Source organism: Ursus arctos, unplaced genomic scaffold, assembly GCF_023065955.2.
Source record: "Ursus arctos isolate Adak ecotype North America unplaced genomic scaffold, UrsArc2.0 scaffold_3, whole genome shotgun sequence".
NCBI classification, from domain to species: domain Eukaryota; kingdom Metazoa; phylum Chordata; class Mammalia; order Carnivora; family Ursidae; genus Ursus; species Ursus arctos.
The window spans coordinates 38,027,553-38,099,641 of NW_026622985.1; the positions used below are offsets into that span (position 1 = coordinate 38,027,553).

At 40.3% G+C, this 72,089-nt stretch overlaps 1 protein-coding gene and 1 long non-coding RNA gene across 4 annotated transcripts; both read right to left on the minus strand.

Annotated features, from left to right (window-relative positions):
• Positions 1-15,132: 15,132 nt before the first annotated feature.
• On the minus strand, positions 15,133-26,415 carry LOC113260447 (uncharacterized). Of its 2 annotated transcripts, XR_008956301.1 has the most exons (4): positions 26,180-26,415; positions 19,442-19,867; positions 17,073-17,246; positions 15,133-16,725 (listed from the first exon to the last, which is right to left on the minus strand). It is a non-coding gene; the product is annotated as an uncharacterized LOC113260447 (long non-coding RNA). The 2 variants fall into 2 exon arrangements; XR_007188136.2 differs by lacking the exon at positions 26,180-26,415 and having other exon boundaries at positions 19,442-20,159.
• Positions 26,416-42,763: 16,348 nt separating this feature from the next.
• On the minus strand, positions 42,764-58,616 carry ASNS (asparagine synthetase (glutamine-hydrolyzing)). Of its 2 annotated transcripts, none has more exons than XM_057304175.1 (13): positions 58,550-58,616; positions 56,192-56,227; positions 55,309-55,580; positions 51,077-51,314; positions 49,932-50,117; positions 49,574-49,675; positions 49,004-49,131; positions 47,899-48,025; positions 45,627-45,733; positions 45,046-45,146; positions 43,866-43,947; positions 43,622-43,777; positions 42,764-43,108 (listed from the first exon to the last, which is right to left on the minus strand). In XM_057304175.1, the coding sequence occupies exons 3-13, from the start codon at positions 55,555-55,557 to the stop codon at positions 42,899-42,901; spliced, it is 1,686 nt and encodes a 561-aa protein (XP_057160158.1). In that variant the 5' UTR covers positions 55,558-55,580; positions 56,192-56,227; positions 58,550-58,616; the 3' UTR covers positions 42,764-42,898. The 2 variants fall into 2 exon arrangements, with proteins under 2 accessions (XP_057160158.1, XP_057160159.1); XM_057304176.1 differs by lacking the exon at positions 58,550-58,616 and adding an exon at positions 58,066-58,119.
• Between the last annotated feature and the right edge of the window lie 13,473 nt (positions 58,617-72,089).

Genomic DNA, 72,089 nt, shown 5'->3' on the forward strand with positions numbered 1-72,089 from the left:
TTAGAATCCCTGGGTATTTTTGCGGACAGTCAAAGTTTATTTTATCTTATTTCATCTTAACATACACTGATGAATTAAATATTGAGATAGCTAAGTCATTCTAATTGAAAAATTAGTATGGCCATCATGATCTAAATTATGCTAATAGAACACTGCTCACTGAAAAACTGTAAAGAACATTTGTATACATTTCCCTGGATACTCAGGAAAGAGTTTCTCTAAGCTACATTCTCAGTCTGGGAGGTATTGACTCGGGGGTTTTCTTATCTTTAAGTTTACTAGATAGTACCAATTTTCTCCCCAAAATGAAGGTATCAGTTCAAACTTCCTCAAGCTGGGTAAAAAGGTTTTCATCAATCCACATCTTTACTAGCACTGGGCTTATCACACTTCTTAAATTTCTGTAGTGCGTCCCGTATAGTTATTTTTTTGCATTTTTGTTGATTTGTAGTGAGGCGGAGTATCTTTTAATGTTTTATTGGTTACTCAGGTTTACTCTTCTGCTCCTCTGTAAATTATCTCATAACTTTTCCCATTTTTCAATTGAGGCTTTTAATCTTCTTCCTATTGATTTGTAAAGTTCTTATGCATCCTGAATATACCCTCTGTTGGTTGTATGCACTGGAAATATATTCAATGGTTGTCTTTTCCGCTTTCTTCAAATGCTTTTGATGCAGTGTTTATTTTAATATAATTCAATCCATTGATCCTCTCTTTCTTAATCACAGCAGCATTGTTTGCAGTAATGGGAAAAATCAAAACAACTTAATACATCACCAGGAAAATGGAAAAATGAACAAGTAAATTCCAGTTCAAACAATGAAATGTTATGCAATAGGGAAAGAATTGGAGGTACACACATCAGCATAGACAGATCTCACAGATAAAACATCGAGTGAGAAAAACAGGTTGAAGACAATAAGCAATAGAAATATATACAAGCTTTAAAAATTTTTAAACGAACATAAAGCAATCTCGAATCAGGTTTATCATATAGTTCTTGTATATTTTCATATTGTTATCTTTGAAATTCTAAGTTTATTGAATGCATAAGCAGCTCTGGCATCTATGTCTTTCCTCATCGAGCCAGGTCAATCATCCCCAGAAGCCACGTTGAAGAAACACACAGTGAGCACTGACCTCCACCACAGACTCCTAAGAGAGTGTCCTCCAAGAAGACATGGTTGAGTTCATTGCCAATGCTCAGGGAAAGAAGATCATCAAAGCAATGTCATTTTTACAGACATAAAATGATTGATCCCAGATACTACAGATAATCAAGTTAGAACCAACCCCACAACATGATTTTTGGTGTCAAGTGTACAATTGAACATAGATTTAATTACTCTACTCTCCAGTAAGACAAGCAGGCCAAAAATTTAGAGTATAAGGAGATTACAGACTATTTATTTATTTAAAGTTTGGTTTGAACCAAATTAACAGAATTGCAGGGGATTTGTTTGGCAAGCTGGCACATCATGTGGAGTTTTAATGACTCCCAGTGCCAGGGCACAAACACTTCTAGAAACATCACTGATCTTAGCATTGTCAGTGAGCCAAATGCCACTGCCACTGCTTATGGCTTAGAGAGGCTAGTTGTTGTCAGATGAAATGTGTTAATCTCTGACACAGGAGGTGGTGTTTTTGATGTATTAATCCTCCCTTTTGAAGAATAAATTCTTCATTTCTAGTCTTCAATTCAGGAGTAGGGACAACTGCTTAGGTGAAGAAAAGTTCCTTAACCAAAGGTCAATGTTTCAATATCAAGGTCAAGGGAAACATAAGGACATTAGTAGGAACAAGAAGGTATCTGATGCTTCTCTAATGCTTGTGGACACTTTAGACACATACTCTTTCAGCACCCTAGACAACATTTAGATTAATTTCATGTACATCTACCTTACATATATCCATTTTTTTAAGATTATTTATTTATTTATTTATTTGACAGAGAGAGAGAGAGTACAAGCAGGGGGGACAGCAGAGGGAGAGGGAGAAGCAGGCTTCCCACTGAACAAGGAGCCTGACATGGGGCTCTATCCCAGGACCCCAGGATCATGACCTGAGCCAAAGGCAGATGCTTAATAGACTGAGCCACACAGGTGCCCCACAAATATCCATTTTGATAACTAAATGCCAGACTGTGTTGTAGCTTGCTGGACCATGTGGCAAAAACCCTTTATGAAATTGAATGAAAACAAGTCACAGGTTGATGACCATTTTGGACAGTGGGTCTGCCATATCCTCAAGACTCAGAAGCTCCTTCAGGACTTCCTTGGAAGTAAGAATTTAAGATGGACCTTAAACACTGATGAGGCCATTGCTTATGGTAGAAGTCCAGGCAACCATTGTAGTTGAAGAAAAATCTGACTGTGTGTCTAGGGTTTGGTGCTCATTGTAGCCTTCGCTGTTCCTGGGTATCATAACTGCTGATCCCATCATTCTATGAAGTAGGCACAAACTGCCATTATTTTTAATGATCATGGTATTCTCATTCAGGTCTATGAAGCTGAGTGGGCAATAACCAGGAATAATCATATGCTAGGCAAGTTTGAGCTTACAGATGCTTCTCAGATTGAAGACACATCTGATATGGGTCTCTCCAGCATCTTCAATATGTCTGCTGCACACAAGAATACATAAAAAGAGGCCAGGATTATGACAAAGGCCATTGGAGCAAGGAAGATATTGAGCACATAGTCCAGGAAGATGAATGAAGAGACAAGTTGTTCCCCCAAGAACTTCTTCAAATCCTTGCATTCATCATGAAGACCAACATGGAAGTTCATCAAGGCAAGATCAATAATGATGACAAATAGACAATTCTCGAATAGTGTAACAAAAACAGTTAGTTAGCTAGGCAAGAACCACAGTGCTGAGAAGGAAGAATATGTGCATTAAAAAAAAAGAGAGATGATCTTAAACCCCATCATTCTCAACTGTATCAGAATGTCAGCAGCTTACCAGGAGGAGTGTCTAGAAGCATCCTTAGTGCAGAACTCCTCATCTACATGATGATTATAGATTCCAGTCTGTCCTGGACATTCTTAGTTTATGCCTGTTATTCTGAGCTAAATATTAATATCAATAGTGCTACCTTCACTTTAAGGGAGTCCCAGTTTGAAGGATAATTTACATGGTCACTCCTCCTCATGACCCACCATTGAAGTGGCTAATCAGACCAGAGAGCAAAAAACATATTCTACATAATCACAAAATCTGTAGGACTCATATTTGTAATGAGAAATCCCATGAAAGATTAAAAAAAATCCTAGATATACTTGGGTATAAATACCTTAATGGGCATTCTGAATACTTGAATGTGGGGAAACAGAAAAAGTGAATACATTGCACTTGGTGGTTCTGAAAACAAGTGGAAAACGCAGTTCATACACTGAAGAGTGATGCTATTTTTAAAATAAGCAACATATAAAATAGAAATATCATATAACAAATGTTCTATAAGGAACCAAAAAACAACTAAATGAAATATAGCACAATGCTAAAAGCAGCTGTCCTTGGAGTAGAGGATTAGAAGTGCTTGCTTGTTTTCTTCCTTATATTGTTGTCTGTAGCTCCCAGCTGTTTTACAGTAAGCACATATTGCATTTATAATCAGAAAAAGACTTGTTTAAATGTTCAGGGTAACTCACAATAAAGCAAAACATAACTGCAGAATACAAAACAAACTTAGAGTGATTCCTAAAGGCTGACAGTAAAAAAGATGAGCAAAGGGACATTAGGAGAGTGCAGACCACAGCTTGAGATCGAGACAACTGACATTGTAGAATCTGAGGCCACAATGTATTAAACAAGACAAAGGAGGGCAAGTTTTCATGCTGAAGGCCAACTCTACGAAAAGCTGTAATATATCTATGTACGCAAATAACAGAACAGCAACCTTCAAAACTCAGAATCCACAAGGAGAAGCAAGAATAAACAAAAACTTAATATCATGTTGTTTCCCTAGTAAACAGGGAACACTCATAAAAATTGATCATATGTTAACTCCCAAAGAAAATTTCATCAAGTGTCATCCAGCAAAAATAATCAAAAATTTTAATCACCATGCAATAAACCAGAAGTTCATAATAAAGTTTTTAAAGATCCTTCTACATGGAAATTAAAAAATTCAACATGACACAATTCTTGGCTCAAGGTATAAGTACTGAACCGAAATGGCAGAATTCTTTAAGACTGATAAAAATATCACATATCAAAATCTATGGGGTGCAATTAAAGCGGTGAAGAGAAGGAAATGGATAACATTAAATATCAACAAAATGAGATAACGAAAATTAATGTAACATCCAACTCAAAAAATTAGAAAAAAAGGAACATCCCACAAATAATCAGAAAGAATAAATTAATAAAAGCATGAATTAATCTCAGTGAAAAGAACACTTAAAATGAAGAAAAGGTTATTTGAAAAGATCAAATAAATTGACAAACCACTAGCTAACCTCATTAGAAAAAGGGGAGATTTCAAGCACATATACCCAAAATAAGAAATTACAAGGAGGAAATAACCATCAAAACAGGGGAAATTAAAAATCTGAGGTTACTTCACAGTTGTATGCCAACAAATGCCAGGAATGGCCAGCAATCCCTGTACCTATGGATGTACCTCCAGACTTTGCTGTGAAAGAGAGGAGAAGGCAAGGGGGTCAATGCTCAGAGACGAAGACCCTTTGCTCTTCTTTGCTCTCATCTTTATGGGTGCTTAAAGTTAATCATAAATCTTTTTTATTCTGTCTCTCAAGCAAGTGATGTGTGGCAAGGGGTCTTACAGAAACAGAAGAGAGTGATTATGGGAGGGATACAATGTGCTGATCGGAGTGTTCTACGGGTTCTGCTAAACATAACCTAGGGGACAATGATCTCTTAGATCACAGGGCGGCTGTTTGGGCTAGGAAAGCTTCGGGAAGTCAACTCTCGGCGGCATTAATAGGGCAGAGTGGTCACGCAGGCCTCGGCATTCCAAAGGCCTACGCCCTCCTCCAAAACCTTCCATCGCCCCCAGCAGCCTCCGTGTTACACTTCTGAGATTCGCTATACAAACATAAGAGAAAGAGGTGGGAGATGGAAGACAAAGAATGAACAAAATGTTGAGCCTCCCTCCGCCCTCTTTTTGGCCATTTTTCAGTTACACCAAGCGGTCTTTTGGTGTTACTTGGTTCAGAATCCCTGCATAAGTATAACTGACTACCAAGCCGCTAGCCACTGTCCGGGGCCTATGGTTTCCCTATCTTTGGGTTTACTCTCCACTCAGCCTGTTTCCAAAGAGCTGGGAAAAGTGGGTTATAAGGTTTAAAAACCTGATCACCGGGGCCTAGCCTTCAGCAGGGGGTTGAAGATGGGGGGGGGGACATTTCTTTAGAGCGGAAGCAGCTGGAAGGGGAGAAGCAGACCCACTAATTAGCATCTTCCTGAAGGTGAGAGAAATTGATCTTTGAATAGGATCAGGTTTGCATGCTCCAATTCAATTTCAAAAACAAAGTAACTTGTTTTTAACTCACTAACTTGGCAGGAACCCCACGTCTATTTGGCTACCATCTCCTTGGACTGCTCACTGCTCACAAGGAGTGAATGGGGTTCAGGAGTTACTCTCATACCTTTATAGCTGAGGCAAGAGGCAGAGTGATTGACCGAGGCGCAGAGCAGTCAGTTCTAGGGAAAAAAGACGAACTGTATTTTTGTAAATCAACTAGACTGCGTCTTCAGAGGATAGCGTTGCATTAAAAGCAATTTTCAAGATAACTCATAATTACTAAAGTACCACCCACCACCACCACCATCTTTTGAAACTATTCTGTGGAAGATCTGCATTGCCAACACCGATGGGTGCCGGAATATTAGGAATGGGTTGGAGAGTCAGAGAATATCCTGTTTATGAAAGGCCTGAAGAAACAGGAGCTTAGAATTCATGGCTTTGCTGAACGTGGTGACCAAGACAGTAAAGTTCATAAAAGAACAGGGCAAATTGGAACGAGAAAGGCTGATGAAAGCTGCGGTACCAGCTAGGAAGTTCAATAATAAAGACCTCATCTACAAAAAGCAGCAGTGGAAAGGTAGAGAATGCAAAATATCTGAAAGCCATTCCAAAGTGAGAAATTATTTATTTTGGTGACCCTGGAGTTAGGAGATAGAGGAGAATAAAAAGTCAAAGATGACCTGAAAAGCGTCATACAGTCCCTCTCTGTGCAGGACTCTCGGCGCCTACCCTGAGAAGCTTCTTGAGCTGTGAACCTCGTTCTAAGATTCAGAAACTCCGGAAAGGAACGTAATGACATATGCTTTGAGTTTACTCCAGGAAGAGATACGGCAGATGGCCTATCTCAGGAGCTCTTCTCTGCTGGCTTGGTTGATGGTTATGATGTAGTTATAGTGGCTGCTAATTTACGGAAGTTGGTAGATGATCCCAAAGCTTTGAAAACCTTGACATTTAAGTTGGTTTCAGGCTGTGATGGGTCGGAGATTCCTGATGAAGTGAAGCTGATCGGGTTTGCTCACTTGAGTGTCAGCTGATGCACATCCCTTGACATCTCCCTGACTTGTCATGCTCCCTACTTCACAACACTCCCTTCAATCTCCCTCCCCCCACCCTATATCCCCCCCCTGCCCCAGTTCCCACAAAATCAGAAGATTGTGAAGAGTCTGGCTTCAATGAAATGGGATAAAAAAAAAAAAAGAATTATTTTTTAACTTAAAAAAAAGTGCTTAATGCTACCCCAGACAGTTACAGAAGAAGAATAGGAACCTCCGATGGAGTAAAGTCAGCCACGCAACCAATCTCTAATTAGTAAGAGTTGGGTAAAAAGATATCTTGAAGGCAGTAACTCTGTACCTATTGCGTATGTGTACAAAATTCTCCAATTCCTTTATAAACATCTATTGTATTGTGACAAAGGTAGAATTCAGAAAATTCAAGCATCTTCCACTATTTTGAGAAGCTAACTCTGGGCCCAGAAAATTAATTTATTTTTACCACAGTTATACACCTGGTGGGCTGGGAGTTTAGGATATCTGGAAAGTTATTTAATCATTCTTGGGTTTTCTTCATACCTCTGATTCTAAAAGTTTTACCAACAGTCTAATAATCTTGGCTATGGGAAATTAAGCAAAATTTCCTTTACTGCAAATTATGTTTATTGTGAAATGTTTTAATTAGCCACAGATAAAATTAAACTGGCAAGGAGACTCATTCCCAGGTTTGAATGTACAAATCTGACAATCGAGTGATTACCTCGGTTGATGCTATTGCTTGCAGAGAAAACAGCAACCTAATTTCATCTGGAAGCCAATGTATTATATCCCAGTGTCAGGATCTTCAAACAGTGATAATCCGAGCGAATTGTAGGTTATTTCCCAAGAGAAATGACTCTAAAGGTACACCTAGCTCTCTAATTTTATAAACACATATATCTTGTTCCAATTTGACCATCATCTAAAAGTTAACTCCTTGAAACTGAGAATGGATCTGTTATCCAGTAGCTTTCAATCTTGGCTACACATTGAAATCACAGGCAGAACTGGAAAAAAAAAAAAAAAAAGGCACTGATATTAAACCCCCCTCCCCCCCCCATTCTAATCTAACTGTTCTGGAGGATGGTTGGAGGAGTAAGAGTTTTAGATGCCCCCCCACCGTGATTCTTATGTGCAGACAAGGTTGAGAATGTCTACCCTTAATGATTCTTTGAAAGATCAGATTTCTTTTCATTTTTTTCACAATTTCCTAAAGTTATGAGAACCTTATTAGAATATACCACTGGTATAATGCAGAAAAAATGGTGGAGGGAATCAAATAAACAAACAACAACAAAAAAACCCTGCAAAGACCAAAAAAAGTTTTTTTTCCTAGGAAGTAGGGGATCTTGATAGGGAGAAAAATTATTTATTTTTAAATGGACAAAGCCAATACCAAAGACTACTCTGTATCAGAAATGTTGAGTCTAAAGGAAGTTGAAATTGTTCAGCATTATAGGTAAAAAGGTATTTCCCTTTGCTGAGAAACTTATTTCCTATTGTCTTTCTTATTATTTGATTGGCTGGCCAATAGTTTTGATTTTCTTAAAGTGAGTATTTTGCTGATTCTTCTGGCAGCCAAGTATTTTGCTGGTTGGTTGGTTGGTTGGTTGGTTGGTTATTTGGTTGGTTGGCTGGTTGGTTGGTTTGTTGGTTTAGGGGAGGACTTTAGGAGGAGAGAGAGAAGAAACTGGGAAATGGACTTAGAATAGCCTCCATATGCAGGCCAAAAGGCCAGATCCTAAGACCTGGAGAGAAATTGCCAGTGACAGGCTTCTGTGGCAGGGTTTGGCTGGAGGTTTGAAACAGCAATGTCAAGTACCTTTCTTTTCCGTGTTGGAATTCCTTCTTGATTGTCTACCCAGGTCTTCAATAATGCCTTGCTAATAATCATTACTATTCATCATCTATCTGTGTTGGTGTGGTCTTAAAGAATGAAGAAAGCAAGCTCTGCTCATGTTTATCATAAAGTGGGACAACCTGCAGTAGCAAAAATGAAACATCAAAAGCAAGGAAAAAACTCTTGGATTATGGGTGACAAACTGAAATCTTACCAGGAATTCAATGCAATTTTCTGCAGTTATACAGGAACGTATCCTGAGATGAGCTATTTAGACATGACTGGAATAGAAAACTTCAGAAAGTTTAAGAAATTGAGGAATATATGCCTTTTATGGAAGGGAGCCTCATTCCAGATCATTCTAAATGTACCACACTAGAGAATGCTAGCACTTCTCAATACCCATGTTTTCTCTCCTCCTCCTGAGAACACCTCTAAACAACATTTCCTTCCCCTCTTACTATGAAGTTAGGCCATGGGATTGGGTTCCAGATAATGGAAAGAGGGCAGAAGAAATTTAAAGCATACCAGGCTTGACTTCTAGAACTTCTACTATGATCTTCCATGTTCTTTCTCTTTACTCATTAGGCAACAGAATGCAGAGGTTTGTTCCAGTATGGCAATTTGAGACTACCCTGGAGGATGACAGAACCACTAAATAAAGGAGCTTGGGTACCTAAATCATCACAGGAAAAGCTGCCGACCAAACACACTTTGGACAACGAAAAAGATAAAAATACGTATTACGTTAAGCAACTGAGATTTGGGGGTTGTTACAACAGCTAGTTTTACTTAACTTGACAATATACAAAATGACTATCCAAATCCAAAGAGTCTCATTCTGTAGTTATTTGCCAAAAATTTTTTTTTAAATTTAAAAACAGACCAAAAACAAGCAAATAAACAAAAAAAACCTCAATATATTTAAAAGGGTTCAAAACATGCAAAATGATTTCTGACCAGAATTGAATTAAATTAGGAAAAATCCCCAAATATTTTAAAACTGAAACACATCTAAGAAACTCATGGGTTGAAGAAGAAGTCAAAAGGGAAATATGTACTTTGAACAGAATGAAAATAAAACCACATTTCAAAATTTGTAGAATGATGTTGAATCAGGACTTAAGGAAATGTACAGCACATTATATTATACTTATTTCTTTAGTAAATCAGTATCCCGTCTTTTCCATTCTGTTCCTCTCTTGCTCATTATTTCCTTTCTGCCCCTGTGAGGATGGAAACTATGATTTGATCTTTGTCTTACCACCAACTATCATAATTTACCCACTAAATAAACATGTATTGAGAGACTACTGTTGGCGTATAATGCCGGTTTAGAGCAGGGATTGATAGTTACTGAATGAATAATAAGAAAAGTTTGGCTTGGAGAGAGAGAAACAAAGGAAATGAAGAAAGTCAGCAGCTCCACTGTCCAGATAACTTTGCCAAATAAGAACATTTCATATTTGGGTTCATCCCATTTATAATCCTTTTGTTTTCCATTCATCATCTTGAATCTCATTTTCCTCTCTTTTAAAAGAAGTCATAGAATGACAAATCTAATGTCATTGCATTTAATGCACAGATCTCTCCTATCTATAAAAGGATCTTATCCAGCCTCCTTTAAGTACCTCCAATAAGACTATCCAATATGTCTATGCATTTTCATGATAGTATAATGCTTCGGATTTCTCTTTCTAAACTGATCTGTAATTCTGATGAAAATAGGAATGTAGGGGCGCCTGGGTAGCGCAGTTGTTAGGCATCTGCCTTCGGCTCAGGGCGTGATCCCGGCATTCCGGGATCGAGTCCCACATCTGGCTCCTCCGCTGGGAGCCTGCTTCTTCCTCTCCCACTCCCCTGCTCTGTTCCCTCTCTCACTGGCTGTCTCTCTGTCAAATAAATAAATAAATAATCTTAAAAAAAAAAAAAAAAGAAAATAGGAATGTATTGTTACTGAGTTTGACGTGAAGTTCTTCCTGCTCAAGCGGTCTGTCACATAACCAAGAGTAGTTTGTAGAAAAGTAGAGCTATCTTCACTCAGTTCCTTCAGCCTAAAAGAGCAAGGATGTATTCCCAAAACTTCCATTTTCATCCCTTTGTAATGTGTTAGAAAATAACATGTCTGGGTACCTCACCTTAAACATGTTTGCGTTTCCATTTTCTACAAACTCTCCGTAGGCAGACTCCACGAATGTGCAGTGGAAAGCAACACTTCTCTTTAAATGCCCTAGGTTAACCCCTTCAAAGGTGAAGCAGTGCCCGATGACCCTGAAAAAATGATTCTTATCACAGTCTCACTTCTTTATGGTGAACTCCACCTTTTGAGTCGACAGGCACATGACTCCTACTCATTTCCCTTGACTATTTTAGCGGACTCTTCCCAGATTTCTGCAGCTCCATTATATCTTCCTTATGACTTTAAAATTGCACATATTATCCAAGAGCTTATATAAGAGGAAGATGGTGTTTGAAGTCTGATTCCCATTGCCTTTCTCATGATTCCTTTCATTTGGATGACATTGTTGTCTGCATTCCAGAATGTACCTTGCCAATGTCTTCGAGGAACAATCACCCATTACTGCCACATCCTGCTCTGGAGCTAAAACTTAAAGCACAAAATTTATCCTAATTTATATTTTGGGATCTCATTTTCCAAGATGCATTACTTAAGTGTGGCCGCAATAACAAATCCTGCTCTTAAACTTTTTTGTCACTATTTAATGTTTCTCATATGTCGATTTAATAAGCCTTTTGTGTTCCATGTCTGGTTGCCTAATATTTTAAATGATATCATGTTAAGCATATAAATTCAGCTCCCTCCTTCCAAGGTAGTGTGTAACTCTTACTAATTTTTATTAGAACACAATAAACTTTGCTATTAAGATAGCACTTTAGATAGAGGCTGGTAAAACCAACACTTTGTATTCAAAATGCCAAGTTAATAATCACTGACATCTGCAGGCAACAACAACAGCAAAAAAACTCTGGCTTCTACCAACTTGCTTGATCAAAGGCGATTTCAAATGAGCAAAATAGTTCTATTTCCAGGGAACAATGCACTCATAGATAAAAACAGACTTGGTTATTTCCTGCCCTCCACATTGACATTGGAACGAACAGCACGCAGAGCAAACAGAAGAATAATATTGAGCAAAAACAGTACCATTGGCAGCCCTGAGGTCACAATCTTTACTAGAGAATGTAGAATGGAAAGTAGGATGAGGATGGGAATAGGTGTGGCCCCCAGTAGAATTCTTTTGGAACTTTACTACTCTCAGTTGACAAATCCATTTCATGTATTTCAGCTCCCTCTGCTGAATCTGTCTGGTGCCCATACTCAGCTCAAGCCTATGTTACCTCTTATTAGGGCAGGAAATCAATGTGTTCCAAATCATTGTTGGCATATAGAAATACAGTATGGAGAAAATATTCCCGTGTCAACGAGAAACATGTTTTGGTATAATGTTTTCAAGAAAATACATTTTTTAAGTGATATCCCTGGATGATAGTTTAACTCAGTGTTTCCAGATGAGAGCTTCTGTTGGCGTTCGGGAAGAATACTTTCTCATTATTCTTTGCATCACAGGATGTTTAGCTTTCCTGGACTCCACCCACTGAGGGTCAGTTAGGATCTCTCGGTCATGTGACAATCAAAAATGCTCCCCATATATTTCAAAATGATCCCTGAGGCAACTGTCCTGCTCTCTTTCTCAATAAACAATAAATAATAAATAATTTCCCTATTGTATGGTCAATGCTTAGAGACATTCTAAACCAAAGATACAAGGGAGAGCTGAATCTAGAGAATAATTTATAAAGAACCATAAAAATATTTGTCTCTACTTCTATTTCTTGCTAACTAATGCCTAATGGAGGGGCTAAACTTAGAAACTTTAAAAAGTTAAGGGTGCCTGGGTGGCTCAGTCAGTTAAGCGTCTGCTTTCGGCTCAGGTCATGATCCCAGGGTCCTGGGATTGAGCCCTGCATCGGGCTTCTTGTGGGGAACCTGCTTCTTTCTCTCTCTCCCTCCGCCTCTGTCCCTCCCCCACCTCATGTGCGTGCTCTCTCTCTCCCAAAATAAATAAATAAAATCTTAAAAAAAAAAAAAGAGACTTTACAAAGTTAAATTCTATTGCTAAAACATAATAATAACAAAAGAAAAATGACAAACTAGAAACATATTTTCCGGGATTAATAAATTTAATGTATAAGGAATCCCTGCATATCAATAAGAAAAAAAACTATTAGAAAATTGGACAGAGGAAATCAGCAAGCAATCCAAAAATAAGAAAAATGGTTAATAACAGAATATATTCTACCTCATTAATAATCCAGTGAGCATAAATCATATAAATCAAAACAACAAAGAAGTAGTACTTGTACCTATAGAATTGAAAACTTTATTTAAGTGCAAATATTCAGTATTGGTGAGGATTCAAAAACATGAGTGAATAGAGACAAAAATTGATGTTGCCCTTATGGAGGAAATTTAACCATAGCCATCAAAGCCTTCAGATTTCGCAATTCATTTAATCCATCAACCCTACCTTTGGGAATTTAGACTGGGAATATAATTATGGTTGAGAACAAAAATTAGCTACAAGGTTGTTCATTGAATCATTATTTTTTGTAGTAACAACGTAGACATAACTCACATTTTTAAGAACAGGAAAATTAGATTTAAATACTATTAATAGAAGATAAAATATTGTGAACTAAAAATAATGCCCTTGAAAAATATTAATGGCCTGGAAAATATTCTAAGTATATTATTAAGGGGGAAAAAAGCAGGTATGTCACAAAACACTATGTTTAATATAATACCTTTTCTGTAAAATGTATATGTTTATATACTCATATATATATTACAGAAAGATACAGAGAAAGAGAGGTACTATATATGTCTTGTAGAGACAGCCTGTCTCTCTTGTTTTTCTTTGCAAACTCATAGCTAGCACGTTGTCTGGCACATAGCGTATATATCAAGTGTGGACCAAGTCAATCATACATGTAAGTGAATGATTAATAAAGGACCATGAAAACATTCACTAAAATATTTATTGCTTATTGGAGCCAAAATTAATGATTTTTCGTCTTTTTTCTCTTTGCTTATCTTTATTTTCTGGGTTTTATTCAATGAATACGTTGTACTTTAAAAAAAATGTAGGAAGTCCTAGGGAAAGCCTTAATTTAGTTAGAAATTTTTAGATCTTAAAGGGAAGCATTTTTTACACATGCTGTAACAATTTTACCTTTATTATCATGATCAGGGTTTCTTGGCCATAATTTGAACTAATCTAAGGGCCTCCCACCTGCTGGGGAAAAAGTGCTTACCCTACCCCCCTCTGTTGCCTCAGAAAACAATAAGGCTCTGAATCCTACCCCCTTCATAGGAAGCAAGAACAGGGAAACTGGGGAAAAGAGCCCCTGGGAACACTTACGTGAACAAGATTCTAGCGCGGCTGTATGGTAACTCTGAAATGATGAAGGTGCTAGAGAACGATGTTAGGCTCTTGGATTTTTGTTTGCAGTGGTTCTTGTTTGAAGTAGTGTGTATATCATGTCAACTGACGTTAATTTTATAGTTATAATTTGAGGGACAGTTTAATTGCTTTCATGAAGTTGTAACATTTCTGCCTCCATCATCGTCAATTCCCTGTCTGGAAACAATCGATGACCCTACTACGACAAACAGGCAAGAGTGCCACCTAGTGGTGGCTCCTTAATATGCACAAAGTTCTTGGCACCAGAAAGAACTGAAGAGTCCTGCAGACGTCATTTGTGCACTTTGGGCTCTCTGACCTACCGTGCTTTACCAGCTCCAGTACCCTGGCTGTGAAGACTCCCTCCTATCTAGGATTTTAGATTTCAGAAATGTGACCGTTCCTGCCACCTTCGGAAACATATAATCCTGAATTGCTACTATCGCTACCATAGGTTACCAAATATAAAGTTCTTCTGGGAGATGTGCTATATATACACAATTGAATATTACTCAGCCAGAAAAAAGAATGAAATCCTGCCACGTGAGACAACATGGATCAATCTAGAGGGTATTATACTTAGTGAAATAAGCCTGAGAAATACAAACACCTTATGAATCACATGTGGAATCTAAGAAACAAAGCAAATGAACAAACAAAATCAAGGAGAAGTGGATCCATAAATATGGAGAACAACTTAGTGGTTGCCAGAGGGGAGGGGGTACAGGGATAGGTGAAATAGGTGAAGGGGAACAAGAGGTACAAACTACCAGTCATAAAATAAATAAGTCACAGGGATGAGAAGCGCAGCATAAGAAATACAGTCAACAATATTATAACTTTGTATGGTAACAAATGGTAACTAAGTGTGGTGAGCATTTCATACCATATATAATTATGGAATCACTGCTGTACACTTGAAACTAATATAATATTGTATGTCATACTTCAATTAAAAATTTAAAAAACAATTAAATTAAATGTTCTTATAAGTCAAGCAGAGAAAGACAATTATATGATTTCTCTCATCTATGGAACATAAGAACTAGGATGATCGGTAGGGGAAGAAAGGGATAAAGAAAGGGGGGGCAATCAGAAGGGGGAATGAAACATGAGAGACTATGGACTATGAGAAACAAACTGAGGGCCTCAGAGGGGAAGAGGGTGGGGGAATGGGATAGACTGGTGATGGGTGGTAAGGAGGGCACGTATTGCATGGTGCACTGGGTGTTATACGCAACTAATGAATCATCGAACTTTACATCGGAAACCGGGGATGTACTGTATGGTGACTAACATAATAAAAAATCATTAAAAAAATTAAATGTTCTTTGGAGGTGACCATTGATCTTTCATAGCATCTTTTTTTTTTTCTTAGAGAGAATGTGGGAGAGGAGCAGAGGGAGAGGGAGAGAGAGAATCTTTAAGCAGCCTCCACGCCAGCCCTGAGCCCAAGCAGGGTTCCATCTCACAATCTCTAAAATCATGACCTGAGCCAAAATCAAGAGTCTGCTGCTTAACTGACTGAGCCACCCAGGCTCCCCCATAGCACCTTTTTTAATACAACCCAAATCATGGATTCCAGGGAGCCATTGTCCTCTCGTTCACTTAATCGCTTCATGAACATTTCGGAGCACCTCTAATTCCCAGGAACTGAAATTAAGCGCAAAATGTAAAGATGATTGAGGTACATTCTGGAGCTTGGAGGGAGTTCATAATCTACCATGTGACCCTGTGCTGGATAATCTGTTGTCAGCTCCACATCACCACCATCTCCTTTAAGGTTTGCTCTCAAAAACCCCCTTCCCTGGGATTGGAGCGTCCGCTAAAAGGAAGTTGCTGGAGATCTGGAAGTGGAAGAGGAAGAGGAGCTGTGTACTCAAAAGGCAGCCGTAGCCAGTCTCAGGGGCAGATGAGGGATTCAGAGTGGCTCCCTGGTGAGCTCTTGGGGGACCACCGGCTCACTGCGGTGCCCCGAGGACAGGAGAGTGCTTCTCGGAGCGGCATCATCCGGGTGAGTTGCTGAGACCCACCTGCACTGTGCCTTGCCACCAGTGCTTCTCCAGTGTGGGCGTCTCTACCCCGGGCTCACCGCCTTCATGACTTCCTCAGCTCTGCCAGAGGTCGAGTAAGCCCCTCTTTCCCCCAGCAAATCCTGTATGCCCAGAAAACATGGCCTGGTGTCTGTTTTCCTGACCGAGGCCTGACAGATTCAGTCACACAGTGGGGTAATCCTACGACGTAATGATGCAGGAATATACGAAGTGTTGATGAGAACCGAGTAGTAGAAAAAGCTTTAGAAGGATCAGGGAAGGCTTCCCAGAGACATTGGCATCTGAGATAAACCTTAAAGGTGAAAAGAAATTATCCAGGTACAAAGGAAGACGTAGAGACTAAAGTATTTAGGGGGGAAAAAAGCCAGGTTTTGGAAAGACTAGCTAACCAAAATAGAACCCTGTTTAAAGGAAAGAGAACACAAGACTGTAAGTTGCTAAGTTTACAATTAGTGTGTTGACGGAGAATAAAATGGCAGTGTTCTCACATGAGTATCATTTCTGTAAAGCTCGTTACAGATTTGTAGATACCAATGTGGCAAAATACAGCAGTGCTGTTGGTACTTCATCCGCCCCATCCCCTTAAATCCGATGGGCCACACCAAATTCCCAGCTGCCATGAAAGCCAGATGCTAACAGCTCAGAGCTGCAGCCTCTCCAGAGAATTACCTTCAGCTGATGGAGCTCCCTCACCTGGAAGTGCCTGGAAGGTTTTGCCTTCCGTGAAGGGCCTCGGGGGCCCTGAAACAGGCAGTCAAAAAGCTTGGCCCCCTTGCCGAAAGGTGGGATCACTTTGTGGTGCATTCCCCGTTGGAAAAAGCTGAAAATAGACATTAGGAGAAAGGTCTTTGCTTAGCTTTCTTCTTGTCCTGCCCTCTGCTTTCCTCACTTCTTGGTATGTGCCAGAACTGTAGAAGTTTGGAACCGCTCAGCATGAAAGGCAGGCATGTGTTAGCCTAATCATGCCAGGGCTACTTGAGGGAGCTTGAACTTTACTAGAACCACGGTCTTAAAATGTTTGATTGTTTAGACCATCAGTAAAGAAATTTAGAGCATGCTCTCCGGATGTGTTTAGTAGTGTACCAGTATGTCATACATTTTGTAAATGATGAAAAGAACAGAAATTTTAAAGAAAATTTTTAAATAGAAATTCTGATTTTTTTGTACCTTGATAGATGGTCTTGCACGTTGTTCTAGATAGCAATGCACCGCTTCGGGGACCATGGAGGCAGAGAGGAAGGTTGGTCAACTTTGCATTTCAGACCTGTGATCCCAGTAGGCTTCTCCTCTCTGGGCCAGTGATGTGCAGGTCTTCACCAGAATGGGTCTCTCATGCCTGGTCTTGAGGAAGGAGGAAGCAGCGATTACGGGACTACTCTGTTTCACCTTCTAATGGGCATCCTGCCTAAGAAACACACACACACACACACACACACACACACACACACACACACAGAGTCAAGCAGCTCTTTACCAGAATTTCCAGCGAGAAAATCTAAACAGTAGGGATAGAGGAGATGGGGATGGAAAATCAGTGTCTCTGCCTCCCACCTGCCAAACACATACATATACACACATGTTCTCCAGGTTTTTCATCCCTTCTACCTTAAGAAAGCACTGACCACACTGCCTAAATCTTCTGGATGTGACCATGGGGGCATCCCCTGGGCCCTGGGAAAGCACCCTGCTTGCATGTACTTTCTGTGCCTCATGTTCCTCTTTTCTCCCCACCACCTCCAGGTCTTCCTCCCAATGCTTCCACTTTGCTAGACTGCTCTTTTCTCAAAAAGCAAGCAAGTCTCAAAACATCTCTTGGGTCATATACCTTTTTACAGTCTCCTGTTCTCTGTGTGACTCTATCCCAGCCATCCTCGCTCTTCTGCTCAATGTTGCCACTAAGCAGAGGATTATGGGAAGCTTTTGAACCTAAGATGGAGCAGAGAGGAAGATCGTTTAGGCAGTCCTACTCCCACTATTGTCTGCTTTTGTTTTTCTCTAGTTATCCCCTAGAGTCTGGAAAAGAAAGCCTCAGACACCTCTCACAAGCAAGAGTCTCCTCTCCCTAGTGCCACAGGGTTCAAGGAGGAAATTGTCACTTCCACAAGTAGCATCACTTTGACCTTACTAAAATTTATGGGAACTGGGGTGAGAGTCCGAATGGAATCCTTCATATATCTAAATGATCAAAAGTTATAAATCAAATAAATACAACTCAGGAATATAATATGTTCTATCTGCCTACCTTGACACATACACCATCATAAGGTCAAAATTGAAAAACGGAGTGACTTGTTTGTGCCTGGAAGTTGTTATGGTCTTCAGGGGTGCTGTGTCTTTCTCACACATTAGATTATACTGGAAAGCCAGCTTTTTTCCATCAGCCTGACATTGATATATGTCACGCTCGTTGTTGCTTCCTAATTCTGTGACTCACCTGGGCCAGTAGTGAGGGAAGGAGCTCTCCCCATCTCAGACCCACAGCTGAGATGGGGAATGAAGAGAGAAAGCGGGCAAGTGGAACGTGAGTTCTGTTTTGGGCAGCAAAGTTTGTGAAGACAGCAAAAAACACGGAGATTCCCCAGAGTTAGATGGGAATCTGAAGGGTGACATTTTCAGCATCGTCACGTTTAAAGTTATACCATCTGCTGAGGCTTTAATTCTAGTAGAATGGATGCGAGAATGAGACTGACCCTTTCTTTTACTCTAGCCAGTTATTCCACAGAATGAAAAAGTTTTCATGTCTCTCCAAGAGACAGAGCACAAAAGATAAGTAAATCAATCAATAGTGTATGAAGAGCCTGCAATTTCCACAATCCTAAATCAGGCTCTATACCATGTTTAAAACTAAAGAGCTATGGTGTCTGACGACTGGGAATCGAAAATTTATAAGGTGGAGGCAACAGAAATAAGACACCTACATATGACAGGTCATATAGTCACACAACCTTCATTCTCTACTGCATAGAGTAGGGGAGGAAAAACTTCTTTCTGCCCTTCTAGGTTCTGTGGCTGGCCTAGGAATTAAACTGATAGAAGACAGATGAATGGAGAAAAACATACAGATTTGACTCTACACGTACAAGGGAGTCTCCACAGGAAAATGAAGACCTGAAGAGCAGAAAGACCCAAGTGCTCATGTGCTAGCTTGGACAAAGAGTAGTACTTGTGAAAAAGGAACAAAGATGTCGCGGGGATACTAAAGGAAGATAAGAGTTATTTTAGCAAAATCTGCATAGATTTCTCTTGACCTCAACTCTCTGTCTCTGGTGTAAGAACGACTCTTTCCTCCTGGCATAGAGAGGGTATCTTTCACTTGGGAGTTTTATCTCCTGCTTTCAGAAAGAAAAAGGGAAGGTCAGTGTTTTTGCACCTACTGTTTCTTTCAAGTGCATTTAGCTCAAAATAACCCTTATGTTAAAATGGCATATTTTGGGGTGGCATGTTCTGATACCCTTCATGCTCTCCCTTTGAAACTTCCCCAAGGAGTCTCCCAGCCCAGAAGCCGAGTTGGTAGATTGTTTCATATCTCACTGAACTGGTCTCTCCATCCTGAGAAGAGGTCCGTGCAGTCGAACAGCTGTGTCTTCAGAAGGCCCATCTAAATTAGGCCTCCACATGGTGTGCGTAATCAGGCATTTTATGAGGAGCATTTCTATGGAAACGAAAGAAAAGCAAAGGTTAGTGATGAGAAGAAAGGACAAGCTCAGTTTTGATTTCAGAGGGCAGTCAAGATGTCTAGATCTTGGGCTCAAAACCTCTTTAGATGGTAGGATGAGGACAGGTAGTGGCAGTCTGATGAATTTTCTTTGGTTTGCAGTTTGAATGTTTCTGGGGATGGCATCAGGTGCTCTGATGAACTTCCTGAGTGGCCTCAGAGCAGCAGGGATGAACGTCACTTGTAGACAATCTGCTGTGGGGGTTTCTTTGAAGTTCATGTCCCGTCACTCAGCCTGTTTGTCCGGCTTCAGAAAAAAGGCAGTTACACTTCTCAGTGATGTCAAGTCAGGAGGATAAGAGGAAAAGGGGAATGTTACCTACTGACAAAACGCACAAAGTGGCAGGAGGCAGTTTACAAAGAGGAAGAAAAGCTCCAAGTCCGTGACCACGGCACTATTCAACCACCCACAAGGCTATGCTATGGTTTTTATTGAAACGTAGAATTTTTGCCCTACGATCACTCCCATTTTTATCAAAGATGATCTAAATAAGACTAATTTGTTTGCAAAATAAGTCTAGTTTCCTAAAGTTGGTCCGATGATTTACAAATGTGCAGCAACAATAGTGATTTATCAATCATATAGGCTCTTTTTTTTTTAAAGATTTTATTTATTTATTTGACAGAGATAGAGACAGCCAGCGAGAGAGGGAACACAGGCAGGGGGAGTGGGAGAGGAAGAAGCAGGCTCATAGCAGAGAAGCCTGATGTGGGGCTCGATCCCATAACGCCGGGATCACACCCTGAGCCGAAGGCAGACGCCTAACTGCTGTGCCACCGAGGCGCCCCCATATAGGCTCTTTTTAAGTCTGCTTTCCTGGAACTTTTCATGAGGAATCTCAGACTGGACTTTTAAAAGCCTTTTGAGGCTAAGAAGCTACATTAGAAACATGCCACCTGACTTCACTTTCATTACCTACAGATTGGGGTGAATTCTTCTTTAGGTTTGCAAGATACCTTGAGGTTCCTGGACCTGCCAGGCAGTGACCTTCTTTACAAACCCTTAAGCCCGAGAACCAGGTAAGCCAGGTACCAGGCCAGTTTTCCAAGACAGTTTTGTAAGCATTGGCTCCATATCATCAAAACTAGTTTCTTAAATCTGGTCATATCTGATTCTATGCACATTGTTTTCAAACATGACATTCCTGTCAAAGCTTTGGTAATATAAAGGATGTTTCCAATTGTGTCCTGTTAGAAGGAGAACAGACTCTCATTGAACTTATGTAAATTATTATATTTCCATGAAAATAAGAATATTCAATAAGAGTTTCTGAATTCAAGAGGGATCAGCTAGGGAGAAAAAGAAATGTTTCATTTTGTTTACAAATGTATAGTCTACTAAATTGTTGCAAGTTACAGTTAGCTTAAGTGAAAAGGAAAAAAAAAAACATTTCCTCAAATCTGGAACACAAAAGACTAAAGAACCAGTAGAAGTTTGGATCATCCTCATCAGTTCACTTAGTCCCATATAATCAACTCTTACTCTTCTTGATCTTGGGTTAGCAGTTTTCTGAATTCATTAGTTTCTTTTTTAGAATTCTGGAAATTCTTATCCAGTTCCCTGGTATGTTTTTGAAGTTACCAGAAACCTGGACACTACAGTAATTGTCCGAGTCCTTTCTATGAATCTCTTTCAAGGTGGAGCACTTTGTGCCTGTAGTTGATTGGAAAAGCTCTCAGAAAAGCATCAGAGGAAAATAAAAGCTTTGAATGTCAAGATGCAAAAATAGACATGGCTAAAGATCTGGTGAGAGTACATTGCAATGCAATTGACAAAGAACTTTGGTTATTTCTTTGGCATACAACATTCTCGGATTATAACTGGAATTATAAGCCTGATTACACAGTATAAAGACTTTGACATATTTCTATGAATTTGGATATAATTCAATTTACATACAATATAATTTCTGAAAACTTTATGTTGGTAACATATGCCCATACAAATATAATCTGAAGATTTAACATTACTTCTTATGTGACAGTGTTTCTCATGTATGTTAACATATTAAATAAACCTAGTTAGTTCACATCTCTCTTTTTTACAAGGTCAGAGAACACATTCTTTTGAGATTTTCCAGGGACCTCTGGGCAGTCTCGAAGTCAGTTTGAAGTAAAAAGGAGTTTACTTACAATTTGATTTGGGAAGTTTGTCAAAAATGTCAAAAGCCTTGAACACTTGATCAAATAAGATCACAGATCACTGTAAAACAATTCTTAGCTATCTGTGTAACAAAGTGATAATAAAGGATTTCAAAGTTAAGTATTGAAGATTTCATGATTGTAAAGAAAACCTTAGCTCTTTTAATATTGAGAAGACTCTGTTTTCTCAAATTATCAAGGACCCAATAAAGACTAGATGAAGCACAGGAAATTATTGTGATAAAACACAGACTCTGTGTTTTCTAGGCAGATTATTCGACAGGCAAAGAAAGTCTTTTACAACAATCTGGGAAAACTTTGTTCTTTCAACTGAGAAAGGAAATTAAATTCTAGTGTGGCACAGACACAGTATTGATACTGAAGCTCATTTTTTAAAAACCCTTTTAATAAATTCATTAAATTTTAGCCAGCTTGACCACACAAGACTCTCTCTTCTCTCTCTCTTTTTATATCCAGTTAAGTTTTTTAGCCTTTATTTTCCGCTTTTTAAATTTTAAACCACATTTAAATATCCTTAACTAGGACAAAATTACTCTACTCTTCCTTAACAAAACACACTGTTTACAGCTCATAAATTCCCTTACCACAAACACATCATATTTTTCTTGAAACTTTGCATATGGTTTTTTCCCCTCTACCTTCATTATTCTTAGTAGTTTTATTTACATATATTTATTAGAATTCCCTAATTTCCAGTGAAAACCAGGAATTAAGTAGTTATGAACTGTTTCTCACCTACCAACATTCTGTAGATTATCAAATTTATGACTAAGCAATTCATAATTTCCAGAGGCATATGATTCCTCATAGTATAAATGTGGTGAAAAACCTGTTTAGTGACCAAAATATCTTTCCTTTCTCAAATAAGAAGCCAAAGGTAAGTAAACTATACATTTAGCAATTAATATTTCAGTATTTTATCCTACTTGGAAATGATCTAGATATTCAGTGAATATCCATTATTTAATTTAATTTAGTATAACTGTAAGATTTCAAGTTACTAAAAATATTTTAGAAAATATTTTTAGGTAGACACATTGTAAAACATAATTATTGTTGGAAAGTTCATTTATAAACCTTAGCCTACTTACATTTATTTAATTTATTTGTTTTTAACCATTTTGCTTGAATTACTCATGAAAATTTCATGAGACCTTAAGCAATGCTGGTCATGATCATATTTTTCTTGTTGACAAATGAGACAAGTATCAGAAAAAATTTTGAGAAGCAAAGAACCTAGAAGTTAAAATACACAGCTATCCCCAACCTTTTTTTTTTTTACTGCTGTGTTTGACATATATCAAACAATTTATTTTTGTTGTACATTTTGTTCTTAAGTTGAAAATTTAAACTCCTGTAACTTAAACACCTAGTAGAGATAACATAAGCTTATCTGACTAGTAAACCTTGGTAGAAAAAGTTCTAAGTCTGCATTATATTTAATGCTAACAACTCTAAAGACATCTGTTTTTATTAAACCAACAAATTTAAACTAGCTTTTATTTACTGAAGATTATCCCAGACCACATGACCTTGGAAACCATCTGGGTTAGTTTCTATATTTCTGAGAGTTTTTAAAATATTTACTTCATATAAGCATTTATTATTTTTAAAACCAGTTAAAGCAGAGCTCCTTTATGAATTAATTTTGGCAATAACATCCAGAGATAGTAAATACACATACACACATGCATATATGCGTACGTTCATAGAGACATCCGTAAACATATAGGCAGATGGAAACAGAGAGCTTACAGAACTTACAGTTTTCATTTTAAATCTCAGCCATGAGTTAGTAAATTCTGTTTCTGTATTTATACCTGACTTCTATGAGTTGATGTCATCTTTGCGTAATTACTGTTATGATGATTACTTCATCTAAATTCCATTTTTTAGGCAGATGGAACAAGCTAAATTTACCTGCTCAGTAACAGCTGAAGCTTCTTACCAGTATTTATGGGAAAGGCTTTTAAGATTCTTATTTGCCTTTGATAGGTAATTTTATGGAGGCTGTGGACTAAATTTGGGGTGGGGAGACCCTGTGGAAATACCAAATTGCAGTTTTATTTTTTTATAAGACTCTTTTTCCTTTTTTTTTTTTTTTCTTTTTGTCTCAGAGGTTATATTAGCCAAGAATTACCTTCTGGAATATTTACAGTTACATCTCCAAGCGTTTGAGAAAGGATGTAGGATCTCTCTAAGAAGGAATTCAGAGGTACATTTGCCTATTGTCAGATATCTAGGGTTATTGCCTTTTAATTGTTTTCTTTAAGTGTAGGATATCCAAGGACTGTGTGTGTGTCATGCGGCACGGGCAAAGTATGCACAGGCCCGGAATCAGTGGGGTTTGGTTAGAGTAAGGAACATAAATTGAGCTCTCCTGCATGTTTTCAGTGACGTTGTCAAAACTTTTGGGGGGGGGGCGTGCTGGGGAGCTCTCAGTGTTTATGTAGGTTTCAAGCTTGCTTGAGTATCTCTTGCATTTCTTAATTTTTGCTCTAAGTCTGATCTCTGCCACCTAATCTTGTCAAAGAAATCTTAAACCATCCAAGGCATTCTCTTATATCTTTTTCTTTTTCTCCACCTTTTTCAATCAGATCTTCCCATAGGTATTAATAGGATATTCGTTTAGGATGAGAGCTCTCTAAAATTCCTTTTAGATAGAAAAGCAAAAGTCTTCAAAGGTATACCTATTTCTTTTTCTTTTTTTTTTTAAGATTTATTTATTTTAGAGAGAGAAAGGGAGAGAGAGAGGGAGGGAGCAGGGCAGAGGGAGAGGGAGAGAAAATCTCAAGCAAACTCCATGCTGAGCATGAAGCCAGACGCGGGGCTTGATCTCACAACACTGAGATCACAACCCTGATATCCTGACCTGAGCTGAAAGCAAGAGTTGGATGCTCAACAGACCTCGCCACCCAGGCGCCCTGAAGGTGCATCTGTTTCCATATGACTCCGAAGCAGTAAGCCTCCCCATGATTTACCTATGGACACAAGAGGCTTCCTTAAAGAAGAGGCTAAAGACGCAGCCCCATCCAAGATCCAGAGTTACTCCTAACAAATAGCTTACGAAAGTAAAGACCTTCATTGTCACGGTTAGTAAGAATAGTTGGTGTTTGTGAGAAAACTTCTCTCTGGATCTCCCATGAACGGGATGGTCGGGTCACAGACCTGCTCATCTGTGATACTGGGTAGGCAATAGTAGGATGAGACTTTGTATGACCTCGCAAGGCAACTAAGGTAGAGATGACAAAGGGCCCTTATGGACCGAGACCCCTTTCTTAAGACAAACTCCCCTGTGAACTGGCATGGTCCGGCAAAGAGAATCCTGCTTGTCATTTTGTGTTCAGGGTGCCTAGCCAGCTAACTAACCACCTGATACAAGTCCAATAACCTGTGCCCCCAGCTGCGGAAACCAGAGAGAATATTCTCATTAGTCACAGAGCCACGCTCCGACGACATTTCAATTCTGACATCAATTCCAGTGTGAGGGTTTTCTCTCCATACAACCAAACAATTCTCTAATTCTTGGTAGACACTGACCAAGAGTCGCACAAATGTAACTCAGTTCTGACACTTTCCACCTGAAGATGGTATCTGACCCCACAGATTAAGGGCTCAGTCCCACAAGACTGCCCCCCACTTGTTCACCTGCACTCTGACTGCTTGGCTGTAAATCAGACCCCATGACCCCCTCCTTGGGTTTGATGAACTTGCTCGAACAGCTCACAGAACCAAGGAAACCAGTTTATTTTCTAGATTACCGGTTTATTACAGAGGCTATTAAAGGCTATGAATCAAGAGCTAGATGCACATGTGGCAAGTCCCAAACTCCGAAGCCTCTGTCCCCGCGGAGTTTTGGGCATAACACATGGACGCATTCTGGTTCACCAACCCGGAAACTGTCTGAACTCTGTCTTTTTGGATTTGTATAGAGGCATCATTACATAAGCACAATTGATTAAATCATTGCCCTTTGGCAATTGGTTCAACCTCCAGGCCTGTTCCCCTCCCTTGGTGTGGGGGGAGGGTGGGACTGAAAGGTCTAATCCTCTAATCACCTGGTTGGTTCCCCTGGTAACCAGCCCCCATTCTTAGGTGTTTTCTGAAAATCACCTCATTAACATAAATTCAGGTGTGCTTGAAAGGAGTTTGTTATAAATATCAAGACCCATTTATTACTTTTCCTAGGAAATTTCAAGAGGAAAAAATACAAATTTTATCTTAGATGTACGTAGCAGTTTCCACAAGAAAATGAACACCCAAAAAGCAGAAAGGGGCAGGCAAGTGCTTGTATGCACTGGGTTGAACAAAGAGTAGTAATTGTGAAAAAGGAACAAAGACTAGAGGAAGATAAGAGATATTTTGACAAAGTCTGTTTGTATCGATTTCTCTTTACCTCAGCTCTCTGTCTCTCGTGATTAGGGTATTTTTCTTCTCCTAATACAAGGCGGGCAGTTTCACCCTGGAGTATCATCTCCTGCTTTCAGGAAGAAAAAGGAAAGGTTAGTGTGACCTTCTTGCTCCTGCTGTTTTTCAAGAACCTTTAGCTCAAAATAATCCTTATGCCGAAGTGACCTATTTTGAGGGGTTCTGTGTTCTGGCACCTTCAGCAGCCCCGCGTCTGTCACAAGATCTTTCATGTAGACTGTTGAAGGCATAACTGAATGAATGAGTAAAATAAAACTACAAAAAAAAAAAAAAAATTCCCTCTTGTAGTTAACAATGTGCTGGACCTCACATTATGAAAAGTAGTCAGAAGGCCACTGATTTTTGTGTTGGGCTATTTTATATAGATTAATGTGTAGATTAATTTATACTGATTAATATAGTCCATGGGACATGTTTTATTTGGCTTGAAATAATTAAACATTTTAATCAACATTTAAAAATCAAGGGATTTGTCTCCCATTTTATTGAGATATAAATGACATGTGATGTTATATTTACATTGTACAATTGTAATTGTATAATATACAATTAAGTACAACTGTGTGGTGTATTTACAGTGTACAACATAATGGCTTGATGTACGTATATATTGTGAAATGGTTACCACAGTAAGATTAGGCAATATCCATCACGTCACATAGGTAAAGATTTTTGTTGTTGTGATTAAAATGTTTAAGATTTACTCTCTTAGCAACTTTCAAAAATACACTATGCTATTTATTATTAATTATATTCACCATGCTACACATTACATCCCTGACAATCATCTTAGAACTGCAGGTTTGTATCTTTTGACCATCTTTATTCATTCCCCCCCCCCACACCCCCATCTTCTGCCTTTGGCAACCACCAATCTGTTCTCTGTTTCTATGAATTCCATTTTTATTAGATTCTACATATAAATGAAATCAGACAGCATTTGTTATTTCTGTCTTGTTTCAACTAGCATAATGCCTTCAGGTCCTTTATGTTGTCAAAAATGATAGGATTTCCTTCTCTGTTGTGGGTAATATTCCACTGTGTGTGTGTATGTGTGTGTGTGTGTGTGTGTGTATATTGATATCTATATATCTATATCTATCTATCTGTATATATATATGTGTCTGTATATATATCTGTATATATATATATGTCTGTATATATATCTGTATATATATATGTGTATATATATGTCTGTACATATATCTGTATATATATGTGTGTATATATATATGTATATATCAGTATATATATATATATATATATATATATATATATATATATATGTGTGTGTGTGTATATATATGGCCTTGTAAAATGAGTTTGGGAGTGTTTCTTTTTCTTCAAATTTTTGGAATAGTTTGAAATGGATTGGTATTAATTGTTCTTTAAATATATAGATATATATAGATATATAGATATACATATATAGATATATATCACAGTTTCTTTTGCATCTATCCCTTGATAGACACTTAGGTTGTTTCCATGTCTTGGCTCTTGCAAATAATGCTGCAATGACCATGGCAGTTCAGATAACTTTCCAGACAGTGCTTTTGTTTCTATTATACACATAACCAGAAGTAGAATTGCTGGATCATGGTAGTTCTATTTTTAATTTTTTGATAAACCTCCACCCTTTTTCCACAGTGGTTGGAACAATTTACATTCCCACCAACAGAGCACGTAAGAGTTTCTTTTTCTCCGTATCCTCATCAGCACTTATTATCTCATCTTTTGATGATAGCCATGCTAACAGGTGTGAGGTGATAACTCATTACAATCTTGATTTGCATTTCGTTGATGATCAGTGATGTTCAACACTTTTTCAAGTACCTGTTGGCCATTTGTATATCTTCTTTGGAACACTGTCTGTTCAGATCCTCTGCCCAATTTTTAACCAGATTGTTTACTATTGAGTTGTATGAATTCTTTATATATTTTAGATATTAACCCCTTTTCAGGCAAATGATTTGCAAATACTTTCTCCATTACATAGATTGTCTTTTCATTTTGCTGATAGTTTCTTTTGCTATGCAGAAACTTTTTAGTTTGATGTTGTCCCACTTGTTTGTTTTTGCTTTTTTTGCCTGTGCTTTGGGTGTCTTATCCAAGAAATCATTGCCAAGATCAATGTCAAGAATTTTCTCTGTTTCTTCCTAGGAGGTTTATGGTTTCAGGTCTTATATTTAAGTCTTTGATTCATTTCAAATTGATTTGTAGGAGTTGGATAAAACAATGTTCCAGTTTCATTTTCATTCTTTTGTATGTGGATATCCAGTTTTCTCGGCGCCATTTATTGAAGACACTATCCTTTACTCATTTTGTGTTTTGACTTCCTCGTCAAAACTTAGTTTATATATGCATGAGTTTCTGTATAGTCTATTTTTTCTACTGGTCTACATGCCTGTTCTTATGCCACTACCTTACTGTTTTGGTTACTTTCCCTTATAATATAGTTTGAAATCATGAAGTGTGATGCGTCCAGCCTTATTCTTCTTTCTCAAGATCACAGTATCTATCCAGGGTATTTTGTAAGTTCAAAAACATTTAGGAAAGTTTTCCCTATTTCTGTGAAAAATACCATTGAGGTTTTGGTTGGGATTGCATTGAATATGTAGATCACTTTGGGTAGTGTGCATATTTTTACAATATTAATTTGTCCAATTTAAGAACATGGGATATGTTTTCATTTCTGTGTCTTCTTCAGTCTCTCTTGTCAGTGTCTTATACTGTTCCATGTACAGGTCTTTCACCTCCTTATTTAAATTTATTCCTAAGTACTTTATTGTTTTTAATGTAATTGTAAATGAGGTTGCTTTCTTAATTATTCTTTTGGATTGTTTGTTTTTACCATATGGAAATGCAACTGATTTCTGTATGTTGATTTTGTATACTGCAAATTTATTAAATTTATTTAAGTTTTTTCTTGAAGTCTTTAGGGTTATATATATATATAAACATGTTATCTGCAGAGATTTTTTTTTTCTTTCTGATATAGATGTTTTTATTTCTTTTTCTTGCCTAATCACCATGGCTATGATTTTCAGTATCATGTTGAATAGAAATGGTGAGAGTGAGCATCCTGGTCTTATTCCTAATCTGGAGGAAAGGGTTTTCACATTTCACTATTGAGCATGATGTTAGCTGTGTGCTTATTGTATATGGCCTTTATTATGCTGAGGAGCATTACTTACTCAATTTGCTGACTGTTTTTATCGTAAAATTGTATTTTGTCAAAATTTTTTTGCATTTATTGAGATGTTCATATGGCTTCTATCCTTCAGTTTCTAAAGTGGGCTCAACCACATTGATCGATGTGAGGATGTTGAATTTTCCTTGCATACCAGGGATAATTCCCACTTAATCATGGTGAATGATCATCTTAAAGTGTTGTTGAATGCAATCCGCTAATATTTTTTGAGAACTTTTGCATCTGTATTCATCAGGGATATTGGCCAGTAATTATCTTTTCTTGTAGCATCCTTATCTGGCTTTAGTATCAGGGTAATGCTGGCCTTGTAAAATGAGTTTGGGAGTGTTTCTTTTTCTTCAAATTTTTGGAATAGTTTGAAATGGATTGGTATTAATTGTTCTTGAAATGTTTGGTAGAATTTACTGCTAAAACCATCTAGGCCTGGTCTTTTCTTTATTGGGAAGTTTTGATTGCTAATTCAGTCTCCTTACTAGTTATTTGTTCAGGCTTTATATTTCTTCGTGATACACTCTTGATAGTTTGTATGTTTCTAAGAAGTTATCCACTTATTGTAGGGTATCCAGGTTGATAGTGTATAATTATTCATAGTAGTTTCTCATAATCCTTTGTATTTTTGTGGTATCAGTTGTAATGTCTCCTCTTTCATTTCTGATTTTATTTGAGTCTTCTCTTTGTCTTAGTTAATCTAGCTGAAGGTTTGTTGATTTGGGGGGGGGGTGTCTTTCAAAAAACCAGCTCATAGTTTCATTGCCATTTTCTGGTCTCCAATTCTTTATGCTCTGATCTTTGTTATTTTCTTCATTTTGCTTACAACAAGCTTAATTTGTTCTTCTTTTTTAGTTTCTTGAGATGTAAGGTTGTTTATTTGAGATCTTTCTTGTTTCTTAATATAGGTGTTCATTACTATAAACTTCCCTCTTAGAAGTACTTTTGCAGTATCCTATAGGGTTTGATATGTTGTGCTTCCGTTTTCATTTGTTTTTAGATTTCTGTTGATTTCCCTTTTGATCTCTTCTTTGACTCATTAGTTTTTCAGTAACTTGTTGTTTAGTCTCACACATTTGTGAACTTTCCAGCTTTCATGCTATGATTGACTTCTACTTTTATACCATTGTCATAGGAGAAGACACTTGGTATGGTTTCAATCCTCTTAATTTTAGTAAGACTTGTTTTTTGGCCTATCATGTAACATATCCTGGAAAATGTTCTGTGTGCACTTGAGAAGAACGTTGTGGTATACGTCTGATAGGTCCATTTGGTCTAAAGTGTCATTTGAATCCATTATTTCTTTATTGATTTTCTGTTTGGATGATCTACCTATTGTTGAAAATAGGGTATTGAAGTGCCCTATTATTATTGCATTGCTGTCTGTTTTACACTTCAGCTCTATTAATAGTTTTATATAATTTAGTGCTCTAATATTGGGTGCCTATATGTTTACAATTGCTATATCTTCCTGATGAATTGACCTCTTTTTCATTTAAATAATGATTTTTTTTAACTCCTGTTACAGTTTTTGACCTACTGTCTTTTTAAACTATATTATCAGTATGTTTACCCTTGCTCTCATTTGGTTTCCATTTGCATGGAGTATCATTTTCATTCCTTTCATTTTCAGCCAATGAAGGTCCATAAAGCTTACGAGAGTCTCTTATAGACACCATATAATTCATTCAGTCACTGTGTCTTTTAACTGGAGAATTCAAGCCATTTATATTTAGAATAATTTTTTGTGATAGGTAAGGACTTACTATTGCCATTTTGTTAATTGCTTTCTGATCATTTTGTAGTTCCTTTGTTCTTTTCTTCCTATCTTGCTTTGTGAGTTGATGATGATTTGTACTAGTGGGCTTTCATTCTTTATCATTTGTGTCTCTAGTAGGTTTTTGCTCTGTGGTTACCAGGAAGCTTTTATAATACATCTTATAGTCACGAACTTCTATTGTAAGCTAATAACAACTTCAATTGCATTAAAAATTTCTACTCATTTACATGCCCCCCACAATTTATGTTGATGTACCAATTAATATCTTTTTACATAGTGTGTCCATTAATGTAATATTGTAGTAATTATTTTAACACTTTTGTGTCTTAACCTATATGTTAGAGTTTGAAGTGATTTACACACCACCGTTGGGGTATTAGAGTTAAATTTGACTATATATGTACCTTTGCCAGTGAATTTTATATTTTCATATGTTTTCATGTTGCTATTTGGTGTCCTTTCATTTCAGCTTTAATTCCCTTTAGCATTTTCTTTGTATGGCAGGCCTATTGGTGAGAAATTCCCCAAGCTTTTATTTGTTTGGAAACGTCTTTATCTGAATGACAATTTTTCTGGGCTTTCGATAAGTTTTTTCTCTTTGAGCGTTTTGAATATGTCCTTCCACTCTTTCCTGGCCAGTAAGCTTTCTGCAGATAAATCTACTGATTGCCTTATCAGGACCCCTTTGTATTTGATACTTCTTTTATCTCTTGCTGTCTTAAAAACTCTGTCCTTGATATTTGAGAGCCTAATTATAACGTGTCTTGGTGAAGATATCTTTGTGTTTAGTGTGTTTGGGGAATCTTTGACCTTCACGTACCTAAATGGCCATATTGTTTTCTATATTTGGGAAATTCAGCTATTTTTTCTTTAAATAAGATTTCTGTCTCTTTCTCCCCCTCTCCTCTTCCTAAGAGTCCCATAATATGAATATTATTTTGCTTGTTGGTTTCCCATAATACAGGTAGGCTTTCTTCACTCTTTTCCTTCTAATTTCTTGAATTTCTTCCAACTGGGTAATATCAAGAGATCTGTCTTCAAACTCACAGATCCTTGTTTCTGCCTAATTGTGCCTGCTGGTGAAGTTCTCTACTGCATTCTTTTCATTGCAGTCATTGTGCTCTTAAGCTCCAGAATTTTTTTTTTTTTTAATTTCTTCCCTGTTTCTATCTCATTTTGTTCATGCACTGTTTTCCCAAGTTCACTGACTTATTATGTTCTCATGAATCTTGCTGAGCTTTCTCAAAATAATTGTTTCGAATTTTTTTCCAGATAACTCACAGAGCTCCATTTTGGGAAGATTAGGTCAGTAACACTGTTTCTGTTCGGTTTCCTTGCTTTTTTACTTTCTGATGGTTTGGCGTTGATACGTGTGCATTTGGTGGTGCAGTCACCCCTTTCAGCCTTTTCATACTGTCTTTGGTGGAAAAAGACTTTCACCTGGAGGTGACTGTGAGGGTGTTGGCTGAGTGGGATGCAGCATCTTTGGTTCCTGAGAAGGTAGAGTGGCATAGTCTTCATGCAGCTCCATCAGCTGAGAATAGCATTGGCCAGACCACAGGAATCTTCTGTGGCTCATACCGTAGAGGTCCTACAGGTGTCAGTGGCAAGGAGAGCTATGGGATCATCAGAAGCAAAAGCTCCTGGGATCTTTCTGTTCTTTTTTTTCTTGCCCCTGGAAGGACATTCTAGTCAAGGGGACCCTTCTCGCCACCTGGACTGGCTTGTTGGTGCTCAGAGCAGTATCAGAGCCAGAGTCCTGGGATCAAGTGACATGGACCACCGCAGCACCCTGGTCTTGGAGCACAGAGGCACTTGCTGCAGCTGTGGCACTAGTAGCTGGGGTAGGTCTCCCGTGAAACCAGAATTTGGGGACTTGGGAGCTCACCAAAGTGACTCTGGCCAAAGGAGGATGGAATGCAGCAGCAGCATGGGTCCTGGGATGGCGAGGTGCAGCAGTGGCTTGGGCCCAGAGGGTAGGGTGCCATAGCAGCACAGCCTGGAGATAGTGGGTCAAAGTCCCAACTCTGGCCCCAGCAGCAGAATCCTGGTGGTTATTTACTGAAGCCACATATTGGGACCTGGGGAGCTGAGCTCCGAGCAGTGGCAGCACAGGTCTGGCAATGAGAGTTCAGAGCCAGAACCTGGGGCCTGGGGGGTGGGGTTCAGGACAACAGGAGCCCCCCTGGAAATTAGGGGTCATGGCCATGCCCTCTGACCCAGGGGTAAGGCTCAGGGAGGCAGCAGCCCAGTCCCAAGGAGGGTTCAGAGCTGTGAACTGGGATGGGGCTTGAGTCTCAGGGCAGCAGCAGCACCAACAATGTCAGCTGAGTTGCAACCTGGGATTGGGGACATGAGGGAGAAGGGGTTCACAGCAGTGGCAGCCCATTTCCAGAAATGAGGGTCCAGAGCCATGACCTGGGCCCTGGGGGGCTGGGCTCAGGGCAAAGACAGGATGGCCCCAATAATGTAGGTCAAAGAATGACTTGGGACCCAGGGTGTGGGGCCTCGAACAGCAGCGGCTGCTCTGATAATGACAGGACAAAGCCACAGCCTGGGGTTGGAGTGGGACGCAGAGCAATAGCAATTCTGGGGCTCTGTGTGGTGAGCGGCTGAGGCTCCCAGTCCTGGGGACTGTGGTGCAGCGGCAGCTGGGGCTCCAGAGGGCAGGTCTCCCAGCAGGGGCAGCTCCAGCCTTTGGGAGTAAGCACAGTACAGTGGGGGGCTTCTGAGGCAGCTCTGTCAGCTGGGATCAGCGTTGGTGAAGACTCCGGGGGACCTTTGTAGCACAGGGAGGAGGCTTGCTGGGGTTCTCCTGCTCTCCTCCTTCCGGTGGGTAAAATTCTTCTGAAAGGATCCTTCCTGGTATCAAACTGCTCTTGACTGTGACACAAGTAATATGCTGCCTGTACTTTTCTCTACAGCCACCCTTTATTATTTTTTTTAATTTCTGCAGGGTTTTGCTGCTGCTTTGTAGTCCAAAGCTTTTCCTGAATTAATTTCTTCGGTTTACTTATTGTGTATGTTGGGGTGTGTGTGTGTGTGTGTGGGTGGGTGTGGGTGTGTATGTAAGAGAAGACAATCATTGGAACCTCTTACTCTTCCATTTTCCTGATGTCATCTCCTTGTTTTCAACTACTGACAATTTAATTGTAATGTGTCTTGATGAGGGTCTTTTTCAATTCATCTTACTTGAAACTCTCAGAGCTTCCTGGATCTGGATGTCTGTTTCTTTCCCCCAGCTGGAAGAGTTTTCAGACATTATTTCTTCGAATAAGCTTTCTGCCCCTTTCTATCTCTTCTCCTTTTGGGACCCCTATGATGTGAATATTGGTCCACTTGATGGTGTCCCAAGCTATTTCCACTCTTTTTCATCCCCCCCTTTTTAAAATTTTTGCTCCTCTGATTTTATAAATTCTACTGCCCTGTCTTCCAGTTTGCTAATCCCTTCTTCCATTTCATTTAGTCTATTATTGGACCTTCTATTAAATTTTCCACTTATTGTATTCTTCAGCTCTGTGATTTCTGTTTGGTACCTGTGTTTTTCTCTCTTTATTGAAATAGAAAATTCTCACTTTCTTCATGCATTGTTCTCCTCACCTCAATAAGTATCTTTATGACAATCATTTTGAACTACGTATTAAGGTCTGTTTCTGGAGTTTTATCTTGTTCTTTTGTTGGAATCCTATTTCTCCATTTCTTCATTTTTCTTAGCTCTCTGTGTTGATTCTATGCATTAGATAGAACATCTCTGTCTCCAGTCTTGACAGAGCATTCTTACCTAGGTGATGAATCTTACCTACCAGCCCAGATTGAGCTCTTGGTTGTCTCTCAAACCTTTGTGATTGTCCAAACAGCCTTCTTCGTTCTTAGTGGCTCCCAGCAGCTGAGGGAGTGCTAAAAAGGGGAGGATCTCAGTCAGTGCTTAGATGTAGGCTGATTACAAGTTAGGTTCTCAGGCAGCAGCCTCTAAAATATACAATATACCTCTTTCAGGGAAAGACTGAAAAATGAGTTTCTGTCTACTGCGTCTGCATTGAGGGAGGGTGGATAGCTGGGTTAAGATGTTTCTTTGTTTGTTACAGTTCCACTGGATCTGTGCATGTAAGCCACCCTGACCGCCAGAGCCAGGCAATCAAAGGGTGTATCATCTGGGTAACAGGCAAAAGCCAGGGCACCATCCATGTGCACAAGCTCTTTCCGAGGAGACACTGGCCGTCTCGAGCAGAGCAGAGGGAGAACATCGAGATGGCCTGCCCCATTGCAAACCCTCTAGATATGTGCTAAATTAGGAGCCTGACCCTCAGGCTTTTTAAAGATATGCAAATATATCTCTTTCAGGAAAAGACTAAGAGACGTGTTGTGTCTGATTTTTCTGTGCTCAGCACTGTGGAGATAGCCTTGATGAGTCTTAATGAGCCGTTTAAAAACTGCTTCTTCATTTGCTGTAATCTTGTGGGTCTCATGGACACAAGCCTCATTGACTTTCAGAGCTCGGTGTTTCGGGGGCCCATCCCTCAGGTGGAAGTCTTAAAAGTTGAGGGGCTAGATGTTGGGCCCAAAGGCTCTACTTCTCAGGAAGAAACTGAGTTGTGAGTTCTCCCCCCATTGTCTGTCACTGTGCTGGGTGGGGCATATGATGATAGCTGGGGCAGCCTTTCCTACCCATTTCAATGCGGGTGGGTTTTTTTTCTTTTTCCTTGTTTGACTGACATGTAGGAGTCACTCAGCAGGCTTTCAGGGGGAATTGTTCTTTGTGTAGCTGTAGATTCTGTGGGAGATGAGTTCAGGAGCCTTCTACATCACCATCTAAGATCAAAACTGCCAAAATCAAGAGATTTAAAAACTAATATTTAAAAATCTAGATTTCTGGATTCTCTTACAGAAAAGAACAGCAATATTGCCCATAGCGTGGAAAGGTGGCATGTAAGGAGCAGCTGTGCCCTATACACGGGCCTGGGCTTTCTTTGCCATTGGGCACAGCAATCCAGTCCCAGCCCAGGCTGCCTTCACCATTAACACCTGCCTGGCTCCTCTTCGCTATTTTTCTCACTTGTACGGAGCTGTAACTGACATACAGCGTTGTAAAGTTTAGCCATGTCTAGCACGACCTGACATAATATATTGAAAGTGCTGCCCGTGATAAGGTTAGTTAACACCCGTCACCTTATACAGTCACAAAGGAAAAAGCTCTTCGTGATGAAAGCTTGGACGTTCTACCTCCTTAACAACTTTCCCTCTCAGCTACTGTGATTTTGGTGACGGCGTAGGACGTAGCACATGGTACACCATGACGAAGATGTTTGCAAGCTTGTTACCCGGGGGTTGTGGTTGTGATCTAGTACCACAAAAAAGTGCTAAACCACAAATGTGTACGCACACATGAACATAGAACTCAGAGTTAAAACGGACCAAAAAATTCCGCCTAAAGTCTTGTAGAACATTATTTGGCTGAATATTATCTTGTGCCACCTTGTGGTCATTTGAGAGACACACAACCCAGACCACCTTGCTGCCAATAAGACAGATTGTGGCTTCATTTAGGGATAACGTAATAGGATTGAGATAACGCTGTGTTCGGTATGTTTTAGCAAAGATTCCAAACCAGTAGTTGATAAAATTTGATCTGATCAGTTGATGCATAGCCTCGGAAACCCCGCCACTGTGCCCAGTCATGAATCATTCTTTTCTTTTTTTTAAAGATTTTATTGGGGTTGGGGCAAGCAAGAGCGAGCACACATGCATGCAAGAGCGGGGGACTGGCAGAGGGAAAGGGAGACAGAGAATCTCAAGCAGACTCCATGCTGAGCAAGGAGCCTGACACAGGGCTCAATCTCACCACCATGAGACCATGACCTGAGCCAAAATCAAGCATCAGACGTTTAACTGACGGAGCCACCCAGGCGCCCTGAATCATTCCTTTCAGCAGTTTTCTTCTCACTCCCTGAAACAAACACAAATCCAGGGTTCTTCCCTAACTTTCCGCTTTCAAAACCCTTGCCCCAGAATTTCTAACATTCTCACTAAAACCTGTACTGGTAAGCTCCGCCTCAAAGTATAAAGTTAAAGAACGGAAGTTAGTACTAAGGGTAGTTAAGACCTCACGAAGGCCCTTCTTGCACAGCGCAGTGGTGATTGTGTGAAGACTCACCAGGGTCCTATGAGTCCTCTATTCACAAATACAAATCGCCTTGCTAATCTAGAACTCTTTCTGTGGTAGTCATTATCATCAACAGATAATTCCATTGCGCACAAGGTGACCTCCCTTTCAATGTCTAGGCTGTATGTACATTTCATTTATTTCGTCCATAAAATGGGGATGACAAGAGCAGTAGGTACCTGTCAGGATTATGAGAGACCCGGTATGGTCTTAGATCGGTGTTAGCTGACAGTCATCAGCACATAAAGCATTCGGTACAAGGTTTCGTCTTTTGTCTGGCTTAGAAAACACGGAGAGAGTCAGGGCTCACTGCCGCAGGCAGTTATGAAAATGACCGTTCACGTGTAGATTGATTATATTCAAAAGGCAAATAAAAACAGATTTGGGGCTGTCCACATTCCTTCTTACCTTTCAGAGTATAAAAGAGCTTTCCTTTTGAGGACATATTTTTTATAAGGTGGATCAAAGGAGGGACATGAAAGGTTCAGAAAAATGTATGTATAAGCTCATACCGGCCCTGTACAACAGTCATATGCGGTTAGCAAGTTACAACTGCTCACTAATTAACTATAACAAACTGTTGAGCTTCCATGCTGGGATTTATTCTACGAAATCAACATGTTATCTCTCCAACTTGGCATAAAATAATTTGTCGCCACCGCTATGTTGGAGAAATGCATTAAACGGCCTGGAAAGAAAAATCCGTGTGTTGTGGCTGCCACCTTGTGGCTTGGTGTATTATATTAGTCCTCAGAAATCAATAAGTATTTTCTACCACAACAACCGGTTTCTAAAATATACCAACAATTCAAGTATAGTTTTTTCTAGCATTATTAAAAATCCTCCAAGTTGCACAACGGCATATGAACGAATTTCTTGGCATCCTTTTACTGGCTAGCTAGGGTTGAAATCAGGTAAGAGTTCACATAAGATCTAAGTCATATTAGCTCTCAATCCCATAAGATCTCAATAACACAAGTGATTGTGCTTATGTGTGTTCATTAAACATTTTTAAAATTAAAAAAAAATTCTCATGCTTAAATTAGATGTGCTAAATAACTTAGGAACGACCCATAAAATGGAATATATAATCCCATTAAAAATACAGAATTAGAGAAAAAATTTAGAATTATATTTTTCCATGCAAGTAATTCTATAATCTTTTGAAAGGTAACACAGAGTAGGGGTTAAGTACAACCCTGGGACCTAGGATCAAATATCCCACTTTGATTCCTGATCAGTTATGTGAACTTGGATATATGACAGAATACCTGCATATCACTTTATTCATCCGTAAAATGTGGACGAGCTCAATAGTGCATACCTCACGGGGCTGTTGTGAAGGTTGATTGTAGCTTTTAGAGCAGTATGGGTCAGGCTCGGGAAGGCTGATCAATGTTCTGGGCAACCATAATTACGATGGCATGAGTCAAATTAGTTTTATTGCTAGCAATTAGCCTTCCCCCTTCAAAGTGTTCCCCATTTCTCACCTTATGCTCGGGCACTGATTTTCCCAGCTCTTTCACTCCTGCCTGGTGGTTGAGGGGCAAGTTTTTTGCTGGAGACCCAAGGTGAGGGCCCTTAAAATTACTGGCGAGCAGGGTGTCAGAATTGTTACCACTTAGGGTTTGCTGTATGGCTCCCATTCTATCGATTTTTGAAAAGCAGTGTGTGTTTTGTTGTTGTTCTACCCATGCCCTATTATATATTGAACAGATGGGGAACAGATGACTTTTCTTCTCAGTTCACGAAACGGTGCCACCTGAAACAGACTTCCATATCAGTACGACACCCGGAATCTTAAGCTCTGGGCTTAGGGCCATGACAAAGCAGAATGTGGGGGTTGTCACTCTCGCAAAGGGAATGAGTAGATGTGGATGTAGAAAGAAAGTAAGCTGAGTATTCAGTGACTGAAGGGTGGATTTGAGGAGTCATTAGTACTGCTCTCCTTCTGGTACATACCTTTGAAGTCCGGAATGGCCACATGACTTGCTTCGGCACAGAATGTGTAAGAAAAAGTAGTATGTCACTTCAGGGTGGAAGCTCTGAGTTTCGGTACTTGATTTACCATTTGCTCCATCCCCTGCCTTGCTGGTCATGGAAGCGTGAGTCAGGATTATGCTTCTGTCAGCCTGGGTCCCGGAGTGACTGTAGCGCCTTCATTGATGAGCAGAGCTCCAGAGACCTGGATGAACATACAGTTTGAGCAAGAAATAACCTCAGTGGTGGTAATGCACTGAAAATTTGGAATCTTATCATCATCATCTAATTTATCCCATTTTAGAAAATATTTAGCAACCCTGTGATTTCCTGGCAGGTAACCTTGCTCTCAACTTCAGCTGAGAGGGGGTCCCTTCCCTCAGTCTAATTCACAGCAGACACCCGGGCTGTAGTTTCATGCTGACAGCGGAGGGGATAGTCAGCAAAGAACAACACAAAGGCTCTGGAGCCAATCTGTCAAGTGACTTGGAGCTCCACCACTTAGCAATTAGCTGAATGCCTTTGAGCAGTTGATTCAACCTATGTAAAATAGGGGTACAAGGGTTTATCTTTCCAGGGACTGAACCTGTATAAGAAACCACGTAAAAGGTGACAGTGTCAAACATCCATTTATTACACTCAAGGAATTATGAATCAGGAATTGGACATAGCATGCGGGGATGGTTTATCCCATGACTGGGGCCTCAGCTGAAGACTCAGAGTAGGTGCTGGAATCATCTGGAAGTTTACTCACATGCCTGGTGATTGATGTTGCCCGTTGACAGAGACCTTGGTGGGAACTGTCAGCCCTCTTACACGAGGCCTCTCCTGTGGCCTGGGCTTCCTTACAACATACATCGAGAGAGAGAGAAAGCATAAGCCAAATCACCTTTTGTGACCCAGCATCAGAAGTCACAGTGTCACTTCTTCTGGATTCAGCTAGTCAAGGCCATCTTGAAATCCTGCCCAGGCTCAAGAGGAAGGGAAATAGACTGCCTCTTCAGAGGAGTAGCTAGGGTCTGGAAGAGTCCATGGGACCAGAAATACTGCTGTGGCCATTTTTAGAAAACAGTGTCTGTCATACTTCCTCAGAGTGTGGGTAAACTCACTGAGTTAACACAACGTACTTAGAACTGTTGGTAGTTATGTGCTTGCTGTTAATGACTGATCCACTTATAGGTTTAGAATCACATGGAACCATCTTTCTGTGGCCAGCTTTTTCCTTTCACGGGGCCCCAAGCCAAGGATCTGTTATCTCAGACTCCAGACCAGACTATGGCAACCCCAAGACGGGAGGAATTAAGGAGCATGCTCTATGTCCATGGCCTCAACGAGATATTCCTGCAACAGTGTGACTCCAGGAGGCTCAGGGTGAGTTCCCTTTTATCATTTCCTTGTAAAGGGTTTAAGAAACTTTACAGCCGATTTAACCAAGATCATATACTTGCATATGTGCAACTGTGCCTTTATAGCAAGAGACCTGCAGGAAGATGTTCAAAACTGTTTGGAGCAGTGGTAGTATTTCGGTGGTTTTTCTTCTTCTATGGAATGTATCATGTCCCAAACTCCAAAGTACTGTTTTAGTTATGTAGGAAGGTGAAACCAACCTCTGAAGGGGTACATCATCTCTTAGGGTACTTGGATGAGGCTGAAACGGCAGGACAATAGGAGCTAAAAATCTTTTAGTTTCTGGAGAGGGACTGGATTATCTGTTGTTAGCAGTGCTGTGCGGATAGAAACTACATGCCTCCTGTGCTCTGAGTCACCAATATCAGGGTAGGCCAGGCAAACAGGCTCGGCTGGTATCTAATTGTTGAGTCATGTGTACATGCCCCAGGGGCTACCATTTCTTTAAACCTTCTATAATTTAGTTGCAAAAGAAGAGGCTGACTTTATACACTGTGCCAAGAATCTTCAATAGAGCTCATGTGCTCTCTGACATCCGTGAGGTGCCGTAGTTAGGGGGGACCTGCAGGACTGAATTCACGCCTGTGGAACTGGCTGAACGGAGTATCTCCACTGTCAGGCGGTATCTGCATGTGGCAGCTCTCATAGTCACGGAAGTTAAAAATCTAGGGCCAAACTCCTATGCTCAAAAACTAGCGGTTTGTGGTTTATGGCATCCCTTAATCCTGCCATGTCCACTGCGAGTCACTGTCGCCTCGTTTCCGATGCACTCTTGCTGTCCCTGAGCTTGGCGGGGTGCGGCTGTACCGTGAGTAGCTTCGCCTGGTCATGCTAGGGTTAAGCACTGGGAGCGCATACAAATACAGGGTTAGCATTGAGCCATCCAGTGTTAATTCAGGACATTTCCTTGGCTTTCTAGAGACATTTTAAGATTGTAAGTGAAGGCCTATCACCTCAAACAGTCCCCGTCTTCCAACTTCCCAGCTCAACTCCAGGCTCACTTGTTTTTCCCATCAAAGATTTTTTTAAAAGATTTTATTAAAGAGCTCGGGTGCACAAGCGAGGGGAGCGGCAGGCAAAGGGAGAAGCAGGCTCCCCACTGAGCAGGGAGCCGGACGCGGGGCTCGATCCCAAGACCCTGGGATCATGACCTGAGCTGAAGGCACTCTCTTAACCAACTGAGCCACCCAGGCACCCCCAACAAGCATTCTTATGTTGACCTGCGCACCAGCACTTTCCTCTTCAAAAGTTCCTACTAAACGGAATCCATCTTTATGATGTGTTTCAAAAGGTTGTCCCTAATCAACCAATAAGCATTCAGGTGAGAATCTTCTACTTATTCACTGTATGTTTCCTTGTTATACTTTCTCTCTTCTCACTTAGGTTTAGAATGCTTTTTCCTTTGATCAGAAATGCTTGGTTTGAGTTGTTTCTCTACAACGGGGTTCTCCACACCAGGGCCCACAGGCCGAATCCAGCCCACTGCCTGTGTTTATAAAATGTGACTGGAACACAGCCCTCCCCGCTTGTTTGCTTATTGTCTATGGCTTTTACACTCCAGTCGAAGAGTCAAGCAGTTCCAACAGAGGTCTGCAAAGCCTACAATACTACTGTTCCTTGAATCTGCTGACCTTTGATCTAGAGCAGCAGTTCCAGAAGAGGTGTTGGCTCCACAGAAAAAATAAATTAGGAAATGCTACTTTACAGACTAGAGCTGTCCTGGCCGTTTATGATGGCCTCAGCACGTCACAGGCTGCCGGGCCAGCTGCGGGGAGTACAGAAAGAAGAGAGGGAAGCTTGGAGAAGGCCACACTGAGAGGAGACACGGACGGGAAGGGAGCCACGTTGGCACATGGCCCAAGTCTTCTAAAGCAGCCAGAGCGCCTGTGAGTGCCTGCAAACATCACACTGCTTCCCCCTTTCCTGGGCTCACTCTCTACCGTATTGGAAATCAGTAAAAGTTGCAGAGTTTCTAGGTACCTCCAATGAAGGGGCTGTGTGAGTAGAAGCGACTACAGCAATGTTTCCGAGTTAAGACTTTTATTTTTTTCATGCCCAATGAACCTGAGTAGTTGACGCGTACCCCTCCCCTTCCTGCCCCCGAGCCCCCTACTCTATGCAGAGGAATGTTGCCTTGCATGTGCTAGTGCAGACGGGCCTAGGCTTTGGCAGCTGCCTTGTAATGGGCCAGAGTGCGGGCAGAAGGGTCAGTGGCGTTGATCCACCTCGGCATCCAGTAATGGGTCAGCCAGTCGGCCCGGCCTGGGTAGTGGCGTTCAAAGATCTGACGGTAGTAATAGCCTTCTTTGGTTTTAGGAGTGTTGAAGGGAAATTTTTGGGCTGCCGCTGCCATCATGGCGTCATCAACCTGGAAGAGCATAAAAGCAAAATGGTGTTTTAAACGGCACTGAAACTCTGGTATTTATTGTGGCTTCACAATAACAACCAAAGATATGGAAGGGCAGGACTGTAATTGCGCAAGAGACCCTGGGAATCACCCTCCAGTTAGAAAATGCTAAAATACCATAATCTACACAGCTGTAGTGACTTTTAAGGAATAGTTTTGTGAATACCTAGTAGATGGCGGCTCTGAGTGTTTTATTCTTTTACGCTTAATAACGTCTAGCCCCCAGCAGGTATGCAATAACGTGGCAAATGAAGGCCAGTGATGATGGGTACATCTCCTCGCTTGCTCTTTCAATTCAAGATGCTACTACATAATCCTTCATGTTATTTAAATCTTATGAAATTCTTACAAAAGTATTGTTTACCGAGAATTTCTCCAACACACAAAACATGTAAACTAAACACAAAATGGGAATGGCGATTACAACTCTATGTACACATGGTCCTATTCCAGAAAATATTTAAGATATTATACCTGATGTTCAATATATTCCTGTAAAATCCTAAACCAGGAATTCTTAACTGAAGTAATTCCATCACTGAAGGCTTCCTTTGGCCGCCAGAGAATGTCTTTAGGAATCAGATTGGAGTCTTCAAATGCCTCTCTCAGGAGATGCTTTTCTATCCCATTCTGACATGAAAACAAAGGAACGTCAGTAAAAGTTCCAAATATATTCAATATCAATGGACTTTTTTTTATCTTGACTTGATTCACCTACCTTGGGAATTCTCATATCTGGTGGCAGAGACAAGTAATAGGAAGAAAATCGATGATCCAGGAAGGGGACTCTCAATTCAAGGCTTAAAGGGGAAAAAAAAATCTAAATCAAAATGGATTTAGCGCCTGTCCATTTAGATTCTCCTTGAGAGTTTCTTAGCAATTCAACCAGCCTCTAAGTCATGTGAGGACAATAAAGTCATTTCTGCAGTCCTCCTGATTATCCTACACTACTGCACGAACACAGAACTCTTCATGCAAAACAGGATGTATTATCTCATCTACAGAGTGAGACAAACTGACAATAATTTTACTTTCCCTTCTACAATTAAATCTACATCTAAAAAGCAGAAAAAGGCAAGAATCATCAGTGACCTGATCGTAGAGAATGTACTTTTCCTATACCTCTCTGCCACAAAGTCTTTTCTAGGTGAGCCCATCTCTCTCATCTTATTAAAAACCGTAAGAATTCAAAACTGTTTACTAAATGACTAATTTACATATAACACTCAATATAAACGACTGATCCACAGTGTTTCATCAAAGGCCGCATCATGTTTCCTGAATCCTGGTAACTCTGGTTAGGACAAATGGATAGAATAGCTATGGCTTCAGTTCATTCCCCACACCATATTTTATTATTTTCCCATGTGAGTGTGATTTGGTAGAAGCTACTGACACATCTGATGTCGGCTGTCTATCACGTACAGTAAGTCTTGAATTCTGCAACACGACTGGCTACAAAGGCATCAGAAATGGTCTCCTAGAAACCTGTTATAACCTAGTCAAAGCTCTTGGATCTTCACTGCCCCGTGCCCATACACGCTTACCACAGCATCCAACAGGCATGCCAGGCACTCAGCACCTGTTGCGTGGGGGCGTATAATCTTTACTTCTCTTAAAAAGTCTTAAAAACAGCTGCATCTGCCTCCCCCTCCATTCTGAGGGCAGCAGAGTGGGGCTGTGTTTAAAGATAGAAAGTCAGTCTAAACCTAGTCCCCTCATCAGAGCCACAACAGCACTTTGAATGAGACGAGCTTTGTCTTCTCTAAAAAGTCCTACTTCGGTGGGGAATAAAGTCCTACTTTGCAACACATAACCAACTGAAAAAAATAATCAGCCGTTGAGCTTTTTGACTTTTGAGGCTATCTTCATGACTGCTGCTCAAACTGCTGCGTTACCCGTGGGCAGCAGTGGTGCGGTCTGCCCGGAGCACGTCGAACAAGTAGAGTTCCTTCAGAAGCCTCTCGCTCTCCTCCTCGGCTTTTTCAGGAGAAGGAGCCTGTTTGACAAACAGGTGAAGTTACAAATACACCAACAGCTTTGCTTTGTGCACACTGAACAGGCTTTATTTCTCACTCTTTCCCACTTTCCTGCTCTAAGGGCGGGTAAGACAAACAGCTAAAGAAGGTCTGGGGAGGGAGTCACTGCTTGCTACACCAGGCCTCCCTGCCCACCAAACGGTCAGTGTCAGGCAATAAAAGGGATACCGTGGGCAGTAACCATGCTGCCACAGGATAGTAAGAAATATCAGAACCACGATTCTCATGCTCAGCTGGTTCTGAAGAATGCAGATTATCTGACACCAGGAAGACTTCTTTCTCCCCCAAAAGAAAGACAAAGCAGACAGGATCTGGTTTCGTCATCTACCCCATAAGACACTCAAGTGTTAGGCCCGTAGTGAGAAGAAAGGCTAGCAAATAGTCCAATAGTGCACGTTTCCCAGCCTACCACCAACATCCCTCCGTTTCAGAACGCTTACCTTGTGGAAATAAATGTAACCCTGCGTCAGCTCATCCGAGCCTTCCCCGGAGAAGATCACCACACTATCTGTGTTCTTCCGAATGTACTTGGAAACCAAGTACATACCTTGGAAGAGACACAGAAACTGTTAATGTCAACCTCTCTACCAAAAATGCTTTTTGTTTGGCTTTTGGAAGCTACTAAGTTTTACTTAGATTGAACTCTGTGTTAATAAAGTAGCTTCCAAAATAATGACTTTTTATCTATAAGCCATTTTAACATACCTAATCCAAAGTTGTACTGTTACAATGAAAGAGCCCAAAATCATCCTATAATTTTCAACAGATTTTAAAATTGTAATGCTTTTAGACCAAGAATGTCCACCTTAAAACTTTGTTAAACTGAACAATGACAAATATCTAAAAAAAAAAAAAAAATCCTAACTTTCATACCAGTATCATTCTACAAAATAGGAGTGCAGAGTTTTGGTAGTTTAGTTCTGACTTTTTTCCTAAGATTGCCCATTTCACATATGGTTAAGAATACTATGTGAATTATTAAAAGATATCCATTGGTTCTGGCTGCCCATCCCTGTAAACCAGTATTGGTTCTTTACCATTTTTTTCATGATTGCCAATCTAGGGAGACTTTTTAGACATTTTTTCCTAATTGCCCTCTCAATGAAATATTACTGCCAGATATACCACATATCTGAGTATATACTATGGCCCTTTGGAGGGCCACTGACCACTGTAATACCTAAGGTTTTTTTTTTTTTACCCTCCAAGAACCAATTTTTGTTTCCTTGAGGGCAATATCACCCCTGTAATAAAATTCTCATGCTCTAAACTTTGCAATGGAGGCTTACCAGATTCTGAGTCTCTTAAAAGAGAGGCATATCTAAGCCAGTAGCATATCAGAGGCTCAACAACATTGGTTCAGTCTGGTTTGGAGTGTACTTCCGATTTTCGGATATAGCCCCAGGACAAAACCAGTATTGCTTGCCGGGGAAAAATAGTTACTGACCGATAGGTCCTATGATAGAATAGTTACCAAAATACAGCATTCCTTACAGAAATTAGTTACAACACAGACCTATTTCTTTATATGGCCCCAGAAACTATATGCAGAGAAACTGGTGGCATGGTGAGGAATGTAGCAAATACGCATCTGCTCTTTGGAGAAATGTAAATACAGATCTTCCTTGACTTATGTCCCGACAAGTCCACTTAAGTTGAAAATATCAAAAATGCATTTAATTCACCTAACCTCCTGAATGTCCTAGCTTAGCCTAGCCTACCATAAGTGTGCTCAGAACACTTACATTAGCCTACGGATGGGCAGAATCACCTAACACAAAGCCTGCTCTGTAACAGCGTATCAAATATTTCATGTAATTTATTGATACCATTCTAAAAGTGAAAACCAGGGGGTGCCTGGTGGCTCAGTCGGTTAAGCGTCGGCCTTCGGCGGGGGTCGTGATCCCAGGGTCCTGGAATCGAGCCCCGAGTCAGGCTCCCTGCTCGGAGGGGAACCTGCTTTCCTCCTCTCTCCCCTGCTTGTGCTCTACCTCTTGCTATCTCTCTCTCTAATAAATAAAATCTTTAAAAAGAGTGAAAACCAGTATCGTTTTGTGGGTATGGAGTGGTTTTAAGTGTTTCGGTGGTTGAACCTTGTGACCACTTGGCTGACTGGGGGCTGCAGCTCGCTACCACTGCCCAGCATCAGGAGAGACTGTCCTCCGCATGGTGCTAGCCCGGGAAAAGAGCCAAATTCAAAAGCTGAAGTACGGTTTCCACTGAAAGCATATTGCTTTCACACCACTGTAAAGTCGGAAGTTGTTTAAATGGAACCATGGTAAGTAAAGGACCGTCTGTAATGATACCATAAATGTGGAAGTGCGTGTGTTTATTCCTCTCCCTCCAAAAGAGATTGGGGGAATTCTTTTATTTATCTGAGAAAGAGAGAGAGAGAGCAAGAGCACAAGAGCGGGGAGGGGCAGAGGGAGAAGCTGACTCTCTGCTGAGCAGGGAGCCCGATGTGGGACTCAATCCGGTGACAGTCCCAGGATCATGACCTGAGCTGAAGGCAGACGCTTAACCATCTGAACCACCCAGGAGCCCTGACTGGGGGAATTCTTAAGTGGCCTTGTTTTAAAATATTGCTGATCTAGGAATCTTATTTGCATTCATTATTAAGTACTGTTTTCTTAACTGTAGTTTGAAATAATCTTTTAACCCTTATACTTTTTTCAGTATTAAAAATCTTTTTGATATCCTAAAATGCCTTACCTACTGAAGCACGAATTGTTGTAATATCATAAGTTTCCAAGGAAAATATGACTTCATCCAGGACCTGAATGCCTTCCTCAGAATTAAAGAGGACTTCATGGTGTTCGCTCCCAATGTGATTTGCCACCTGATTATTTAAGAAACAACCATATACTTGTTATTTAAAAGAACTGCCCTTGAGAAGGAAACATGACAGTTGCTCACAACGCATTTTAAGTTAACAACAGTGAAAAACAAATGGGCAATAAGGGGAAATGATTCTCCAGGCCACCACATACACAGCCACCCCCATCAGGTCTCCTGGCCTCCCCCAGTCTCTGCCCTGGCTCAACTAAGAGGTAGACAGCCCATCAGCTCTTCCCACTCCAACACTTCAACCTAACTGTCCAGAGACTTCCAGTTAGCATGCCCCCTACAACCCTAAGTTACCAGCCTCTTCTCTCTCGTCCAACAAGGCCCCGCTCTAACCTTGGCCCCCACTGGCCCTCTAGAAGCGCTTTACTTACATTCAGGATAGTATTCCTAAAGGAAATGCTGTTTTGGAGTCTTTCAGCATTGATCAACTTGCTTTGAGAGTGTACTCTAGCACTTTCTCATTCATTCTACATAAGTTCTTCCAGACTAGGAATAAGGTCTCCTAAACACTGAATATATGTGTACAACGTCCCCTCTGCCCATAATCTTAACACAAGGTGCTTTATATTAAAAAAAATAACAGCTATGTTCTATCCTATGTACTTTATATGAATTATATCCTTTCACCACAAAACTATCCCACAGTAGATACTGTTATTCCCATTACATAAATGAGGAATTACATGGTGGAGGTAGGATTTGAAACCAGCAGTCAGGCTCCAAAGCGTGCAGTCATAGCCACTCCACCACGCCCTATGTTCAAAAAGAATTATTATCTTAGAGTTTTTGTGAGGACTGCATGGGCCTTGGTAGAAGTACCTAGAGGACAGCATACAACACAGTTGATATTCAACAGGCATTTCATTCCATTTTAATATATTTAATTTAAACTAATTACCTGAATCAATACAGGAGCATAAGCACAGAATCACTAATCTTAACTACATAATGGGCAGAGACAGTGTCTTACCTTTCTAGCAGCCAGTAAATCAGTACTGTCTTCCATGCCAATTGCAAATGTCTGGAGAGGGTACTGAACGTGGGCCTCTTTTAGCTGCTTTAACAGGGTGGCAGCAACCAAACTGGAATCTAAGCCCCCTGTGAGCAAGACCGGAAGTATACGGTTATGTGCCTTTTGTGAGATAGGAACAGGCAGGATTTACAATCCTGGTAAGCTCCAAGATGAGAGTTTTACCATTTACAATCCTCAAGTTTTATAAGCCGAAAATCCCCTTTAATATAAGAAAAATCTAACATATATAACCCAAGATAATGGTTGCAGTATTTGAATTGGTTAAAAAAAATCACTAGACATGATTCTAAAGAATGTTTGTTAGCTCATTCACCCCAGTAATTATGATGTAACCTGACGTTGCCCTATTACTAGGAATATTAAATGCAGCTTACAGAAAACATTTTCGCACTATAACGGAGAGAAAGATTAAATCATAAATATTTTATAGTCAAAACCTCAGGGATAGGTACAAATCATTTACTTAAATACATATTAAATATAATCAGGCTTTTTAACAGCCTTCACCTGATAAAAGGCAGCCAATCCTTCTGTCTGTCATCAAGCGTTTCTTAATGGCATTGTCAAAAAGGATCCGGAGGTTGTTCTTCACAGTTTCTATCTCAAAACCTACAAACACATAAAGGCAACAGTTCCAGAAAATCTTGGGCTGAATCATCTACTGAAACGAGGTTCACAATCACCTGTATTGATCATGACGACGTGTGCTCAACCGTGGACTTTGTCCAATCCCAATGCGCCACGTCCACATTAAATAGGAAATAGCTCTTCAGGCTTGAACCATTCCAGTGACAGGAAAGTATCATTTTTTTCTCCTCTGGGGGAGACGGGTGGGGAACAGGCAGGTGGGCGTTTGCTCTAGTACCTGGGAACAGTTTCTCCACATTGTCGTACAGGGCATGCAGAGGCTCATCTCTGCAGTGGTGATATTTGACCATTTCCACGGACGCAACTTTGCCATTTGGCTTTAAATCCAAAACTTCATAGTGTCCTGGGAGAAAGGGCTCCACTTTTAGAAAAGGAGTCGTGGAGTGCTTCAGGTTAACAAGACCTACGAATTCAAAAAGTTAATTTTACTCAAGATACAATTCACACTAACTTTCACAGTTAACTTACTATCCTCTAAATTCCTGTTTACTTTCCCTTTTTACTATAAACACATGTCCATTATATTGGCAAGATAGGGAAAAATGAACCCAATGCTACTATCCACTTACTAGAGGTCACAGTGGTACAGAGATGTACAGCAAGGCTACACTGATTCGTAGTAATTCCAAGCAATAGGAAAATCTCCAATGGTCAGTTTCTTCTCCCTAGCTGAAGTTTCAGATCAAGAAAATCTATTTTCTATAATAAATTATCTGAAAAGATACATGAAAGCAAGGAGATGGACTTGAAATTATTCATTTTACGATATCCTGGCAGTCATTTCTTCGACTGAGGTATTTTAAGAAAACAGCCATGGTTCCTGGACCTTTGACAAACAAAATGATCGACTGTGAGGTACTTTAAAGTCAGATATTAAGAAGTCAGGCTTCTACCCCTTAACTAGTTATTATATACTGTATGTTAATAGTATCATCTAAATTTCCTCAATGAGTTTTCATAGCAATAACCAACCTGACACCACCATGATCTTTGATACAAAATCGATGTTATATTGTAAATAGGAACAGCCTATCTAAATGCTCATTATGATTTACAATTTGAGTTTGTCAGCCCAGTAATCTGTCATACTGAATTCAAGGGCCAGGCTGGACCCAGATCCCATCACTAGCTAGCAGACCTCAACAGAGCCATACAACCCTTATCGTGGATGAGGAGTAATTAAAAAGTTTTAGCCACGGAATACCATGAACAGATTAGTTTTAAATACATTATTCTAAAAGCACTGAGAAACAGTCACTTGAAAACTTCTGGACTGCCCACCACGGGATTTGCAAATACGATCTAGAGGAAAACACCAAACCAGAGCAATAATGAAAACCTACAGAAAAATTTTATCATTACCTTTAGCTTCTGAACACACAGCCAAAAATCCATCTTCTGTCATGGCTTTAAACAAAGGCCTGACTCCATAAGTATCTCTGCCCAGGAACACTTTCTTATTGGCAGTATCCAGTAAAATAAATGCGAACACCCCATCCAACATACAGACTGTTTGCTCAATTCCTCCTTTGTCGTACAGATGAAGGATTATCTCACCATCCACTTTGGTCTGGTATTCAAATTCAAAATGCTGTTGCATCTTTTAAAAGCAATAGCAAAATAAACGTTAAAATCTGTGTGCATTCACTAATAATTTTTCATGGCAAAGTTGGTTCAGTATTTCTATGTTCTATAAGCATACACTTCAGTAATCTAGAAGAATCATGGCATTACGAAAATATAACTTGTCTGAAGTCACAATTCTGCAAATTCTTTATAACATAAAGCTAAACCCGTGAAAGTTTTAGTTGCATTCTCGTGAATGCAATGTGTCCAAACAGTCGTGTGGACAGATACAAAGGCTCATTATATTTGTGCTATGTCTGTAATGCATACATATTTACATCTGTATGTAAGTGAAGCAAACAGGCTGCCCCCAGTTGCCATTACACTAAAAATTTGCTTCCACGCTGTAATATTTTGACTTGGGAATATAGTATCAGCTAAGGTAGTTACAGTTCAAAGACCTGCCTATGAAAATGGAAAGCAAAAGGACAAACACAGGGGCGCCTGGGTGGCTCGGTTGGGTAAGCGTCTGCCTTCGGCTCAGGTCATGATCTTGGGGTCCTGGGATCAAGCCCCACGTTGGGCTCCCTGCTCAGTGGGAAATCTGCTTCTCCCCCTCCCTCGGCTGCTCCCCCTGCTTGTGCGTGCTCTCTCTCTCTCTCCCTGTCAGATAAATAAATAATTAAAAAAAAAATCTTAAAGACAAACATAGTTGGTACTGCTCCCTGACAAGTAGATGATTCCATCACAAAGATAAAGACACATGGTCTAAACAAAGGTGCCGGCCCCCAGGGGAGGACTGCAATATTCAGTCCTCCTACCACTGCAGTGGCATTAAAGCTACTTCTCACTGAGACACAGAATGACTGGGGAGCGTTAGTAGCCCACATGCCCCACAGGCACAGCACAGTGACGGTCACGACCACACCGAGGGCAGAGGCAGAGGGTTTGATTACATCACACCCGGACCCCATGGCTCTCCATCACCACTGCGAACCGTGAGGGGGAGAAGTTCTTGGAGTGCTCTTTCTGTGAACTTACTCGTATTTGGTTCACACTAACCAAATGAGGTGGAGATCCTGGATACATTTAAACATTTAAAACATGCTTTTAAAATTAAAGGACTAAATCTATGTTTGTATACGTATGACCCATGAACATGCTTCACAATCACACTCACTCTATGATTGTGAAACTTCTGTCTATAAGCACTCACAGAACAACCCAAAAAATGGGCTTTGGCTGCCTCCAGTGACTACAAAGCCACTTCCTGTTCCCCTCTCCCTACTCTGAGACAGGATCAGGGGAGATCCTGTCACTAGCAGGTGGGGTTTGGAAGCAGTCTTCTGACCCTTCTGGGCTCAGGCATTTGACGGATGAATGTACCCCACAGCATTCAGTGACTTCAGTGAGCAACAGCTTCCCCATCTATCTCCCACTGCACCAAGTCAGCACGGCTCCTTAGCTAAACCTTGCAGGTAATTTATTGGTTAAGGATGTCCATGCACCACTTTCCACTCTCCTGAACGCACGTGGGTAAAAGCTGCACTGGAATAAAAGCCCGTCTCTTGCCCCCATCCAGAAATCACACTGCCCTCTCACTTGCCAACCGGCAAGCCCCTGCTGCTCCCCACAGAGAGATTCCTCTCTACCCCAGCCTTTACACTCAGAGTCCTCTCCTTCATTTCTTCCTCCTCCACGCCCAGCACACCTCCAGCTATATTTTATTAGGAGTAAATTTTCTTTTTGTTAAAAAAAAAAAAGGAGGGACTTTGGAGTTTACGTTGCCGTGCACTTTGTATAAACCTAAAACAGCCATTCTCCTCTTGTGACACATTTCTGGCTGCTCACGCTGCGTAAGCTTAGATAATTGGTAGAAGCAATGGAATGTCTGTGCTTTTGAAAATACAACATATTTGACTAATTTAGACGAAAAGTACTTCTGAAATATTTTACCATTTTCTAACTTTTAAATAAAATACATAAAAGCAGCAATGTTTTCAAGTAAAACAAGGTATTTTCTATCTGCTTTAGGGTAAAAGTCAGGTTAATATTGCCATAATCCAACCCAGCACTCTCATGCATATGGTACTAGCTTGGCTTAGTAAGACAGAAGTCTTAATTATTCCCTTCCTGTACTCACTAGTGTGAAATCCATTCTTATTTTTCCTGTTCACTGTGTCACCTCCAAGCACCTACAAAAAATGATCCCTGTGTCTAATATGCCCTTAAGAAATGTATGAAAGGGATCTGCTGGTAACTATAAAAACTTCTCAAATGAGAAGCTTATTATTAAGAGTATTCCTATAAGCAGACAACAAACAATAGCAAAAGCCATCGTCCAGAGATAAAAATGTCCAAAGGGTGGCTAGGACATGAAACCCTACCCGTGAATGATTGACGTGACATAGCAAGACTCAAAAAAAAAAAAAAAAAAAAAAAAACAACCAAGAAACATAACAATTAAATGTATGAAGTGTGAATGATATCTGGCTTCAAACAAAACAGAGCAGCTACAAAGATATTCTTGGCAGGGGCGCTTGGTGGCTCAGTGGGTTAAGCATCTGGACTCTTGATTTTGGCTCAGGTCATGATGTCAGGGTCGTAAGATGGAACCCCATGTGGGGTTCCTTGATGGGCATGGAGTCTGCTTCAGATTCTCTCTCCCTCTCTGCCTTTGCCCCTCCCCCCTTCTCCCTCTCAAAAAAAAAAAAAGATATTCTTGGCACACTTGCAGAAATTTAGTATGAACTGAGTATTTATTAAATGGTATTACTGATTCTTAGGTTTAACAGTATTGGTGTCAGGTAGAGGAATGTCCTAATTTTTAAGAGGTAAGTGCTTATATATTTAGAAGTAAAGTGTCACAGTATCTGTAGTATACTAAGATGATTCAGCCAAAAAATGAATGCCTTGGTATATATACAGAAAGAGAAAAATAAAGCAAATGTGGCAAAACATTAACAGTTACACAATCTCGGCTCTCATTATTCTGTTCTGTTTTATATGTTTGAAATTTCAAAATTAAAAGCTGGGGAGGAGGGTGACAAAAATTACTTGGAAATTTTAGATTAAAAAATGTATGAAACACTAGCCAAATAATTCCAGATTGGAAGGCTCTCAGCCAATGTGGCTTCCTGGGGTCCACCCACTCACCACTCTCATCCTGAGTAAGCTTTCCCCAAGATTAGAAAGCTGTTCCAATGTTAATGCTTCTAGAAAATTCACTTCCTGCACTCTGTTGCATCTGGACACCCTTCTGTCTTGTGGTTCTGTTTAAGTGCAGTATGCAGACACAGGCAGCATTATAGAAAGGCTCCAAGTAGGACGACCTCCAAACTATTAAACTCTATACCTACCCTAAAATCCTCCAGTCTCACAGCTCTTAGAGTGATATTCCAACTCCTTACTAAGTCCTGCTTGATTGGGTCCTGCCCATCCTCCCAACCCCACCTTGTCCACCTCACTCCTTGCTCACATCTGACAACCCCAGGGCTGCTTCCTGCCTCAGGCTTCTATGCATGCTATTCTCTGCATGAAAAGTTCTTCCCAGCCCCGCTAGTTGGTCACGGTCCATTAGGTCTCAGTTCAAGTGTCAGTTCCTCCAGAGGCCTCCTCTGACCACGTTTACCAACACTGGATCTCCCATATCATCCATTTTTTCAGAATATCTATCATATGTACAATGATTTTTTGGTCTTTGATTTTTAATGGAATAAACTCCATCAGAGACCTACCTCTCATACTTACTATGCTATGCCCAGCACCACACACGGGCTCTAATAAATGTTCAAATTCATAATAGGAAAAAAAAATGCTGAGCGTTAAAGAACTGTAACCCTCGATTTTTCTCGTGACCAGCTCATTTGACCTCTTTGTGCATCAGTGCATCATCTTTATAATTGGAGCAAATGAGACAATGAATGTGGAAACTGTCTGAGAACTAAAAACAAAATACATAAAAATTATAACCAACTAGCTCCGAGGTTTAATCACATTCAGATACCTTCTGGTTTTGTTTTATTTACCTTCTTGTGGTTATAGATTTCACCGTTGTAACAGAGCCACAAATAAGGATATTTCTTTACTCGAATTGGCTGCATTCCAAACAGCTGGTCAACCACCGCCAACCGATGAAATCCAAAGCAGCAGTTGGTGTATCCATTGACATTCTCAAAACGAAATGCATCTGGACCCCTATGTGCAATCTTCATAGCACTCAGGCACTGCACAGAGAGGCAGTCATCACTGCCAAAGAGGGCCCAAATCCCACACATGGTGCAATGGAGCTATGGTCTTTCTATAGAGAAAAGAGCAGGCCAGTTAAATATTCAATATACTCAATCCAAGTCTGTATTAAATCTTGATTCCAAAAACTGGTATAAACCACTTCAAAGACTGACATTTAAACTATCTTGTCTACAGCAATTTTCCATTAGGTTGGCAGGGACACAGGAGTCGAGAATGATTTAATTTACGTACAAGTATTCAGAAAAGATGTGTGACCTTTCCATCCAGCCAGCGGTAGCAATTTGGCACCCCATCAAAGCCTGCCATCTCTCTCATCTTGGGATCTGGCCAGCTAGAGCTGGGGGCGGGGGGGGGGGGGGTCAGGCCACATTTGAGGTTTACTTCCAGAAGAGACAGATACATATGCAGGCTGGCTCCAACCTAGTGAGAGATCCCCATCCCACTCTCTCCATCTCAGGACCTCAGAAGCCCTCAAAAATCCAAGAGACTCCCCATATTACTACTACAGTCCCCTCTCGGGTCTCTTTGACAATTAAAAGCCCTGTCTTTACCTTAACGAACTGCACATCGAGTCTAGCAGGTAAAAAAGATCATATATACCACTCAAGTGTTATGTTAAGATATACAGTTATTATAAGCATTTCACAACTTCTCGCTTACCTCTAAGTGATTTATTCAAACGTGATGAAAGAAATTCTAAAGAGGAAAAAGAAAGGCATGTTATCCGATATCAGGTATCTTAGCTGTGTAACAAAAAACCATTTTAAGTTGACAGAAATACATAATATTTGCCATCTAAATGTCCTAAAGGACAAAAATGTTCTTAAATATTTTTGCCTCAAAGTTGTCTTGGTTCATGAGAAAGCAAAGTAGGTGTGACATCAACAGCAACAACATCTCTGAAAAACAACTTGGCTATCCCTATAGGCCAAAAAACAAACAATTCCTACGAATGTTACCTTGCAAGTTCATATTCTCAACTGTGAAATAAAGGGCTGTTTGATTTGAATGCTGCCAGCTGAAAAGTTATTTTACCAAAATATCTCAAACTTAAGAACTTCTTTGGGTATCTTTAATGCAAATTTGCAGCAAATACCTAATTTGGACAAAAATCACTGAAAGAATACATACATGCAAGTTACACCAATCACTTTGGGCAATCCTCTGAGGGGGGTTGTATCTAAATGAACCAAAGCTTTGTTTAGCCTTTTAATGAAAAGACCACATCAAACTAATGAAAAATAACAGTGACTCAAACAACTTGGAAGTGGAAGTGGCACATGTTCTATGCAGTCCCTTCCCTGCACTTGGCCTAATAGCCTCTAATGAGATATCTGAGATTTAGGGGGGAAATACACTTAGATTGAAGTGAGAAGGCTACTGAGAAGCCATGTATCTTTCAACTCTATACCAGTTAAAAAAGGGCTGAGAAAGTGCTTTGAAAATCACAAGGGGTCATTAGTGAATCATTTACCTAAGTCTTCCTAATGCCACTTAGTGAATCCCATTATTAAGCCTGCTATAAGGAACACACTTTTAAGCACTAAAATAGAGTGGAAAGAAGGGGAACACACATTAGTGAAGCACACTTATCTTCTCCAGCAGGAAAAAGCAAATTAAAACTATCACCTATTTTTGTTGGAATCGGGCTCACTTGCAAAGGTCCTACTTGGAATGCTTTTTCCTACTGCTATTACCTGTTCCCTGTAATTTTCTCTATTTCCTCATAAACTTTTAGAACAGTGCTGTCCAGCAGAAATGTAAGCTACATATGGAATTTAAAAAATACTAGTAGCCCCATTAAAAAAGTAAAGAGAAAAAGGGAAGATAACTTTAAATATATTTTAACTCAACATACCAAAAAAAGTATTTCAACAGTAAACAGTATAAAAAGTTATGCACAATATACTTTACATTGCCTTTCTCTATTAAATCGTCAACATCTGGTGTGTTTTACACTTACACCACACCTCCATTCCGACTAGCCAGCATTTCAAGTTCTCAATAGTTACGTGTGGGCTGAATTGGACAGTGCTGCTTCCGTGCATTCGATTTCGATGCTGCTTACCAAATAAAAACTTCACCATATTGTTTTATTTTTACATTAAGTATCAGCAACCAACTCCTGGACAGGTTCAAGACCTAAGTTACTTTTAATTAATCTTACAGCAATGCGGTCAATGAATGAAAAAAAAGCATTAGGAGTGCTTCTAAATTTTTAGTCAAGGCACTCAGGACAATGGCCCATGAAGAAATACTATAGGCCAAGGGCCCAGCAGAAAACTGTCCTTTTATTCAAAATATTAAGAGTAATCTGAAACCAGCCCTACAGAATAGGTATCTATTCAGAAATAAGTATTAATTCTTTCACTTTTTTCCATACCACCCCTGCCTGTCGCCCTGAACAGATCTTTTCTAGGCGGGGTTTGTTCATCAAGTCACTTGTTGAGTCTTGCAGTCTTGGGGGGGGGGGAGGATGAGGGAGCGAAAAGGGTGGGGGGGGGGCAGCAAAAGGTGAGGGGCTGAGTACAGACCCTTAGGCTTTGACCTACAGGCCGGCGACCGGGACCAAGCGACTGTGCGGCCTGAAACTCCGACTGCAGCCCAGCCACGTGCACGCTCTGCTCGGTCCACCGCAGGGCACCCGGACTGCGAAAATTTCCACAGGCTTCCACGCAATATAATAAAAAATTGTGAAATTTACAGGAGCTAAGGTGGGCCGCAGGCAGGCCTCCCCTCCGTCTTTCACTTGACCCCTCCCTCCGAAAACTAGACCCTAGGTCTTCCCACTCAGCTCGCTCCCAGGTGCGCAACAATCGGCCCCGCCCCCTTGACCGGCAAGAGCCGCAGAGCAGGCAGGCGCCTGCATCCGCTTCTGCCCACCAGTTTGCCGGCGAGACTGCAGCGCCACCTCCTCCTCCTCCTCCTCCCCTTCCCCTCCCCCTCCCCTTCCCCCTGCAGGGCCGGCCCCGGGGCAGGCTGGGAGGACGCTACGCAGGGCATCAAAGCTTGGCTTACCTGGGCTCCGACAAATGGAGTGAGGGGCGAGGCCAGGTAGGAGCTGCAGATCGCGGGCGGGGCGGCGGCCCTCCTCTGACTTTATACAGGCCCAGCTCCTGTAATGCTTGAGGGAAGTTTCATCATGTCTGTGAGGACCAACCAGCGCGCAGGGGCGTGGCCCACAATGCAAGACCTTGGCTGGGCGGAGGAGGAGCCGGGAGCAAGGAGGAACTGCTCTGTTCTAGCTCTTTAAAGTGTCCGTGCACCTGCTGAAGGATAGCCTCAGAGGTCTAGCCAGGAGCCCCGCTGACACCTAGGGTTACCTTACCTGCTGTTCTGACAATTAGGGGGTCTTCTGCACTTGGTTTGTTCTTTGGGAAATCCTCACCAAATTGATTGCAGTATCCCCTCTGCCCCAGATCTCCCTCATATCCTTTCTTGCAAGGCGTACAGGTATCCACTGTTTTCTAAAGTTCATGTTATGCCGCTTTGCTTTTACAAAAGACCCACGTTAGTACCTGTTTTGCTACCTGAAAGAAATCCAAGGAGAATTTTTGCTTTTAGGGGAAAAGGCGAGAAACGAAAATAGCGTTCAGTATTTATTTTGCCGCCAGCCATTACAGAGGCACCATGGATGGAGCAGCAGGAAGGGCGCTGCCACGTTCCTTCCCCAGAACTACACTCAGCGTCAAGGTGCCATAGCTTTGAACAATGTCCATGAGCATCTGTGCTTCATCTCCGTTTATTTTGTGTATTCATTAGCAGGATGTGTCCTAAGGTATCAGAAAGGCCTAAGAGAGGTTATTTTTTGGGTCTGAGAAAACTCAAATTTTCCATGTAAATTCATGATAACTGCTTCTTCATTTTATGTCATTTCAGCCTATAAAATGTTTCAGAGGAACACTCTACTTTGAGATAACAGGGAAACCTGTACTTTAGTTTCTCCTTAACTACTAAGAGAGCATCTGATACATAGATGTGGATAAAGAAATATCTGTTCTATCAACAAATAAGGGGGCAGACGGGAATAGCTGGAAGGATATCATCTTTTTATTAACTATGAGGTAGAGTTCACTAGGTCTTCTACCTCAGGCATAATTAAATTTCTCCTTCCTCTGGATATACCTCTGGAAATACATCCTCAGTGTATTTATATTTTGTGTTGGATCGTCCTTAAACTTGTGATGTGTTATATTCTCCTTCAACTAGATTGTCACCTTCCTGTTTGTGTTGACTTCACCTTTTGAGTCTCATTATCAGCTCAGTGGATACCACTAAGTAGACTCTGAAACCTGTATTCAATTCAGTTCGATTCCTCATCATATTTTGTCATTGACAAACATCACTTTCAGGAAAGGATGGAGTTCCAGTCTGAATTTTACCACTAACTACTTCTGTGACCATAGGTATGTCCTAGAAGCTCTCTAGGTTTCCATCTTCGAAAGGAAACTAGAGATTACCAGGGTCGTTCGAGCCCTGAAGTTCTCAACATTGAAGTGATGAGCATTCTTTAGAGCCATAGCACCCAAGAAGGAGATTTGTTTTATCCCCACAATATCAATCTGTCTTTTTGAAACTCAAAATAACTTTGCAATCTGGATATTTTTATATCAGGCCAGTTAGAATTATCCAAATTCACTCACCTGATACTTGTAGATCCAGGACATGAAATTGGGTTTGCCTGGGTCCGCAGGACATGCTCTTCTGGTCACATTCTGCCTGTGGACTAGCGGGACAAGAAGAGCTGGCTCATACCAGAGGCGCTGACAGAAGAGCAAGGAGCTGACATAGCCTCTCTTATTTTTGCTAAACATGCATGGTTTACATTCAGGATTAAATATACTTTCTTTTCCGGATTTCATCCCCACTCCTATATTGGAGCATTACCCTAAAATTAGACCTTTTTCCTTTTTATTATCTGCACTGAGTGTTTGAAAGGGAAAACTCTCCATTTTAAAGGCATCATTGAACTGGTACCAGTACTCCTCTCAAATTTGTTATGCAGTACAGGGCAAGAGTTGTCTTCAGAAACCCATTTTTTTCTTTTTAAAATGTTTTAATTTAAACCCACTTAGTTAACATACATTGTTATATCAGGTATACAATATAGTAATTCAACACTCCCATATATCACCCTGTGCTAATATATATATAAAACACCCTAATATCTACTTATCCCATCCTCTCACCCACCTCCCCTCTGGTCGCCATCAAATTGTTCTCCATAATTAAGAATCTCTTTCTTGCTTTGTCTCTCCCCTTCTTTTTTCCCTTGCTTGTTTCTTAAATTCCACATATGAGTGAAATCACATGGTATTTGTTTTTCTCGCTTTAGCATAACACTAACTCCATGTCTTTGCAAACGCCAAGATGTCAATCTTTTTTATGGCTGAATAATATTCCATTGTATATATACCACATCTTCCTTATCCATTCATCAGTCTATGGACACTTGGGTTGCTTCCATATCTTGGCTATTATAAATAATGCTGCTACAAACACAGGGGTGCATGTATCCCTTTGAATTCTTGTATTCTTTGGGTGAATACTCAGTAGTATGATTGCTAGATCATAAGGTAGTTCTATTTTTAATTTTTTGAGGAACATCCATACTATTATCCACAGTGGCTGCACCAGTTTGCATTCCCACCAATAGTGCACGAGTGTTCCTTTTTTTCCACATCCTCACCAACAGCTGTTGTTTCTTGTGTTGTTGATTTTAGCCATTCTGACAGATGTGAGGTGGTATCTCATTGTACTTTTGATCTGCATTTCCCTGATAAGTGGTGAATATCTTTTCATGTGTCTGTTGACCATCTGGAGGTCTTCTTTGGAGAAATGTCTGTTCTTTTGCCCATTTTTAAATTGGATTATTTGGTTTTTAAGGGTGCTGAGTTTTACAAGTTCTTCATATATTTTGGAAACTAACCCTTTATCTGATACATCATTTGCAAACATCTTCTCCCATTCTGTAGGTTGCCCTTGGTTGATGGCTTTCTTCACTGTGCGGAAGCTTTTCATTTTGATGTAGTCCCAATAGTTTATTTTTGCTTTTGCTTCCCTTGCCTCAGGAGACCTATCTTGAAAGAAGTTGCTATGGCCTATGTCAAAGAAATTACTGTTGGTGTTCTCTTCTAGGATTTTTATGGTTTCACATCTCACATTTAGCTCTTTAATCCATTTTGATTTTATTTTTGTGTATGGTGTAAGAAAGTGGTCCAGTTTCTTTCTTTGGCATGCTGCTGTCCAGTTTTTCCAAAGCCATTTGTTGAAAAGACTGTACTTTTCCCATTGACTGTTCTTTGTTTTGTTGAAGATTAATCGACCATATAGTTGTGAGTATATTTCTGGATTTTCTTTTCTGTTCTATCGATCTATATGTCTGTTTTTGTGCCAGTACCGTACTGTTTTGACTACTTCAGCCTTGATATTTAACTTGAAGTCCAGAATTGTGATGCCTTCAGCCTTTTCTTTTTCAAGATTGTTTTTGTTATTTGGGGTCTTCTGTGGTTCCATATAAATTTTAAGATTGTTTTAGTTCTGTGAAAAATGCTATTGGTATTTTGATAGGGATTGCATTAATTGTGTAGATTGCTTTGGGTGGCATAGACATTTTAATATGTTCTTCAAACCATAAGCATGGAATATCTTTCCATTTTTTGTGTCATCTTTGATTTCTTTCATCAGTGTTTTATAGTTTTCAGAGTACAGGTCTTTCACCACTTTGGGTAGGTTTATTCCTAGGCATCTTATTATTTTGGGTGCAATTATAAATGGAATGGCCTCAGAAACCAATTTCTAAGGTCTCAAATTTCTTTATAAAATACAAACCAAGTTAATACACAAAGCCAAAATATATTAGTGGGTCCTAAACATTTTAAGTAGAAGATTCCTTTTTAGAATCACAGAAAAGTTTCTCTTGACCTGACCCCACAAGAATAGTGTGTTTTTAGTATTCCTTTGATAGAGAAAACGTAGCACCAGGATTAAACACAAAACAAAACAAAACCCAAAAAGATATCAAGACTTAATACCAATACTTAATTTGTATTTTATTAAGTCACATCAGCACCAAATTGATAAATAGTAAAATGTGTAAGACATACTAAGATCAGACTATGATCAATGCTTATGGAGTACACAGGTTTGATATCCCTCTATGATACACTCCCAACTTGTTTACAGACTGCCTAGAATATAAATTCCACATGGAATTTATGGTTTCACATCTCACATTTAGCTCTTTAATCCATTTTGATTTTATTTTTGTGTATGGTGTAAGAGCACATAGTGAACACTTAGTAGTTGACAGGCAAGAGCAAAGATTGTAGATGACTAAGTTCTAAGGATCCTTATTTCCCTAAAGTCTTTAGCAAATTGTAATTTTGCTATATGCTAATCTACCTAATAGGCCTGAAACATGAGAACAACCTGGGAAAGGAGGTCTTCTATTCACATTTTACAAATCTAAAACTAAGAATCAGAGAAGTTGAAGGATTTAGCCAAACAGTCTGGATTACATCATCAAACACTGTATAAAACCCAGAGCCCATTTCTTTTACACCCTGTCTGTAGTGGAAGACAGGTACTTGGTATGTTATCTAGTGTTGTTGGTTGTTCTGAGTACCTTCTACCTGTACACGCAGGGCCACTCCATCCTTTCCCACTTCACTTTGTGTCCTGACTCCCTTACCCTCCTCTTCTCATGGAAGTGTCCAAAGGGAGACACAGAGGATAGAAGGGAGAAGTTTCAGGGTAGTTCTTCCTCTGACTTCTTCACTACAAAATTCCTCTCCTAAAGCCCACAGCTTCTGCCACTGGCCTCCATACCACCTTCTTCTCAGATTCCAGCAACTGTTCCTTCCTCTTCCCCTACCTCTTCCCCTTCAAGCCTACCCCTAGGGTACTGAACCATCTTGCTTTTCCTTTATCCTGCCCACACTTCTGTAATTACTGTCAATTAGAGTGTGACCTCTGCTTCCTATCAGAACCCTATCCAATACATCAATCTAGGATATAATGGAGAATGCTCTGCATTTAACTAGAGTAGAAAATGATTCATATCCTCTCTTAGTTTTTGGACACAAATGAGAACTAAATTATGTTGGCCTATTTTCCCACATCTTACCCACCCCTGTATTGAAACCTCACTCTAAAAGGAGCCTGGGAGCATTTAACATTTTTTGACCTGAGTCACTGAGGAGTCACATAAAACCCTCCTTTGTGAAGTAAAATCTTTAGGCTAGTTCCGCATCCCAAAAGTGTAACTGACGACACAAAATTGCACTTGCTCAGCCCTGAGAGCATTCAAGTTTTTAAAATTCTTTTACAGAACTACTAAATTGGTTTTTCTCAATGTGTTTGTTTTTGGATATTTTGTAGATTGATTCATTTTCTAAAATTAAAAAAATATGTAGTAATAAGACAACCACATAATGGTTGCTCTCCTTTGTTATTCATTGATTGAAAAATGTACATAATAGTAAAGAAGCTTCATTGATATTAAAATACCTTAAAATAAGGTTGCATTTTATTCAACCCAATATACCTTTGTAAAAGTGTTTGTCAATGAGTTTGATATGTTTATTGTCTATAGAAAATGCCATAATACCACTCAGGTTTGCCAGCCTCTGTCCTAACTCCAAAGCTATCCAGGACCCCATGACTCACATGTTAGATAACACTGAATTAGAGTTTCAACCAGTTTACAAGCCCATCCCATCTCACCCTCTAAAATAGAAAAAGCTTCCAAGAGTAGGCCACATGGTTAGCAGTTCCCTAAACACTAGATGAATTGTCAGCAATAGTGCCACTTTTAGATCGAGCTTTCCACTGGACATGACCTTGCTCACTCAGGGAAGAATTTAGGATGACACCATGGGTGAGCTCTCAAGGTACAGGATGGAGTCAGAGGGAGACACAAATATAGCTGTAGCCTCTATCTGATCTCTTGCCCTGTCCCATAAATGTTAGCCATGGGCCTTCTCAGCAGCCTGTGATTCTATTTCTCTGCTGTTTGACCTATTTTTTATGACTTTTTTAAAATCAGGTGTTGAAATGCAATTTGAAATAGGACTTCTGATCTTTACTGCTATATCCTCTACTTTTCTTCTAATTTCATAGAATCCCCCTGATACCTACATTTAAATCTGCAGATTAAACAGTAATACAGAAAATTCTGAAAATTCCAAATTCCAGAAAAACTCATCTATCATGATACTATTTGATTTGTCATACTAGGGTATGTTACTTAGCCTCAGGACAACAAAAAAGGGAATATTAACACGGGTTGTGTGCATCTGTGTTTTGTAGAACCACAGATTTCATAACACTGGAAACTATCTACCCTTTCAACAAAACATTTAGGTAGTCCCAAACACAAGAAGACTGGTATATAAAAAGAAATAAGAAAACACTGGTAAAGCTGAAAAAAATTAGTCTCTCCTCTGAAAGCCTAAAAACTTCCTGGGAAGTTCCACTAATTTAGAATAATAATTGATTTAAAGGAGACTAGAGTACATTGAACGTAGAAAACACTATTCAGAGTTGACCTTGCACAGCAGATGACGTGAGCAGAGACTGAGATTTAAGATAATAATAGTCATTTACTGAGTACCTCCTAGCTGTAACATATTTCATATAACTTTCTACTCTGTATACTAACCATGGAGAATATCCTTCTTTTGACAGTTGAAGAAGTGGCTCAAGAATATAAATTAAGATACCCAACACCAAACTGTGTTGCCTCAACCCCAGCATGATATCTTGAGAACTTCCATGCCTACCCCAGAAGTTGCTCAGCAAGCCAACCAGGTAGAGAGAGTCCTTCCAAGAAATGGCAGTAAGACATGGTAGGTCCCAGTGTGTCCCTAAGGACAGCTAGAGAAAGTACAGTTGACCCTTGAACACCACTGGCTTGAACTATGTGGATCCAATTATATACAGATTTTTTTTTTTACAATACAGTACTGTAAATGTATTTTTTTTAATGATTTCCTTAACATTTTCTTTTCTTGAGCTTACTTTAAGAATACAGTATGATTCTTATATGATACAAATAACTTACAAAATACGTGTTAATCAACTATTTATGCTATTGATAAGGTCAGCAGTAGGCTATTAGTAGGTAGGTTTTGGAGTTAAAATTTATACCAGATTTTCCACTGTGTGGGGCAGTCAATGGCGCTCCTAAGGCCTACGTTGTTTAAGAGTCAATGGTACATAGAACAAGTGGGAAAAGGAAAGAGAAGCCGAGAAAAAATAAACAAGATGAATTAAGTATATCAATGATGATAAATAAGCGCTATGGAAAAAGAAAAGAAATTGGGGGGGATTACAATTTTTAGAAGAATTTGTACTTACAGGCCTCTGTTTTCTCTAAGAAATAGAAGAAAGGCACATTGTCTTTGGTACTAAAAGGTTTGGGATGTGGTGACGGTGAACTTTGAAATAACAGCCAAATGTCAACAAAAGTTGATGAGGGGGAAAAAATGGTTGGGCAACGTGGAGATCCAGCACAGGAGGACACCATAAACATGCATGTGACTGGGGCAGTAAGGGAGGGCACATTCTCCAACTACATGGGGCAATCCAAGATTTGGGGCAAGGCCTGGAGGGGAATGGATCCAGGCTCTGGGTTGGGCAGCGCATGTAGAGAACACAGGTAAGACGGCATGGGAATGTGCACCCTATGTGCCTTTGTGGGAATTCACAGTGCCCGGACAGACAAAATCTGACTTGTATATGCCTCCCTGGATGAGACTAATTGAAAAGCAAAGGAGGAGTGCCTGGAACGATGGGCCTCCTTTGAAGTTTCTTGGCTGCAAACAGCCAGATTCTTACTGTGGCTCAAGGTTCTCATCTAGGGAGTAAATGTTTAAATTTTGAAGAAAAACAGGCACCTATGGTAGTCACGTACATGACGGACTCCTTGCCTCCTTGCCCTTATCACACGCTGCCCCATATATTATTATCCTGACCATTAAAGTTACACTTTCCTCCTTGCTTTGCGCTTACACCTGATGTATTGCTAAGACCCCAATAAAAGTGGAGACATAGCTTGGCTCCAGGCCTTTCACCACGAGAGCGTCTGGTCCCCAGGCCTCTCCTTTCTCCTACTAAGGTGTCGAGAGTAATCTTTTCATTCACTGTCTCGGGGGTTTGCTCACCAAACCCGGCATGCCTTGGCGGGAACAGCCCTTTCAGTAAACTCTGTTATTGTTCACAAATATTCAGTGCCCCTCCCTGGGGGAGGGTTATACCATTTCTAGCCCATTGACATAAGGTTAGCCATGTGACTTGCTATTGCCAATGAAATGTGAGCAGAAGTAACAGAAACGTACGAGCCATTGTTACGGTTCACTGTGTCCTCTTTTCCCTTTGCCAGGAGTCTGGCAGTGTTCCAGAGGCAAACAACTCTGCCAATCCAGAACAAAACATATGGAGAGGGACTACCCATGATCCACAGGTAGTTTTCTGGTTACAAGTGTCTGAGATTTGGGGGGTCATTTGTAACTGCAGCATAACCCAGTCTAACCTGACAAGCAGAGCTTGAATGTTTAAAGTTGGAAGGGAAAGTAGTAAAGTCAGAAGTTAGTTAATTTATTAAAAGATTAATAGGGGAAAAAGGATTAGAGGCTTGGTTGTAGGCTAGGGAAGTATAGGAATAGAAGAAATAGATGAACTGGATATTTTTATGGAAAAGGAATGTATAATTTAAAGTGTAAAATAAAATAGTGAATGAAAGATTACCTATCCCAGGCTCCTGAACACAATAGGCATTGTGGAAACAAAGGTCCTCCCCAAACACAATTCCCCTGTGCCTTACCAGGGTAAGTCCTGTCCAGTCAAGATGTTTGTTTATTAGATTAGGAATCAGCAGCCCTGAAATACAAGGTCCCCAAAACAGAGTCAAACAGCAAGTCTCGAAGTTTGACAAAAATATCCACCTTTCTCCCAACACCTCTCCTACTGGATTGCACCCCAGACCACGGGGCTCCTTGTTCATAAACATAACAGAGGTGAATATGGGTTTTAGCTGCCAAAAGTTGGACTTGTGGCTGGAAACCAGATTTAGCCCTTTTCCTTCTCATGGAAGTTATGCATATTGAGGTTGTCAGGGCAGAAAATCATAGTTTAATTTCTTCATTAAACTAACAAGATATATGGAGCATCTACTGTATTTGGGAACATGGAGAGTACACTCATGGTACAGAGGAACAGGGAAAATCAACAAGATACCTAAGTGCAGTACATAGGTAAGGGTAGGTAAGTACTATGGAGAAAAACAGAGCGGAGAAGGAAGGACATCATGCTGCAGCCCTGTGGTTGCATTATATAATACCACTCTATAACCTTAGTCTTATATTTGGTTTCCCATTTAGTAAAATATTCTGGGCATCTCTCAGAATGAAGGTGAACCAGAGTTCACATTTCTTAGTTGAAGTTCTCCAGTAGAGAGTCATCCAATAGTCCCTGAGGCTTGTCAGATATCCTCAATTCTCCCCTCGCATTCAGCCATTACTACTCTAAACAATGCTCACCAAATGGGAAAGAGTTGGCTGGATTCCAGCCATGAACACAGCTTCGCAGCCCCTGAAGACTCATTACACTCTTACTCCAAATTTGGCCACCGTAAAAGGACCCAACCTAATACTTCAAAGCAAGATCTTTAACACCATAGTGGAGACCAGAGTTTCCCAGAAGGATGCAGATACAAATGGTATTCACTACAGCATCCACAGCCCAGAATGCTAAAAACAACAATTAGCAGCTTTTGAGGCTGCTTTTATGGCCTAGAAGCAGGACCTTTAAGAAACAAACACCTGATAAAAGCTACACTGAGACGATCCAGACCAATGTGGCAGGTCTAGAAATGACGGTTGTAGATGCTGTTTATTGAGGACATTTTGGGTTCTAAGTGACTTATTTTTTACCTATTGTTAAGTATCCAGGCAAACACTGTGGCTTGGAAGTTGGACTCCAAGCACAGCCCCACTCTCAGGAAATGGTTCCGACTGAGCATAGCTCAGCCATCAGGCCCCAGCACAGACAGAAAAATGCATCTTCCCAGGCCATGTGGCTGTAATCCATGATATCTGGTGGAAACACAGAGGTAAGGAAGGCTGAGAGGGGATAATCAGGGCAAGCAAATAATAGCCTCAAATACAGGCTTACCTATGAGGTCATCTCTGTCCGTTTGTGTTTCTGAACATAGCATGCAAAGGATTTGGTATAGTGGGTTGAATGGTAACACCCAAAATACCTGCCTAAATCCCAGAACCTATGAATGTAACCTATTTGGGAAAAGGGTCTTTGCAGATGTAAGTTAAAGATCTCAACACAAGATCATCCTGTATCATCCAGGTAGGCCTTAAATCCGATGACAAGTGTTCTTATAAAAGACACCCAGGGAGAAACAGGGGATAAGGCCATGTGAAGACAGAGGCTGAGATGGCAGTTACACAGCTGCAAACCAAGGAACACCCAGAGCCACTAGAAGATGGAAGAGGCAAGGAAGGATTCTCCCCTAGAGACTTGTAGAGAGTTCAGTCCTGCCAACACCCTGATGTCAGATTTCCGGCCTCCAGAACTGTGAGAGAATAAATTTTGGCTATTTTAAGGTATCCAGTTTGTGGTAATGTATTATAGCCAACTTAAGAAATTAATACACTTGGTGACTCTCTTAGCTTGACCCTACCCTTGATGTCTACCTCCAAGACAAGAAGCAGCCCAGGCAGCAACACCCTTCTCAATCCTAAATTCGTCTGTAACTGTCTCAGCCTCTACTTCAGATGTGCCCCCTACCACATCCAAACTAAGGTGTCTCCCTGCACCTCCACTCATGCCACAACTACCCAAGTTTGGAGCAAAGTACCTGATCATGAAAGAGATTCTCCATCTTCATGGACTATTCAACCAATTAGCCTCCAACCTTCCATTCTATCACATACTTCAACTTGGGAAGACACCATTCCAAACTGTCAATGCAATTATCCTCCCGTCCAGTGCCCAGACACATGCAGACAAGGTGAATCAGCAGGTGCCCTTCTGATGCACCCCCTACAGACACCACGGTTCTTCCACCTCCACAGAAGTGGCACACTTCTCTTTTCTTCCTACACAATAGCCATTTCCCTAAAAGTTATCTTTTCCTCCTACACAATAGTCATTTCCCTAAAAGTTATCTTTTCCTCCTACACAACAGCCATTTCCCTAAAAGTTATCTTTTCCTCCTACACAACAGCCATTTCCCTAAAAGTTATCTTTTCCTCCTACACAACAGCCATTTCCCTAAAAGTTATCTTTTCCTCCTACACAATAGCCATTTCCCTAAAAGTTATCTTTTCCTCCTACACAATAGCCATTTCCCTAAAAGTTATCTTTTCCTCCTACACAATAGCCATTTCCCTAAAAGTTATCATTTCTCTCTCTCCCTTTTCTCAGCTCTCCATCTTTTTGACACACTCCATAGCTGAGCACAACAGCCGGCACATAGAAGGCACGCAATAAATACTTGCTGATTGAATGAATGGGAGCCAGACAGCTTTGGAGTGTCCAGAAAGATATTCTAGAAACTATCTAGTGCATGAATGCTTTAAAGACTTTCCCACTGGCACTGCTGCCACTGGCCTCTTAACACACTGGACAACTCTCTTTAGCCTGACCTTCTCTTGATGCCTGTCACCTAGTGATGATGAAAGCCCGTTTTGGCCTCTTCTCATTGGGCACACAGGTACATATTAAAGCTTGCTTCCAGAGAATCCTTCCTGTTGAAGAGAGAGGAGTCTATGAGGTGAACAAGCAAAAATTTAAGCACAGCCCCTACCTTTTGGCTAACCTTTGACCCTGTTTCTTCTTCCTCCCTTTGGCCTTACTGGTTACAAACCTTAGTTTTAAATCTCAGAACCCTTGTCTTTTAATTAATGTTTGAACCAGCTTCTCCACCTAATGTTGCTTTCACAAGCTCTCACGCTATGCTTTGGGAGACAGAATCAGAGTAATGTAATCATACAGATCAAACAGAATCCCAGCGACATCAGCTTCAAGCTCTATGACCTTGAGCAAATCCCCCCTGACCCTTAGTTCTCTCACCTGCCAAACAGAAAAAGGTATGAACTTTTCAGTTTTGTTAGGAGGTTTAGAAATGCTGAGAGGGTTAGAGAACTGGCAGAATAGCTGAAACACAATAAAAGTTCACACATGTCAGCCATTGTTATTATTGGACCTACCATGATATTCATATTGTATATTGCAGAAAGGAAGTTTTGCAGAAGGCTAGGCAGCCTTGCCCACTCTTCTAGACCTGGAGAGATAAACAGGACACTTTAGCTATCCCCAGATGTCTCTACAATTCTACCTCACTAGACTAGGGGTGGAAATAATGAAAATCATAAGAAAAGTTTGAAAAAACTAGTTTGAAACATAGTTTGAAAAAAAATAACTGGGGCACCTGGGTGGTGCAGTCAGTTAAGCGGCTCTTGATTTTGGCTCAGTCATGATCTCAGGGTCATGAGATGGAGACTCAGGTCAGGCTCCACACTCAGGGAGGAGCCTGCTTAGGATTCTCTCTCTCCCTCTCCCCCTCTCTCCTTTCATCCAGGAGTTCGCTGTCTCTTTTTCTCTCTCAAATAAATAAATATTAAAAAAAAGAAAGAAAAATGAACTTTCTTAGCCTTTAATTGTATCTATTAGGAATGTAACTTTCTAGTTTTATGTATCAGTAGATGTCACTCAAAATGCTTGGCAAAAATACACGAGTTGTACAACATTGTGAATGTACTAAATGGCGCTGAATTGTACACTTTAAAATGCTGAATTTCATGTTATGTGAATTTTACTTTAACAAAAGTTTTTTTAAAAGATGCAGAAACTGCTGTTGTCTTCAAAGTCAGAATGTTAACCTGCGGATCATTTTTACAAACACAGATCCCGATTCTGTAGGTCAAAGGTGGAGCATGGTTGTCAACACCTTTTAAAAACTCCCTTAGTAGTTCAGATGAGCCAGAGTTAAGAACCAGTGATTAATAACTTAAAATATCTCAAATTAGGCAAAGGAGATGAATAGCGTAGAAATTGCACTTTTTACAAAAAGACAATTATCTGGCTAACATGGTGTAACTCTGGGGACATTCTTTTCTTTTTATAATTTGTATTATTGGGGTTACAATAAAGTTTGAAGAATGCATTTACCCCTGCAAATCACACTTTCCTGTGGATCTTCATTCATCACTTTAGGAAGAAATATCTGCTTGAGGTCTTGGAGCAAGCAAAAGGTAAGGGCAAGCTTGGGAGCTATGAGGGGAGGAAAAATAACCCTCATGGTACCTCCAGGATTCTCTTCATCCAGTTCCATTCAAAAGTGTCCCAAAGCACAGCCCCGTGTCCCATTGTGCCCTGATGGGAGGCAGGCAGGGGGATGTGAACTTTGAGTTTCTTCAGTTCACCAGAATGCTGTGAGATCTGGAGGAGAGAGGGGTACAGAGGTGCAGCAAGGGTGATGCAGGCAGCACTCAGCTGCCCTCAATCTTCCCTCTGACCTCCCCTAAGTCATCCCCTG

Bases quoted from the DNA above. Each gene is read 5' to 3' on its own strand.
- ASNS (XM_057304175.1), bottom strand. From the start codon at position 55,557: ATGTGTGGGATTTGGGCCCTCTTTGGCAGTGATGACTGCCTCTCTGTG. The intron at 51,315-55,308 runs GTAAATAAAACA...TGCTTTTAAAAG, and splicing joins AAATCTATAACCACAAGAAG to ATGCAACAGCATTTTGAATT. The intron at 48,026-49,003 runs GTAAGACACTGT...TTAAATAATCAG, and splicing joins ATTTACTGGCTGCTAGAAAG to GTGGCAAATCACATTGGGAG.